Here is a 71,921-nt window from a genome sequence, read left to right on the forward strand (position 1 = left end):
TAGCCAAGAAGCAGATCCCACTAGCATCAAGCGCGGTGAGGATTTCCCTGAAGAATGGGCCAAGCGCCAGGCCAAGTTGGCCAAACAAGCAAAAGATGCAGTGAGGAAATTCAACAAAGACTCTACTGCTGCTGCTGCTGAGGCCTCTGTAAGGCCGAAGAAATCCATGGCAAAGAAGCCTGCGCACAAGCCAAGTGCCTCTTCTTCAATGCCCTCGCGGCCAATTTCCTCAGCTAAGCCCTCACGGCCAATTCCTCACGCCGCTCCTGCTCCTCCAAAGTCCTCAGCTGCTCCAACCAAATCCTCAGCACCTGTGCATCTTGCCATGTGCCAAAGGACTACAGGCATCTCTATTGCCTCAGGAGCTTCAGCTAGTTCCTCAGCTGCTCCAAATTCTTCAACAGGATCCTCTCTGCTGAAGACAAAGACCACTGCTGGACGAGGCTCTCGCCCAAGTCCTCACAAGAAGCAGGTCGCCTTCCAAGTGCCGTCTAAAGAAGACGAAGCTGATGATGAAGAACTTGCTGAAATCATCAGAGATAGGCAAGTCAGGGCCGCTAGAGCCAAGGGCACAAATGTGCCTCTGCTTTTGGATCCGAAGTTGATCCTCGACTACATTGATCTCTGGCACAAGGACCCAAACACTCCTATGCCTGACTTCAAGCTGACTCCTGGTCAAAGTCATATGCTAACTGCCTTCATCCAAGAAGAAAAATGGAAATTTGAGAAGGCCAGGCAGCTCAAGAAAGCACAGTACAGGAAGGAGAAATTCCTGAAGAACAACGTTGTCTCTATGACAACTGATGAACTTGTAAAGATCCGGTCTGAAATCAAAGTCCTCAGCGATGATTTCAATGCTTACTATGCTGATTGGAAAGGAGCCAAGGTCAGGTTTGTCAAACTGACTAAGATGTTCACCTCAAATGTTGCAGCCCCATCGCAACAAGAAATTCCTCAGGCTGAAGCATCTGCTCAGCCAACTGAAAAACATGCCAGCATCACTGATGACAATCAGGCTGCTGAAGAAAATGTGAGTTCCAGGACTGATGACAGCATTCCAGCCGCTGATGAAATTGCCAGGGCATCCACTAGTGGTGCGCCTAAAGAAAATGAAGAGGTCAGGGCAACTGCATCAGTTGTGCCTGAAGAAAATCAACCACATTTCTCTGCTCCTCATGCACCTACTCCAACTCCAATCCTTCCATCTGCATCAGATGTGAAGAAGACCAAGGCTGCAGAGCGTGCAGCAGTGAAGAAAAGGAAAGCATCAGCTCCTTCAGATTCTTCAGCACCGAAGAAGATGAGGAAAATGAAGCTCATTTGCTAATCCAATTGATGTTGTTCCAGTTTCCTCCATGCCATCAAAGGAAATCGTCCCTTTTGATGAAGAATATGTGATCCCTAGCGGATCTGATGAAGAAAATCCTTCTGCTGCTTCGTCAGAGCAGATGGATGAAGAAATTGAAGTGGATAAAATCCCTTCAACCCCTACAGTTTCCTCGCCTATGCCTCAGTTTACTGCTGAAGAGGCTGGCGTTGAAGAAATGGAAGATGAAGATGTGGACATTGGCTGTACCACACCAGTGATGAATGATGACTTCTGGGAAAGTCAGCACCCCAACTCTCCACTCTTCACTCCATTGCAACAAATTCCTCAGTCCCCGGCAACTACAGTTCAAATGGGATCTGATGAAGCTCATGAAGACATTCCAGCCGCTAGTGCTGAAGAAAATGAAAATGAAGAAATGAAGAATTGAAGAACCAGGCTGCCAACTGAAGAGGAACCAGAAATTCCTCAGCATGAAGAACCTGAGATTGCGATTCTTGAGGTTGTCATGCAACTAACTGACACTCCTCTGCCCAAGCCAAAGGATCCATTCTCAAGGAAGCAAAAATTCAAGGCTAATGATTTCTTCGGTGAGCACGTATTCTTCACTGATTACAACCCCTATGACTCTGCTCGCATTAGGAAGAGGCATTTCTGGACTGCCAGCCAGGCAAATTTCTATTCCTCAGTGCTGTTCAACAAAGACAAAGTCTTCGATCATAAGCACATTCCTCACGTGGATATGGAATCTCTGCCGTGCTTCGGGCCAGTCCTCAGTGTTCTTAGACGCTGGATTCTTAAATTTCTGCACTGATATATGTGATTGGAATGAAGAACTCATTCTTCAATTTTATGCAACTCTGCACATCACCGGAGACTCTGAAGATGTGAATTCATGGGTGCTGGACTGGATGTCTGAAAATACTCACTACAAGGCACCAACTACTGAATTGCTTCGTGCTTTGCCTCTCAGTCCTCCCCTTGAAGCTGGCTGTTGCGTCTACAATGAACCTGAGCTTACAGATCACTATATGCAAGTGCTGATGAAGCCATTGAAGCCAGGTCAGGCCCCAAGAACAAAATTCCTAGTGAAGGAATTGTTATATGTGCCTCGGACTGTCTATCGCATTCTGACGAAGACATTGAGTCCTATCAAGGGTCGCGACTCGAATGAAGAAGAAGTCGTTGGCATCATGAACAATCTGCTTTTCAATATCATTCATGGCGTTCCCGTCAACTTCCATGATTTCTTCATGAGGACTCTGGCCAATGTCGCAATGTAACCGTTTGAGTTGAAGCCTTATGCTCCGTGGATTATGAGATTCATCAAAACAAGGTCTTCACTCAACTACAAAGCTGATACTCTCAACCATTGCAGCTACTTGCCCCCGATTGAAGTCCTCAAACGGACATTTTCCTCAGCTGATGAAAAGGGCAAGGCTACTGCTGTAATTGATGAAGGCATTCGTCCATTGGATGGTCAATTTCGCAAGGATGCATCCTACTCCACCAATGATGACTCTGCCACCCATGACTCTGCCGCCAACGCACCCAAGCAAAATCCAAAAGGCACAGCTCCCAGGGTGATGATTGACCGTGAGCTTCTCCTCGGTCTTCACCAGAAGGTTGATCGCAATCACAAATGGGTCAAGCATCAGTTTGGTTCAATTCTTCACAACATGACTGCTACCCACAATGTAGTGAAGAAAAACCATTACTACCTTCATGAAACCCTCAACCGCACCTGGGATGTTCTGTCGCACATATATGGTGAAGAAGATCTGAAGAAAATGGGTCTCAAGGAAGATTTTGACTGGGCTGCACCTCCTCCGAAGAAGTACAAGAAGGTCAAGGTTCCTTCCTTGGTGACCAGCTCCTATTCTTCATCACGTGACACTGATGAACATGAAGACTTGGACGACACTGCGGCAGGCCCTACTACAACAATCGACCCCAACAACGCTAACGCTCCTTCATCACCTTGATATTCTTCAGGGGCGTTAGTCCTCATTTTCAAACCTTTTGGTCATTTGATGACAAAGGGGGAGAAATTTGAGTTAGTCTTCAAGCGGGTCTATCTTATATGGGCGTTTTTTTCTAAGTTACAACTCTCGTTCTTCTGATGACTTTGTTGGATCGAGTTGTAAACTTAAACTCTATGGTGGCCTGATACTTTTGCTGTTCTTCTGCATGCTTATTCCTCATTAATGTTATTGCACGCATGCTGAAGAACATCAGTCACCATATTTCATCATGCATTTCAAATTCTTCATATATTATGTCAAATGCGTGTATGAATTACAAGATATAGGGGGAGATCTCCATGATTCAACTCTTCAAGTGTGCATTGCTTCAAAAGCAAATTCCTCACTATGCACATCTTCAAGGGGAGTTCTTCTATATCTTGCAATCAAATTCCTCAATATCAGTATTTACACTTCATATGTTTATCCCCGTTGAAAACTTAACCTATATTGTCATCAATCACCAAAAAGGGGGAGATTGTAAGTGCATCTAGTGCCCCTTAGTGATTTTGGTGTATTGAAGACTTATAGGTTAAGGGACTAATGTGTTTATGAGTGTACACAGGTCTATAAGTCTATGAGGAGTTTGATATTTACAGAGAAAGTCGACCCCTAAAAATGAAGTTCTTCGACTGAAGACTTTGGATTTCCGAAGACTTTCTGAAGACTTTGAAAGTGAAGAAATTGGTGTGACCTTGAAGACTTGGTATTCATTTGAGGAACATGAAGCGTGAAGACTTTTGTTTTCGTAGTTTCATTTTCTCTTTCTTGAGTCATAGGAAACACCGTACTGTTAAAGGGGGTCGAGGAAATACTAAGCAAAAATTTCCATGTGATGCTCAACTCAAAATCCTACACCTACCAATCCCTTGGAGTGAAGCCATTGGAAATGTCATACAGTTCAGTCATATTCTTCAGTGACAGAGACAAAGTTCTTCTGGTCTCTAAGGAATTTGTTCAGACTGAGGAGTTAGGAATTCGCCAGTGCGGATTGCCTACACAGTGAGGAACATGATAGCCCTGAGGAATATGATACTCATATTTCCGACCGTTGCTGTGCTATGCGCCAGCTGTTCCAAAATATCTACCCACCTAACGGTCATATCATTGAAGGGCATTTATGTCTTATCATGACGGGCTGCTCCCTAGGCTATAAATAGCCGCCCCCTACAACCACTAGTTGGTTGGCTGCTCCGAGAGAAACTGACACTTGTCATTTGAGAGCATCCCATCCTCCGAGGACTTTGAGCGAAAATCATCAAGTGAGGAAAACCCAAACCCAAACACCTACAAACTCCAATTGATTGAGCATCACCGAAGAGATTGATCATGTGTGGATCCGACGCTTGTTACCTTTGAAGACTGTGCTTCTTCCAGACGGTTAGGCGTCATGGTCTAGAGCATCCAAGAGGAAATTGTGGATCGCCGAGTGACCGAGTTTGTGAAGGTTTGGAAGTCACCTGAAGACTTACCACGAGTGATTGGGCGAGGTCTGTGTGACCTTAGCTCAAGGAGAATACGGTGAGGACTGTGTGTCCTCAGGTTTAAATACCTAGCCGCTCCAACCAGACGTACAACTGAGACAGCAGTTGGACCTGGTCTACCAAATCATTGTCTTCACCAAGCTTACTGGTTCTATTTCCTCAACTCTTTCATTTCCTCATTACTGTGTTGTATGCTTGTTCATATCTGTGTTTGAAGACTTTGACTGAAGACTTTCTCAATTTCCTCAGTTCAATTTCTTCAGTCTGTTTGTTTTCATCCTGTGTTATCTTGTGTTTACGCTTTGTGTACTCTGTGCTTGTCTTCATTTCATCATGATGACCATGCTTGTGTTCTGCTGTGCATACTTTTGAGTACTTATTCCGCTGCAAGTAGTTCTTCGCTAAGAAATTTCCTCACTAGCAAATTCCTTAGTGAAGAAATCATAAAAATCGCCTATTCACCCCCCTCTAGTCGATATAACGCACTTTCAACAAGAAACAATATGGCTATCGCAAAGTAAAGTGCATAAGTAAAGGGCTCGGGTAAGAGATAACCGAGGCACGTGGAGACGACGATGTATCCCGAAGTTCACACCCTTGCGGATGCTAATCTCCGTTTGGAGCGATGTGGAGGCACAATGCTCCCCAAGAAGCCACTAGGGCCACCGTAATCTCCTCACGCCCTCGCACAATGCAAGATGTCGTGATTCCACTAAGGGACCATTGAGGGCAGTCACCGAACCCGTACAAATGGCAACCCTTGGGGGCGGTCACCGAACCCATACACTTTGGCAACCCTTGGGGGCGGTCACCGGAACCCGTCAAATTGCTCGGGGCGATCTCCATAACCTAATTGGAGATCCCGATGCTTGCCCGGAGCTTTACACCACAATGATTGAGCTCCGAACACCACCAACTTTCTAGGGCGCCCAAGCACCCAAGAGGAACAAGCTCAAGGGTACCAAGCACCCAAGAGTAATAAGCTTCTCAACTTGTAACTTCCACGTATCACCGTGGAGAACTCAAACTGATGCACCAAATGCAATGGCAAGGGCACACAGAGTGCCCAAGTCCTTCTCTCTCAAATCCCACCGAAGCAACTAATGCTAGGGAGGAAAATGAGAGGAAGAACAAGAAGGAGAACACCAAGAACTCCAAGATCGAGATCCAAGGGGTTCCCCTCACATAGAGGAGAAAGTGATTGGTGGAAATGTGGATCTAGATCTCCTCTCTCTTTTCCCTCAAAAACTAGCAAGAATCCATGGAGGGATTGAGAGTTAGCAAGCTCGAAGAAGGTCAACAATGGGGGAAGAACACGAGCTCAAAGGATAAGGTTCATTGGGGAAGAAGACCCCCTTTTATAGGTGGGGAAAAATCCAACCGCTATGGTCACAGCCCGCACCGAGTGGTACTACCGTTCCAAGGAGCGGTACTACCGCTAGGGCGGTAGTAGCCCTTTGAAACACAACAGTGAGGAGGCAAAAAAGCCAGAAGAACCATCGGAGCGGTAGTACCGCTTGACCTCACGGTACTACCGCTAGGGGTAGCGGTACTACTGCTAAGGGTAGCGGTACTACTACTTGCGAGCGGTACTAAAAAATTACATCCGTGCCTACCACCGCTGGACTTGTGACGAGTTTTTGGTCCCGAGCGGAAGTAGCCACGGAAGTAGTCGCGGTAGTACTGCTCCAAGAGGTAGTACCGCTCCCAAGAGCGGTAGTAAAAAATTGCATCCGCTCCTGTCCGCGGTAGTACCGCTGCAGCCTTTTCAGAACACCAAAACTGACACAACTTCTGCAAACGGACTCCGAATTCGACGAAACCAAGTTTGTTGGAAAGCTAGCGACAAGGGCTAACACAATATTGATAGAAATACCAATAAGAAGCAAATGAGAAAAGACCCAAAATAAAATGGTGAGAACCCTTCCTCGGATAAGACCGGTAAAACCTCCAACATCGAAAACATCATAGAAGACGCATGCAAACTCCGTTTTCGATGAACTCAAGCTTGTCATCAAGATGACCATAATCTCTAAGACTCACAAAGAGAACCAAACAAGAACCAAGAAACATGATGTAAGGATGCAATGGTTTGAGCTCTCGATGAACGATACGATCAAGCTACTCACTTGAGAGCCCCCCTTGATAGTACGGCTATCGATCCTATAACCCGGTCTCCCAACTACCACCATGAGACCGGTAAAATAGAAAACCTATAAAGGGCAAACCTTTGCCTTGCACATGGTCCACTTGAGCTAGATGATGACGATCTTGACTCCCTCAAGTTGGACCATCTTTCTTGATTGCGTTGGCTCGATGAAGACTAGATGATTACTCCCCCATAGTCCACTATGGGTGAGCCCCTCTTCGGCACATCTTCACAAGTCCATTGTCACCACAATGGACGGCAAGCTTCAAGCACTTGATCTCTTCGTGATGCTCCACTTGAACTTGCACACGGCAATCTTGATGATGATCACCACTTGATGTCATCCTCTCCATGGGTTGAGTGATATCTTCCTCTTGACGCAAGCCCATGAACACGTACCTAACCCCACATAGAACTCTCACATAGACCATGGGTTAGTACACAAAGCACAATGGACAATGCTTACCATACCATGGGATCACTTGATCCCTCTTGGTACATCTTCTACGCTTTGTGAGTTGATCAACTTGATTCACTCTTGACTTAGTCTTGATCAACCTAGAATCTTTCCAACTCTCTTCATTTGGATGATGTCTTGAAGGTAAACATGAATGATCACACAATCTTCTTCTTCAAGACATGCTTGCAATAAGCTCAACTCTCACATGACCAATCTTTGGATAATTCCTTAATAGCACCTTGGTCAACACAAACTCTCCTTGAAACCAACACATGTACTCCAAGAAAAGCCTATGGACAAAACCTTCAAATATAACTCAAGGAAACCATTAGTCCATAGAGATTGTCGTCAATTACCAAAACCAAACATGGGGGCGCCACATGTTCTTTCACTCTTGTTCTTATCTTCTTTCTGAAAGAAAAAAATTCTTACTTGAGATAGATACTTGTCTAATTTTCTTACTTTTATTATTCCTTGTTATTATATAGTGCGATGGTTCTGGTATCCGCCCCCGTCGGCCCTCGTCCTGTCTATGATTCGGATGTGGTATATATTATCTTTTTATAACTGTTTGGTTCATTTATTATTTATGACAATTATGCCGACCAACGTGACATAGATTTTATTTATGTAGGAGGTGGTTGAACCGGATATTCCAACCGACCCTATTGTCGAGAGGTTAAATTTAGTTGAAGAAGAAAACAATTACTTGAAGGAAAAAATAAAAAAATGAGGAGGAGAAGATGATATTGGAGTTGCATGTTGCGGATGTCGTCGATGATCACAAGATCAAGATGGATGCAATGCGGTTGAAGATTAGGAAGATTAGAAAATATGCCATTCATACTGAGGCTTGGTATCATTATGCCGTTTGATCAATTGTTACCTTAGTTGTGATTATGATCGCATTTGTTGTTGCATTGAAAGGTTTTACATAGTTTCAATGTATGGTTTAACTAGATGCTCTGGAGAGCTATATGTTGTCCAATTTGAACTATGTATGTACTTTGGTTTTAATGTGATGATGAACTACTATTAATTTGGTCACTTATCTATCCATGTTCATTTGTAGTGCTTTTCAATTTCAGGGTCTTATAGCTGGAAAAAATCAGTAAATGCATGAAAAATAACAAATGAAGTCAGAAAGGGTTGAAAATTGATGATGTGGCTTTGAATGGTGCATTTTGAACACAGAAAAACTATGGAGTTCAAATAAGTTCAAAAAAATGAAATCCCTTTGTAACAGACGAGTTTCCGTATGAACCCCTGATACTTCGAAAGAGATTGTCCGTTTTGTACACGAAGTGCATCCAGTTTTTGCCGTAAGCCTCTCTACTCTCTTGCACATGCTATGTGGGTGAAATGATGATACCATGCCAACTTTCAACCTTTTCAGAGTTCATTTGTAGTGCTTTTCAATTTCAGGGTCTTATAGTTGAAAAAAATCAGTAAATGCATGAAAAATAACAAATGAAGTCAGAAAGGGTTGAAAATTGATGATGTGGCTTTGAATGGTGCATTTTGAACACAGAAAAACTATGGAGTTCAAATAAGTTCAAAAAAATGAAATCCCTTTGTAACAGACGAGTTTCCGTATGAAACCCTGATACTTCGAAAGAGATTGTCCGTTTTGTACACGAAGTGCATCCAGTTTTTGCCGTAAGCCTCTCTACTTTCTTGCACATGCTATGTGGGTGAAATGATGATACCATGCCAACTTTCAACCTTTTCAGAGTTCATTTGTAGTGCTTTGCAATTTCAGGGTCTTATAGCTGAAAAAAATCAGTAAATGCATGAAAAATAACAAATGAAGTTAGAAAGGGTTGAAAATTGATGATGTGGCTTTGAATGGTGCATTTTGAACACAGAAAAACTATGGAGTTCAAATAAGTTCAAAAAAATGAAATCCCTTTGTAACAGACGAGTTTTCGTATGAAACCCTAATACTTCGAAAGAGATTGTCCGTTTTGTACATGAAGTGCATCCAGTTTCTGCCGTAACACTCTCTACTTTCTTGCACATGCTATGTGGGTGAAATGATGATACCATGCCAACTTTTAACCTTTTCAGAGTTCATTTGAAATGCTTTTCAATTTCAGGGTCTTATAGCTCAAAATAATCAGTAAATGCATGAAAATTTAATAGCAAAAAGAATTATCATAAAATAAAATAAATAAGTAATTTGAAACAAAATAATATAAAGTTTAATAAAATATATAAGTAGAAACAAAATAAAATAAAATAAAATAAAATAAACTTTAATAACATAAATAAAATTTATTAAACCAAAATTATCAAAGTATTTTCTGTTCAAAACATTATAAGCAACCTCTAGTATTATTGAAACTAAAATTATATAAAATTGATGCAACTAAAATTATCAAAGTATTTTCTTTTCAAAATCATTAAAAGCAAAAAGAATTTTCATAAAGCACTTTTTTGTTAGAAACTTTAATAGCAAAAAGAATTATCATAAAATAAAATAAATAAGTAATTAGAAACAAAATAAAATAAAATAAATAAGTATTTTGTTGTAAGTAGAAACAAAACAAAAAATAAAGCAAAAAAGAAAACAAAAAATGGGAAAAAATAAAAAAATATTGCCACCTACTGGGCCACCACGGCCTGAATACGACTAGAAACCCATCCATGGGCCAGGATTCAGGCCCGCAGAAGACCCAGTAGGCCCATTATGCATAGCAGTCTAAATTAGGCCCGTAAGCCTGCAATGGAGAGGAGGTCAAGAGGGGTGCGGCAGTGGGGCTTATAAACCACTGCGCGCCCCTCTCAACTAGCGAGGTGGGACTAAACTCCCACCACCACCCCGCTGTGCAAGGCCTTTGGTCCCGGTTGGTGGCACCAACCGGGACTAAAGGGGTGCATTGGTACCGGTTCGTGACACCAACCGGAACCAATGCCCCCCTTTAGTCCCGGTTGGTGCCACCAACCGGGACCAAAGGCCTCTGCTTCCCGCCCTTTGGGCTGCTGAAAAGAGACATTTGGTCCCGGTTGGTGGCACCAACCGGGACTAAAGGGGGCATTGGTCCCGGTTGGTGCCACGAACCGGTGCCAATGCCCTGGGTATATAAGAAAACACTTAGCAGTTTCGACCAAATCCATCACTTCTTCCCCCGACGCCCCTGCTCCTCCTCGCCGCCACCGCCCGACGCCCCTGCTCCACCTTGCCGTCGCCACCGCCACCGACGCCGTCAGGCTACTCGACATCGCCGTCGCCGCTGCCACCGACGCCGTCAGGCTGCTCAACGTCGCCGCCGCCGCCACTGACGCCCTCTGCCCCGACGACGGCATCGACCCTCGCGCCCCTGCCGGACCCGACGCGCCGCCCACCGTGCCCCGCCGCCCCCTGTGAGCACCAGCCTGCTCCCACGCCCCTCCCCTGTCCCGCGCCCCTGCACCCCTGCACTGCCCCGCCGGCGCCGGCGCCGGCCCCTGCGCCGTGCCCCTCCGCCCCTGCGCCGTGCTAGCTATTAGATTTTTAGATGTTTTTAGATGCTATTTTTAGATGTTTTTTAGATTATTTTAGTTTATGTTTAGTTTAGTTTTAAGATTAGGAAAATTTCACATGTATAGTTATATTTATTTAGATGTATATTAATTTAGATGTTGTAATTTGTTCATAAAAATTGTGCACTTTTGTATAGAAACTTTAATTTTTTCATATGTACGAAAATGTAGAATGAAAACGAAAACAAACATATAAGAAAAAATAAAGGAAAAATGAAGAAGGAAAAGAAAACCGCCCGGCCCGGCCACCACCGCATTTTCATAAAGTGTTTCCACCGAGTCCACGTCGCACCGATCGAGCACCCGCGGCGAAGCAAGTCTTTTTTAAGGTAGTTCTTCGTTAAAGTGAGGGGGGACGTCGGGAGCACCCCCCCGGCCCTCTCGCTCGACCAAAACTTTCGAGGACACCCAAACCCTGAAAAAAAATGATGTCGGCCTCCTACCCCCTCCCGCCGCGCCCCTACCCGATCGACAAACTCTCTTGAGGCCACCCAAATTTACTAAGTTAAAAGAGCGTTGTCGTCGAGGCCACCCCGAACCCTTGAAGCGTTGTTGAGGCCACCCCAAACCCTTGAAGCGTTGTCGAGGCCACCCAAACCCTAGATAAGCGTCGAGGCCACCCCAAACCCTAGATAAGCGTCGAGGCCAGGCCACTAATATGATTCCTTATTGTGCTTAGCTAGCTAGTTCTACGTTTGCCACTAATATATCCATCTGTCATGTTTGAATAATAATTGCCATGTTGTAAATATTTGCAGAAACTATGGATCCGCACCCACGAGACGAAGCAAAAGAAGCGGTGTTGGGGGAGATAATCGCACACGGAAGTGATGCCGTCTTGTCGTTTCTCAACGACACATGCACCGATGGTCTGGAAAGACAGGATGAAGAAGCAGGCTACGACGATGATCGAACAATGGAGGAGGAAGGACACCGTGATGACGGCTCCGGTGACCGAATGGAGGAGGAAGGACACCGTGATGACGGCTCCGGTGATCGAACGGAGTCCGGCCAGGTATATATATTAATTAATTAAGCATGTGCTGACTATAGCTAATTGATGCATTAGTTGTTTTTGGTGTACACATATTAACTCTCTTCTTCTTTTTTTCTTTTCTAGCCCTCCAGATCGAGCAACACTTCGGTAACGAGATGAGGTCCGAAGAGAAAGTTGCGCGCGGATGAAAGGTACACGATCATCGAAATTGATCGCGCTGGCCAACCGATTGAACCCCTCCGGACCAATCAAAAATTTAATGCTCAGTGCGGGGTTCTAGTTAGGGACATGATCCCGATCAGCATCGAGCAATGGTTGAAGCCTAAGGACAAAGACTCTCGGGTGTCTTATGTCAGCGATAGGCAGAAAGCTGATCTTTGGACCGTGCTGCAGGAAAATTTCACCTTCCCGCCAGAGGAGGATCCGGAGAATCCAGTTAAAAAGCCAATGATCAAGGCTTATGCTCTTAAGAAGATGGCTGAGCTATTCAGGAGGTGGAAGAATGAGCTGAAATCATCGTTTGTCGACCAAGACAAGACTCCAGAATTCATCGGCCGATTTGAGAAGATCAAAGATCAGTGGCCCGCATTTGTCACCAACAAGAAATCTGAGAGAGCAGCGAAGATGTCAGCGACAAACAAGAAAAATGCTGCAAAGAAGAAGCATCACCATCGCACGGGGTCAGGTGGCTACCTGAAAGCCCGACCGTTGTGGGACAAGGCTGAGAATGACCTCATTGATAAAGGGATCGAACCAGAGACGCGACGCTAGCCAGACCGTTGCAGGACTTGGTTCTTCGCGGTTGGGGGAAAATTGGACCCTGTAACAGGGAAGTGCGTTCGGACCAACGAGCAGCTGAACACACCCATCGAGAAGCTTCAGGAGTATATCGAAAAAGTGCAGCAAGGGACGTTCGTTTCGGACAGAGAGAACGACGAGCTCATAGAGGCCCTCGGGAATCCTGAGCACCCGGACGGACACGAGGCACGCCAGGCTCCCTTTCGTGGAAGGCTGGATTTCCCGATGCAGGCGGTTACAAACGTCGGGAGAGGAAGAAGAAAAAGGAGTTGACCCAACTACAGGCACTGCACGCAAGGGTACAAGCGCTAGAGGAACGAGACGTAGTTCGTAGCACGCGACCTGCCGAAGCTACACCCGAAGCTACCCCGTCATCTCAGCGGAGAAGCAGCGTGGCTTCCACGGAGCTGCTTCAAGAGCATGTCTTCACGGCTCCTGTTAGCTACCCCGTGGATGCTATCACGGAATCTCAGCATTGCCACCTTATGACGCAGTGGATGAATTTGAAAGTCAAGGCAGCTGTTGGCTCTGTCGCACCTCCTGAACCTGGCGCAACTTTTCACTGCCGGCCGATTCCAGAAGGATATGCTAGGGTGATGGTGGATGAAATCACAGAAGGATTTGAGGACCTCGCGCTTGACCACCCTACGGGTGACGGGGAGACTCGGCTGGGTTCTTGTCTGAAGACTCCATGCCTATGGCGGAAGGAACTCATCAACCTTCCGAACTGGACGCCTCCGCCTCCTCCTCCTCCTCCGGCGAGTCAGGGCACTCCGCCTCCTCCTCCGGCGAGTGATCAGGGCACTCAGCCTCCTTCTCCGGCGCGTGGCGGCACTAATAAAGTTATTATTTATTTCCTTATATCATGATAAATGTTTATTATTCATGCTAGAATTGTATTAACCGGAAACATAATACATGTGTGAATACATAGACAAACAGAGTGTCACTAGTATGCCTCTACTTGACTAGCTCGTTAATCAAAGATGGTTATGTTTCCTAGCCATAGACATAAGTTGTCATTTGATTAACGAGATCACCTCATTAGGAGAATGACGTGATTGACTTGACCCATTCCGTTAGCTTAGCACCCGATCGTTTAGTATGTTGCTATTGCTTTCTTCATGACTTATACATGTTCCTATGACTATGAGATTATGCAACTCCCGTTTACCGGAGGAACACTTTGTGTGCTACCAAACGTCACAACGTAAATGGGTGATTATAAAGGTACTCTACAGGTGTCTCCAAAGGTACTTGTTGGGTTGGCGTATTTCGAGATTAGGATTTGTCACTCCGATTGTCGGAGAGGTATCTCTAGGCCCACTCGGTAATGCACATCACTATAAGCCTTGCAAGCATTGTGACTAATGAGTTAGTTGCGGGATGACGTGTTACGGAACGAGTAAAGAGACTTGCCGGTAACGAGATTGAACTAGGTATCGAGATACCGACGATCAAATCTCGGGCAAGTAACATACCGGTGACAAAGGGAACAACGTATGTTGTTATGCGGTCTGACCGATAAAGATCTTCATAGAATATGTGGGAGCCAATATGGGCATCCAGGTCCCGCTATTGGTTATTGACCGGAGACGTGTCTCGGTCATGTCTACATAGTTCTCGATCCCGTAGGGTCCGCACGCTTAACGTTACGATGACAGTTTTATTGAGTTTTGATGTACCGAAGGAGTTCGGAGTCCCGGATGAGATCGGGGATATGACGAGGAGTCTCGAAATGGTCGAGACGTAAAGATCGATATATTGGACGACTATATTCGGACTTCGGAAAGGTTCCAAGTAATTCGGGTATTTTTCGGAGTACCGGAGAGTTACGGGAATACGTATTGGGCCTTATTGGGGTATACGGGAAAGAAGGAAAAGGGCCTCAAGGGTGGCCGCACCCCTCCCCTTGGTCTGGTCCGAATTGGACTAGGGAAGGGGGCGCCCCCTTCCTTCCTTCTCTTTTTCCCTTCCTCTTTTCCTATTCCATATGGGAGGTGGAATCCTACTAGGACTAGGGAGTCCTAGTAGGACTCCACACTTGGTGCGCCCCCTCCTAGGGCCGGCCTCCTCCTCCCTTGCTCCTTTATATACGGGGGCGGGGGGCACCCCAGAGACACAACAATTGATCCTTGAGATCTCTTAGCCGTGTGCGGTGCCCCCCTCCACCATATTACTCCTCGATAATACCGTTGCAGAGCTTAGGCGAAGCCCTGCGTCGGTGGAACATCATCATCGTCACCATGCCGTCGTGCTGACGAAACTCTCCCTCAACACTCGGCTGGATCGGAGTTCGAGGGACGTCATCGAGCTGAACGTGTGTAGAACTCGGAGGTGCCGTACGTTCGGTACTTGATCGGTCGGATCGTGAAGACGTACGACTACATCAACCGCGTTGTGATAACGCTTCCGCTGTCGGTCTACGAGGGTACGTGGACAACACTCTCCCCTCTCGTTGCTATGCATCACCATGATCTTGCGTGTGCGTAGGAATTTTTTTGAAATTACTACGTTCCCCAACAGTGGCATCCGAGCCTGGTTTTATGCGTTGATGCTATGCACGAGTAGAACACAAGTGAGTTGTGGGCGATATAAGTCATACTGCTTACCAGCATGTCATACTTTGGTTCAGCGGTATTGTGAGATGAAGCGGCCCGGACCGACATTACGCGTACGCTTACGCGAGACTGGTTTCACCGTTGCGAGCACTCGTTGCTTAAAGGTGACCGGTGGGTGTCTGTGTCTCTCACTTTGTTGAACCGAGTGTGGCTACGCCCGGTCCTTGCGAAGGTTAAAACAGCACCAACTTGACAAACTATTGTTGTGGTTTTGATGCGTAGGTAAGAACGGTTCTTGCTAAGCCCGTAGCAGCCACGTAAAATATGCAACAACAAAGTAGAGGACGTCTAACTTGTTTTTGCAGGGCATGTTGTGATGTGATATGGTCAAGACATGACGTGATATAATGTGTTGTATGAGATGATCATGTTTTGTAACCGAGTTATCGGCAACTGGCAGGAGCCATATGGTTGTCGCTTTATTGTATGAGATGCAATCGCCATGTAATAGTTTTACTTTATCACTAAGCGGTAGCGATAGTCGTAAAAGCAATAAGTTGGCGAGACGACAACGATGCTACGATGAAGATCAAGGTGTCGCGCCGGTGACGATGGTGATCATGACGGTGCTTCGGAGATGGAGATCACAAGCACGGTGCTTCGGAGATGGAGATCACAAGCACAAGATGATGATGGCCATATCATATCACTTATATTGATTGCATGTGATGTTAATCCTTTATGCATCTTATCTTGCTTTGTTTGACGGTAGCATTATAAGATGATCCTTCACTAAATTATCAAAGTATAAGTGTTCTCCCTGAGTATGCACCGTTTGCTGAGACACCACGTGATGATCGGGTGTGATAGGCTCTACGTTCAAATACAACGGGTGCAAAACAGTTGCACACGCGGAATACTCAGGTTAAACTTGACGAGCCTAGCATATAACAGATATGGCCTCGGAACACGGAGACCGAAAGGTCGAGCGTGAATCATATAGTAGATATGATCAACATAGTGATGTTCACCGTTGAAACTACTCCATCTCACGTGATGATCGGACATGGTTTAGTTGATATGGATCACGTGATCACTTAGAGGATTAGAGGGATGTCTATCTAAGTGGGAGTTCTTAAGTAATATGATTAATTGAACTTAAATTTATCATGAACTTAGTCCTGATAGTATTTTGCAAATTATGTTGTAGATCAATAGCTCGCGTTGTTGCTTCCCTGTTTATTTTTGATATGTTCCTAGAGAAAAATTATGTTGAAAGATGTTAGTAGCAAAGATGCGGATTGGATCCGTGATCTGAGGATTATCCTCATTGCTGCACAGAAAAATTATGTCCTTGATGCACCGCTAGGTGACAGACCTATTGCAAGAGCAGATGCAGACGTTATGAACGTTTGGCTAGCTCAATATGATGACTACTTGATAGTTTAGTGCTCCATGCTTAACGGCTTAGAATCGGGACTTCAAAGACATTTTGAACGTCATGGACCATATGAGATGTTCCAGGAGTTGAAGTTAATATTTCAAGAAAATACCCGAGTTGAGAGATATGAAGTCTCCAACATGTTCTATAGCTAAAAGATGGAGGAGAATCGCTCAACTAGTGAGCATGTGCTCAGATTGTCTGGGTACTACAATCGCTTGAATCAAGTGGGAGTTAATCTTCCAGATAAAATAGTGATTGACAGAATTCTCTAGTCACCATCACCAAGTTAGTAGAACTTCGTGATGAACTATAGTATGCAAGGGATGACGAAAGTAATTCCCGAGCTCTTCGTGATGCTGAAATCGACGAAGGTAGAAATCAAGAAAAACATCAAGTGTTGATGGTTGACGAGACTACTAGTTTCAAGAAAAGGGCAAAGGGAAGAAGGGGAACTTCAAGAAGAACGGCAAGCAAGTTGCTGCTCAAGTGAAGAAGCCTAAGTCTGGTCCTAAGCCTGAGACTAAGTGCTTCTACTGCAAAGGGACTGGTCACTAGAAGCGGAACTACCCCAACTATTTGGTGGATAAGAAGGATGGCAAAGTGAACAAAGGTATATTTGATATACATATTATTGATGTGTACTTTACTAGTGTTTATAGCAACTCCTCGGTAATTGATACTGGTTCAGTTGCTAAGAGTAGTAACTCGAAACGGGAGTTGCAGAATAAACAGAGACTAGTAAAAGTGAACAAAGGTATATTTGATATACAGATTATTGATGTGTACTAGTGTTTATAGCAACCCCTCGGTAATTGATACTGGTTCAGTTGCTAAAGAGTAGTAACTCAAAAACGGGAGTTGCAGAATAAACAGAGACTAGTAAAAGGCGAGGTGACGATGTGTGTTGGAAGTAGTTCCAAGATTGATATGATCATCATCGCACACTCCCTGTACTTTCGGGATTAGTGTTGAAACTAAATAAGTGTTATTTGGTGTTTGCGTTGAGCATGAATATGATTTGATCATGTTTATTGCAATACGGTTATTCTTTTAAATTAGAGAACAATTGTTGTTCTGTTTACATGAATAAAACCTTCTATGGTCATACACACCAACGAAAATGGTTTGTTGGATCTCGATCGTAGTGATACACATATTCATAATATTGAAGCCAAAAGATGCAAAGTTAATAATGATAGTGCAACTTATTTGTGGCACTGCCGTTTAGGTCATATTGGTGTAAAGCGCATGAAGAAACTCCATACTGATGGGATTTTTGGAATCACTTGATTATGAATCACTTGATGCTTGCGAACCGTGCCTCATGGGCAAGATGACTAAAACGCCGTTCTTCGGAACTATGGAGAGAGCAACCGATTTGTTGGAAATCATACATACAGATGTATGTGGCCCGATGAATATTGAGGCTCGTAGCAGGTATCATTATTTTCTGACCTTCACAGATGATTTGAGCAGATATGGGTATATCTACTTGATGAAACACAAGTCTGAAACATTTGAAAAGTTCAAAGAATTTCAGAGTGAAGTGGAGAATCATCATAACAAGAAAATAAAAGTTTCTACGATATGATCGCAGAGGTAAAATATTTGAGTTACGAGTTTGGCCTTCAGTTAAAACAAAGTGAAATAGTTTCACTACTCACGCCACCTGGAACACCACAGCATAATGGTGTGTCCGAACGTCATAACCGTACTTTATTGGATATAGTGCAATCTATGATGTCTCTTACCAATTTACCACTATCGTTTTGGGGTTATGCATTAGAGACAGCTACATTCACGTTAAATAGGACACCATCAAAATCCGTTGAGACGACGCCTTATGAACTGTGGTTTGGCAAGAAACCAAAGTTGTCATTTTTTAAAGTTTGGGGTTGCGATGCTTATGTGAAAAAGTTTCATCCTGATAAGCTCAAACGCAAATCGGAGAAATGTGTCTTCATAGGATACCCAAAGGAGACAGTTGGGCACACCTTCTATCACAGATCCGAAGGCAAGACATTCGTTGCTTAGTATGGATCCTTTCTAGAGAAGGAGTTTCTCTCGAAAGAAGTGAGTGGGAGGAAAGTAGAACTTGATGAGGTAACTGTACCTGCTCCCTTATTGGAAAGTAGTTCATCACAGAAATCTGTTCCTGTGACTCCTACACCAATTAGTGAGGAAGTTAATGATGATGATCATGTAACTTCAGATCAAGTTACTACCAAACCTCGTAGGTAAACCAGAGTAAGATCCGCACCAGAGTGGTACGGTAATCCTGTTCTGGAGGTTATGTTACTAGACCATGACGAACCTACGAACTATGAAGAAGTGATGGTGAGCCAAAATTCCGCAAAATGGCTTGAGGCCATGAAATCTGAGATGGGATCCATGTATGAGAACAAAGTGTAGACTTTGGTTGACTTGCCCGATGATCGGCAAGCCATAGAAAATAAATGGATCTTCAAGAGGAAGACGGACGCTGATAGTAGTGTTACTATCTACAAAGCTAGACTTGTCAGAAAAAGGATTTTGACAAAGTTCAAGGTGTTGACTACGATGAGATTTTCTCACTCGCAGCGATGCTTAAGTCTGTCCGAACCATGTTAGCAATTGTCGCATTTTATGAAATCTGGCAAATGGATAAACAAAACTGCATTCCTTAATGGATTTATTAAAGAAGAGTTGTATATGATGCAACCAGAAGGTTTTGTCAATCCTAAAGGTGCTAACAAAATATGCAAGCTCTAGCGATCCATCTATGGACTGGTGCAAGCATCTCGGAGTAGGAATATACACTTTGATAAGTTGATCAAAGGATATAGTTTTATACAGACTTGCGGTGAAGCCTGTATTTACAAGAAAGTGAGTGGGAGCACTACAACATTTCTGATAAGTATATGTAAGTGACATATTGTTGATCGGAAATAATGTAGAATTATTCTGAAAAGCATAAAGGAGTTTTTCAAAGAAAGACCTCGGTGAAGCTGCTTACATATTGAGCATCAAGATTTATAGAGATATATCAAGACGCTTGATAAGTTTTTCAATGAGTACATACCTTAACAAAATTTTGAAGTGGTTCAAAATGGAACAGTCAAAAAAAGAGTTTCTTGCATGTGTTACAAGGTGTGAAATTGAGTAAGACTCAAAACCCGACCACGGCAGAAGATAGAAAAAGAATGAAAGTCATTCCCTATGCCTCGGCCATAGGTTCTATAAAGTATGCCATGCTGTGTACCAGATCTATTGTATACCCTACACTGATTTTGGTAAGGGAGTACAATAGTGATCTAGGAGTAGATCACTGGACATCGGTCAAAATTATCCTTACTGGAATAAGGATATGTTTCTCGATTATGGAAGTGACAAAAGGCTCGTCGTAAAAGGTTACGTCGATGCAAGTTTTGACACTAATCTAGATGACTCTAAGTCTCGGTCTAGATACATATTGAAAGTGGGAGCAATTAGCTAGAGTAGCTCCATGCAGAGCATTGTAGACATAGAAATTTGCAAAATACTTACGGATCTGAATGTGACAGACCCGTTGACTAAAAATTATCTCACAAGCAAAACATGATCACACCTTAGTACTCTTTGGGTGTTAATCACACAGCGATGTGAACTAGATTACTGACTCTAGTAAACCCTTGGGTGATGGTCACATGACGATGTGAACTATGGGTGTTAATCACATGGTGATGTGAACTATTCATGTTAAATCACATGGGGATGTGAACTAGATTATTGACTCTAGTGCAAGTGGGAGACTGAAGGAAATATGCCCTAGAGGCAATAATAAAGTTATTATTTATTTCCTTATATCATGATAAATGTTTATTATTCATGCTAGAATTGTATTAACCGGAAACATAATACATGTGTGAATACATAGACAAACAGAGTGTCACTAGTATGCCTCTACTTGACTAGCTCGTTAATCAAAGATGGTTATGTTTCCTAGCCATAGACATAAGTTGTCATTTGATTAACGAGATCACCTCATTAGGAGAATGACGTGATTGACTTGACCCATTCCGTTAGCTTAGCACTCGATCGTTTAGTATGTTGCTATTGCTTTCTTCTTGACTTATACATGTTCCTATGACTATGAGATTATGCAACTCCCGTTTACCGGAGGAACACTTTGTGTGCTACCAAACGTCACAACGTAAATGGGTGATTATAAAGGTACTCTACAGGTGTCTCCAAAGGTACTTGTTGGGTTGGCGTATTTCGAGATTAGGATTTGTCACTCCGATTGTCGGAGAGGTATCTCTAGGCCCACTCGGTAATGCACATCACTATAAGCCTTGCAAGCATTGTGACCAATGAGTTAGTTGCGGGATGATGTGTTACGGAACGAGTAAAGAGACTTGCCGGTAACGAGATTGAACTAGGTATCGAGATACCGATGATCAAATCTCGGGCAAGTAACATACCGGTGACAAAGGGAACAATGTATGTTGTTATGCGGTCTGACCGATAAAGATCTTCGTAGAATATGTGGGAGCCAATATGGGCATCCAGGTCCCGCTATTGGTTATTGACCAGAGACGTGTCTCGGTCATGTGTACATAGTTCTCGAACCCGTAGGAGCCGCACGCTTAACGTTACGATGACAGTTTTATTGAGTTTTGATGTACCGAAGGAGTTCGGAGTCCCGGATGAGATCGGGGATATGACGAGGAGTCTCGAAATGGTCGAGACGTAAAGATCGATATATTGGACGACTATATTCGGACTTCGGAAAGGTTCCGAGTGATTCGGGTATTTTTCAGAGTAGCGGAGAGTTACGGGAATACGTATTGGGCCTTATTGGGCCATACGGGAAAGAAGGAAAAGGGCCTCAAGGGTGGCCGCACCCCTCCCCTTGGTCTGGTCCGAATTGGACTAGGGAAGGGGGCGCCCCCTTCCTTCCTTCTCTTTTTCCCTTCCTCTTTTCCTATTCCATATGGGAGGTGGAATCCTACTAGGACTAGGGAGTCCTAGTAGGACTCCACACTTGGTGCGCCCCCTCCTAGGGCCGGCCTCCTCCTCCCTTGCTCCTTTATATACGGGGGCAGGGGGGCACCCCAGAGACACAACAATTGATCCTTGAGATCTCTTAGCCGTGTGCGGTGCCCCCCTCCACCATATTACTCCTCGATAATACCGTTGCAGAGCTTAGGCGAAGCCCTGCGTCGGTGGAACATCATCATCGTCACCATGCCGTCGTGCTGACGAAACTCTCCCTCAACACTCGGCCGGATCGGAGTTCGAGGGACGTCATCGAGCTGAACGTGTGTAGAACTCGGAGGTGCCGTACGTTCGGTACTTGATCGGTCGGATCGTGAAGACGTACGACTACATCAACCGCGTTGTGATAACGCTTCCGCTGTCGGTCTACGAGGGTACGTGGACAACACTCTCCCCTCTCGTTGCTATGCATCACCATGATCTTGCGTGTGCGTAGGAATTTTTTTGAAATTACTACGTTCCCCAACATGTACATTATGATTTCTTGGAGGTGGACGAACACAGATAAGAGTACAGGAAGCCTCTCATCAAAGATGAAAAATCTCTAACAACGATGATGCGAAGATTCCGTGATTGGTACATGAAAACCTGCAGAGAGTCTGGGGGGACGAATACTTTGACGTTGTTCGTTAAAGAGGAGCATGACCTCGTTGGAATTGATCTGTTGCTTGTTCCATTTGAGGAGTTCTTCCAGTTTTTCAATCAAATGGCCCTCGATAAATTAACGGTCACTTGCTACTGTCTGTAAGTAGTACTATTTCTGCTATTAAGTCTCTATATATAGGTCAGCTCTTTCATTGCATGTATTTTTAATTATCCTCACTATATTATGCAGATTGAAGATCGCCGAATTGAAGAAAAGACAAATCGGTGATATTGGGTTCATTAACACAAATCTCATAGATGCAAATGAGGTTAAATTTCATGCCGAAGATACCGAGGCCAACTTGTTACGATCGTTGGTAATAAATGAAAACAAAGATATAATACTCTTTCCTTACAACTTCAAGTGAGTGTTACTATCTTGTGCATATTCGGTTTCCCTTATTAGTCCAGGTTATAGTAATGTAATTGATGAGTTATGCATGCGTGCGCATTTTCCACTATATTCTCCTAGAGATTAAGCTTGAGCGGGGACTAGTAACCGTCTTAGACTCGAGACGAAAAGATCCTAAGGAGTATGCGGACAAGACTGAAATGCTCGAGAAGTAAGTTAAATCAATCATTATCGCACCATATCAGCAACTTTGTTCATTTCCTGATAACAAGTAATTGTTTTCTTTGTCTGGCAGGGTTTGGAGAAAATTCATCAAAAAAGCTCCGGGACTGCCGAAGAAGCTGCAATTTAGACACCCGAAAGTAAGTACTACTAGCATGTTCCGCGCATCTCCTAGTGATTCAAGCGCTAGTTTCATCAATACCATTTATAGCATGCTTGCTTATCAGTTTGATTAATTGACCTCTATTTCTTGTAAAGTGGTTGTGGCAGGAAGCCGGAAATAATTACTGTGGATACTACGTTTGCGAGTCCATCCGCCACACGACCTGTGAGCGGGGCTACTCTGACGAACAATATGAAGTGCGTAAGCAATAATATTCACAATTTTATTTTATTACCATCATTTGTGTTGAGTTTCATTTATTCATATATATATGTATTGACCCCCTTCTTCAAATTAGATCTTTCGGATGCGGGATGTGTTGGAAATATGCCCTAGAGGCAATAATAAATAGGTTATTATTATATTTCCTTGTTCATGATAATCGTTTATTATCCATGCTAGAATTGTATTGATACGAAACTCAGATGCATGTGTGGATACATAGACAACACCATGTCCCTAGTAAGCCTCTAGGAGACTAGCTCGTTGATCAATAGATGGTTACGGTTTCCTGACCATGGACATTGGATGTCGTTGATAACGGGATCACATCATTAGGAGAATGATGTGATGGACAAGACCCAATCCTCAGCCTAGCACAAGATCGTGTAGTTCGTTTGCTCAGAGCTTTTCTAATGTCAAGTATCAGTTCCTTAGACCATGAGATTGTGCAACTCCCGGATACCGTAGGAATGCTTTGGGTGTACCAAACGTCACAACGTAACTGGGTGACTATAAAGGTGCACTACAGGTATCTCCGAAAGTGTCTGTTGGGTTGGCACGAATCGAGACTGGGATTTGTCACTCCGTATAAACGGAGAGGTATCTCTGGGCCCACTCGGTAGGACATCATCATAATGTGCACAGTGTGACCAAGGAGTTGATCACGGGATGATGTGAGTTACGGAACGAGTAAAGAGACTTGCCGGTAACGAGATTGAACAAGGTATAGGGATACCGACGATCGAATCTCGGGCAAGTAACATACCGATGGACAAAGGGAATTGCATACGGGATTGATTGAATCCCCGACATCGTGGTTCATCCGATGAGATCATCGTGGAACATGTGGGAGCCAACATGGGTATCCAGATCCCGCTGTTGGTTATTGACCGAAGAACGTCTCGGTCATGTCTGCATGGTTCCCGAACCCGTAGGGTCTACACGCTTAAGGTTCGATGACGCTAGGGTTATAGGGAAAGCATGTACGTGGTTACCGAATGTTGTTCGGAGTCCCGGATGAGATCCCGGATGTCACGAGGAGTTCCGGAATGGTCCGGAGGTTAAGATTTATATATGGGAAGTCCTGTTTTGGTCACCGGAAAAGTTTCGGGTGAAATCGGTAATGTACTGGGACCACCGGGAGGGTCCCGGGGGTCCACCAAGTGGGGCCACCAGCCCCAGAAGGCTGTGTGGGCCAAGTGTGGGAGGGGACCAGCCCCAGGTGGGCTGGTGCGCCCCCCCCACCAAGGCCCAAGGCGCATGGGAGAGTGGGAGGGGGCAAACCCTAGGTCCAGATGGGCCTTAGGGCCCATCTAGTGGGGCGCCCCCCCTCTCCTCCCCTTGGCCGCCCCCCCCCCCCCTTGATGGGATCTAGGGCTGGCCGCCTCCTCTTGGGGGTGGAAACCCTAAGGGGGGCGCAGCCCCCTCCCCCCTATATATAGTTGAGGTTTGGGCTGCCCAAGACACGAGAACGTCTCTCTTTCGGCGCAGCCCTACCCCTCTCCCTCCTCCTCCTCTCCCGCGGTGCTTGGCGAAGCCCTGCGGGATTGCCACGCTCCTCCAACACCACCACGCCGTCGTGCTGCTGCTGGATGGAGTCTTCCCCAACCTCCCCCTCTCTCCTTGCTGGATCAAGGCGTGGGAGACGTCACCGGGCTGCACGTGTGTTGAACGCGGAGGCGCCGTGGTTCGGCGCTTAGATCGGAATCAACCGCGATCTGAATCGCTACGAGTACGACTCCCTCATCCACGTTCTTGCAACGCTTTCGCATCGCGATCTACAATGGTATGTAGATGCACTCCCCTTCCCCTCGTTGCTAGATTACTCCATAGATTGATCTTGGTGATGCGTAGAAAATTTTGAATTTCTGCTACGTTCCCCAACAGTGACATCATGAGCTAGGTCTATGCGTAGATTGTATGCACGAGTAGAACACAAAGTAGTTGTGGGCGTCGATGTTGTCAATTCTTCTTGCCGCTACTAGTCTTATCTTGTTTCGGCGGCATTGTGGGATGAAGCGGCCCGGACCGACCTTACACGTACACTTACGTGAGACAGGTTCCACCGACTGACATGCACTAGTTGCATAAGGTGGCTAGTGGGTGTCTGTCTCTCCCACTTTAGTCGGAACGGATTCAATGAAAAGGGTCCTTATGAAGGGTAAATAGAAATTGGCATATCACGTTGTGGTTTTACGTAGGTAAGAAACGTTCTTGCTAGAAACCTATACAAGCCACGTAAAAACTTGCAACAACAATTAGAGGACGTCTAACTTGTTTTTGCAGCATGTGCTATGTGACGTGATATGGCCAGAAGATGTGATGAATGATATATGTGATGTATGAGATTGATCATATTCTTGTAATAGGAATCACGACTTGCATGTCGATGAGTATGACAACCGGCAGGAGCCATATGAGTTGTCTTTAGTTTTTGTATGACCTGCGTGTCATTGAATAACGCCATGTAAATTACTTTACTTTATTGCTAAGCACGTTAGCCATAGAAGTAGAAGTAATCGTTGGCGTGACAACTTCATGAAGACACAATGATGGAGATCATGATGATGGAGATCATGGTGTCATGCCGGTGACAAAGATGATCATGGTGCCCCGAAGATGGAGATCAAAGGAGCAAAATGATATTGGCCATATCATGTCACTATTTGATTGCATGTGATGTTTATCATGTTATGCATCTTATTTGCTTAGAACGACGGTAGTAAGTAAGATGATCCCTCACTAAAAATTTCAAGAGACGTGTTCCCCCTAACTGTGCACCGTTACGAAGGTTCGTTGTTTCGAAGCACCACGTGATGATCGGGTGTGATAGATTCTAACGTTCGAATACAACGGGTGTTGACGAGCCTAGCATGTACAGACATGGCCTCGGAACACAAGCAAAACACTTAGGTTGACTTGACGAGCCTAGCATGTACAGACATGGCCTCGGAACACAAGAGAGCGAAAGGTCGAACATAAGTCGTATAGCAGATACGATCAACATGGAGATGTTCACCGATGATGACTAGTCCGTCTCACGTGATGATCGGACACGGCCTAGTTTGACTCGGATCATGAATCACTTAGATGACTAGAGGGATGTCTATTTGAGTGGGAGTTCAATAATCAGATGAACTTCATTATCATGAACATAGTCAAAAGGTCTTTGCAAATTATGTCATACGCTTTAGTTCTACTATTTAAGATATGTTCCTAGAGAAAATTTAGTTGAAAGTTGGTAGTAGCAATTATGCGGACTGGGTCCGTAAACTGAGGATTGTCCTCATTGCTGCACAGAAGGCTTATGTCCTTAATGCACCGCTCGGTGTGCTGAACCTCAGCGTCGTCTGTAGATGTTACGAAACATCTGACATACACGTTTTGATGACTACGTGATAGTTCAGTGCGTATTGCTAACGGTTTAGAATTGTGGCACCAAAGACGTTTTTGAAACGTCGCAGAACATATGAGATGTTCCGAAGACTGAAATTGGGATTTCAGACTAGTGCCCACGTCAAGAGGTATGAGACCTCTGACAAGTTTCTTAAGCCTGCAAACTAAGGGAGAAAAGCTCAATCGTTGAGCATGTGCTCAGATTGTCTGAGTACCACAATCGCTTGAATCGAGTGGGAGTTAATCTCCCAGATGAGATAGTGATGGTTCTCCATAGTCACTGCCACCAAGCTAGTAGAGCTTCGTGATGAACTATAACATATCAGGGATAGTTATGATGATCCTTGAGCAACTTGCGATGTTTGACACCGCGAAAGTAGAAATCAAGAAGGAGCATCAATTGTTGATGGTTAGTAAAATCACTAGTTTCTAGAAAGGGCAAGGGCAAAAGGAATACTTCATGAAACAGCAAGTCATTTGCTGCTCTAGTGAAGAATCCCAAGGTTGAACCCAAACCCGAGACTAAGTGCTCCTGTAATGAGAGGAACGGTCACTGAAGCAGTACTACCCTAGATACTTGGTAGATGAGAAGGCAGGCAAGGTCGACTGAAGTATATTGGATATACGAATGTGTACTTTACTAGTACTCCTAGCAGCACCAAGGGTATTAGATACCGGTTCGGTTGCTAAGTGTTAGTAACTCGAAATAAAAGCTGCGGAATAAACGGAGACTAGCTAAAGGTGAGATGACGATATGTGTTGGAAGTGTTTCCAAGGTTGATGTGATCAAAGCATCGCATGCTCCCTCTACTATCGAGATTTGGTGTTTGCGTTGAGCATGATTGGATTATGTTTATCGCAGTACGGTTATTCATTTAAGGAGAATAATGGTTACTCTGTTTATTTGAATAATACCTTCAATGGTCTTGCACCTAAAATGAATCTCGATCGTAGTGATACACATGTTCATGCCAAAAGATATAAGATAGTAATGATAGTACCACATACTTGTGGCACTGCCACTTGAGTCATATTGGTATAGAACGCATGAAGAAGCTCCATGTAGATGGATTTTTGACTCAGTCGTTTTTGAAAAGATTGAGACATGCGAACCATGTCTATTGGTATATATGCATGAAGAAACTCCATACAGATGGATCGTTTGGACTCACTTGATTATGAATCACTTGAGACATGCAAATCATACCACATGGGCAAGATGACTGAAAGTCCTCGTTTTCAGTAAGATGGAACAAGAGAGCAACTTATTGGAAGTAATACATTTTGATGTATGCAGTCCAATGAGTGCTGAGGCATGCAGTGGATATCGTTATGTTCTTACTTCACAGATGATTTGAGTAGATGCTGAGTGTATTTACTTGATGAAACACAAGTCTGAATTATTGAAAGGTTCAAGTAATTTCAGAGTGAAGTTGAAGATCGTCGTGACAAGAGGATAAAATGTCTGTGATATGATCATAGAGATGAGTATCTGAGTTACGAGTTTGGCACACAATTAAGACATTGTGGAAAGTGTTTCGCAATTAATACCGCCTGGAACACCATAGTGTGATGGTGTGTCCGGACATCATAGCTGCACCCTATTGGATATGGTGCATACCATGATGTTTCTTATCGAATTACCACTATCGTTTATGGGTTAGGCATTAGAGACAACCGCATTCACTTTAAAAGGGGCACCACGCAATTCCGTTGAGACGACACCGTTTAGAGAAACCTAAGTTGTCGTTTCTTAAAAGTTTGGGGCTGCGATGCTTATGTGAAAAGTTTCAAGCTGATAAGCTCGAACCCAAAGCGGATAAATACATCTTCATAGAAAACCCAAAACAGTTGGGTATACCTCCTATTTCAGATCTGGAAGCAAAAGTAATTGCTTCTAGAAACAGGTCCTTTCTCGAGGAAAAATTTCTCTCGAAAGAATTGAGTGGGAGGATGGTGGAGACTTGATAAGGTTATTGAACCGTCACTTCAACTAGTGTGTAGCAGGGCACAGGAAGTTGTTCCTGTGGCACCTACACCAATTGAAGTGGAAGCTTATGATGGTGATCATGAAACTTCGGATCAAGTCACCACCAAACCTCGTAGGACGACGAGGATGCGTGCTACTTCAGAGTGGTACGTGATCCTGTCTGAGATATCATGTTGTTGGACAATACTGAACCTACGAGCTATGGAGAAGCGATGGTGGGCCCATATTCCGACAAATGGTTAGAAGCCATGAAATCCGAGATAAATGGATCTTTAAGAAGAAGACGGACGTGGACGGTAATTTTACCGTCTATGAAGCTCGACTTGTGGCTAAGAGTATTTCCACAAGTTCAAGGAGTTGACTACGATGAGATTTTTCTCATCCGTAGCGATGCTTAAATCCGTCGGAATCATGTTAGCATTACCTACATTTATGAAATCTGGCAGATGGATGTCAAAACAAGTTTCCTTACCAGTTTTCGTAAGGAAAGGTTGTATGTGATACAATCAGAAAGGTTTTGTCGATCCTAAGGATGCTAAAAGGTATGCTAGCTCCAGCGATCCTTCCATGGACTAGAGCAAGCATCTCGGAGTCAGAATATACGCTTTGATGGAGTGATCAAAGTTTTTGGGTTTATACAAAGTTTGTTAGAAACTTGTATTTACAATAAAGTGAGTGGGAGCGCTACAACATTTCTGATAAGTATATGTGAATGACATATTGTTGATCCGAAATGATGTAAAAATTTCTGGAAAGCATAAAGGGTTGTTTGAAAGGAGTTTTTCAAAGGAAGACCTGGATAAAGCTGCTTACATAATGGGCATCAAGATCTATAGAGATAGATCAAGACGCCTGATGATACTTTCAAAGAACGCACACCTTGACATGATTTTGAAAGAGTTCAAAATAGATCAGCAAAGAAGGAGTTCTTGGCTGTGTTACAAGGTGTGAGTATTGAGTAAGACTCAAGACCTGACCACAACAGAAGAGAGAGAAAGGACGAAGGTCGTCCCCTATGCTTCAGACGTAGGCTCTACAGTATGCTATGTTGTGTACCGCACATGAAGTGTGCCTTGCCATGAGTTGGTCAAGGGGTACAATAGTGATCCGGGAATGGATCACATGACAGCGGTCGAACTTATCCTTAGTATCCAGTGGACTAAGGATTTTCTCGATTATGGAGGTGAAAAGGAGTTCGTCGTAAAGGGTTACGTCGATGCGAACTTTGACACTAATCCGGATGACTCTGAGTAGTAAACCGGATTCGTATAGTAGAGCAATTATTTGAAATGGCTCCAAATAGCGCGTGGTAGCATCCACAAGATGACATAGATATTCGTGAAGCACACACGGATCTGAAAGGTTCAGACCCGTTGACTAATAACCTCTCTCACAAGCATAACATGATCAAACCAGAAATCATTGAGTGTTAATCACATAATGATGTGAACTAGATTGTTGACTCTAGTAAACTCTTTGGATGTTGGTCACATGGTGATGTGACCTGTCAGTGTTAATCACATGGTGATGTGAACTAGATTATTGACTCTAGTGCAAGTGGGAGACTGTTGGAAATATGCCCTAGAGGCAATAATAAATAGGTTATTATTATATTTCCTTGTTCATGATAATCGTTTATTATCCATGCTAGAATTGTATTGATAGGAAACTCAGATGCATGTGTGGATACATAGACAACACCATGTCCCTAGTAAGCCTCTAGGAGACTAGCTCGTTGATCAATAGATGGTTACGGTTTCCTGACCATGGACATTGGATGTCGTTGATAACGGGATCACATCATTAGGAGAATGATGTGATGGACAAGACCCAATCCTAAGCCTAGCACAAGATCGTGTAGTTCGTTTGCTCAGAGCTTTTCTAATGTCAAGTATCAGTTCCTTAGACCATGAGATTGTGCAACTCCCGGATACCGTAGGAATGCTTTGGGTGTACCAAACGTCACAACGTAACTGGGTGACTATAAAGGTGCACTACAGGTATCTCCGAAAGTGTCTGTTGGGTTGGCACGAATCGAGACTGGGATTTGTCACTCCATATAAACGGAGAGGTATCTCTGGGCCCACTCGGTAGGACATCATCATAATGTGCACAGTGTGACCAAGGAGTTGATCACGGGATGATGTGAGTTACGGAACGAGTAAAGAGACTTGCCGGTAACGAGATTGAACAAGGTATAGGGATACCGACGATCGAATCTCGGGCAAGTAACATACCGATGGACAAAGGGAATTGCATACGGGATTGATTGAATCCCCGACATCGTGGTTCATCCGATGAGATCATCGTGGAACATGTGGGAGCCAACATGGGTATCCAGATCCCGCTGTTGGTTATTGACCGGAGAACGTCTCGGTCATGTCTGCATGGTTCCCGAACCCGTAGGGTCTACACGCTTAAGGTTCGATGACGCTAGGGTTATAGGGAAAGCATGTACGTGGTTACCGAATGTTGTTCGGAGTCCCGGATGAGATCCCGGACGTCACGAGGAGTTCCGGAATGGTCCGGAGGTTAAGATTTATATATGGGAAGTCCTGTTTTGGTCACCGGAAAAGTTTCGGGTGAAATCGGTAATGTACCGGGACCACCGGGAGGGTCCCGGGGGTCCACCAAGTGGGGCCACCAGCCCCAGAAGGCTGCGTGGGCCAAGTGTGGGAGGGGACCAGCCCCAGGTCGGCTGGTGCGCCCCCCCACCAAGGCCCAAGGCGCATGGGAGAGTGGGAGGGGGCAAACCCTAGGTCCAGATGGGCCTTAGGGCCCATCTAGTGGAGCGCCCCCCCTCTCCTCCCCTTGGCCGCCCCCCCTTGATGGGATCTAGGGCTGGCCGCCTCCTCTTGGGGGTGGAAACCCTAAGGGGGGCGCAGCCCCCTCCCCCCTATATATAGTTGAGGTTTGGGCTGCCCAAGACATGAGAACGTCTCTCTTTCGGCGCAGCCCTACCCCTCTCCCTCCTCCTCCTCTCCCGCGGTGCTTGGCGAAGCCCTGCGGGATTGCCACGCTCCTCCACCACCACCACGCCGTCGTGCTGCTGCTGGATGGAGTCTTCCCCAACCTCTCCCTCTCTCTTTGCTGGATCAAGGCGTGGGAGACGTCACCGGGCTGCACGTGTGTTGAACGCGGAGGCGACGTGGTTCGGCGCTTAGATCGGAATCAACCGCGATCTGAATCGCTACGAGTACGACTCCCTCATCCGCGTTCTTGCAACGCTTCCGCATCGCGATCTACAATGGTATGTAGATGCACTCCCCTTCCCCTTGTTGCTAGATTACTCCATAGATTGATCTTGGTGATGCGTAGAAAATTTTGAATTTCTGCTACGTTCCCCAACAGGATGAACTCCTACCACCAGATCGTATGCGAGCAATTCAAGAGGAATTGGCGGCATTCTTCCTTGACCACGTGATCGCTAAAGACGGAGAATACCATGTGGACGCTGAGTTCATATATAATTAGGAGATTATATTGTAAGAGATAATTATATTATATATATGTAGCCAGTAGCGCCGGATAGATATACGAGAACTTGTTGTTCGACCAATCTCTCGGAGAAGGAGAGGTGGTCGATATCACTTCTCTCTGTATGCATATGTTCATGACGATCTTCTGTTTCCTTCGTTTGCTTACTAGCTAGCGTGTCGAGTCCTCTCTATATGTATAATACGTAGCGTACGTTGACCTAGCACGGAGATAAGAGAGGACACTTCTCTCTATTAATTAGCTAGATAACACAATATATGAAACACCTAAATTAACCCCCCAAAACCCCTAAACCACCCCCTTTCAAAAAAAAACATCAACTCCTGTCAGCTGCTGACGCGTGGATGCCCATTGGTCCCGGTTTGTGCCACCAACCGGGACCAAAGGGCCTCCTGCCTGGGCTCGCCGCACGGGCCACGTGGAGGCCCATCTGTCCCGGTTCATGTAAGAACCGGGACTAAAGGCCCAGGGCATTAGTAACGACACGGGACAAAAGGCCCTTATGAACCGGGACAAATGGCCCTTTTTCTACTAGTGTGGCGGAAAAGTTTTAACATGAAAAGGCTCCGTATCGTCAAAACCAATAACTTTGATGTTTGAGTCATCACCATCCAATCTCATCTCGGGGGCCAAAGCTGCTCTCGAAATAATGAGATTTGATATTCGGAGTACTGTTGGGCCGATTACGCATCCAAGACTACCTCGAATGGAAAAATGTTCTACAGGGAATGTCTTCATCTTGTCAAGCCGATTGATTTTGACATTCAAACATCTTAATCAAATTCGTATGCAAAAGTTACAATATCCTGCGCGATGTGGCAGTGGATGGCCGGATTATTCGGGTTGGAAACCAGTTGAACCCGAAGGACCTGGGATGGAACCCTCAGAAATCGGGCAATCACCCGACTAGAAGTCCGGACATCGGGCAATGCTTCACGTTTTTCTCTTGTAGAAGTTAGAAAACAGGCCAAAATGCCACCAAGATGGCCTTGTATCAAAAAATGTTCAACATGAATGTTGTTTGTCTAGTCGAAAAATATGAATTCTCTTTCGGGCACATCTCCATCCAAGGTCGTATGTGGCCTATGGTTCCCAAAAATCAATCTGATGTGTCAGAAGCATCTAAATCCGAGTTCGATTAATTTTGGAAGGATTCGATGGGATTTGGAGTCCTTTTCCTGTACTAGAAGTCCAGCCGCCTCATCAATAGATGAGAGGTGGCGGCCGATAGAATAACACACAAATCGATCAATCCATCTACCACTTTTTACCTTTACCTTTTCTTCCCCTTGTTCTTCTTCTTTCTCGTTCTTCATTATTCTTCTTGTTGCAGGGTAGCGATCCATGAGGACCTAGGGCAATCAGGTCTACCTCGGGAGAGTGTGGGGTTTCTCCCAAGTGTGTGGGGTTTCGGGTCTAAAAAGCGTCTGCTGAATTGCTTGTGTACCGCGCTTTCTGTCGGGGCTCCTTCGACGTGAGTTGCGGTGTAGCACCCCCGACGTCAAGAGTACACTGTAACGTGTGTTGCGTGCAAACAATTACTATATTTCTGAATGGACGCATAGTTCCCTTCGCCCCCTGCCACTCAAAACTTTAAGAGATGTAATATGTCTCCCAGCTGTCCGTTGACTTGACCGTTGACCTTCCAGAAAAGATCATGAGTTTGAAAAAGTTAATGAATTTGAAAAATCATGAATTTCAAAAAGTTTGTGTGTTCCCATTGAATTGAAAAAAGTTCACGATTTTGAGGAAAAGGTCCACAAATTTGAAAAAAGATCACGTATTGAGGGAAAATGTTCATGAATTCAAAAAATCCATTATTTTAAGGAAATTTTTAGGAAATTAAAAAAATCCTGAATTTGGACAAAAATGAATTTGAAAAATTTCACGCATTTTTTAAAATTATATGAAAAACCAGTCCGAAAAACCAAAAAAGGAAAAAGAAAACTGGCCTGAAGCTCCCCAAAGTGGCCAGGAAGCTTCTGGGAGCTTCCAAAACCCGAGGAGCTTTCCTCTTGTGCCTGCTAATGCTTTAGATGGGTCGGCCCGTTTAGAATCTATTGATGGCGAGGGGTAGGTATGTAAACGGATGGGATAATGCTTTTACCGTTTCTTTTACCATATTTTTTTGTCGGATTCAGAGGGAAGTGGATAATGACCGGATGCGGATTTTACTGGCTTATGGACTCAAAGCAAAAACGGAGAGGACTCGAAGCGAACGGATAAAAATATCGGATCACACGTGCAATGAGACGTGATTTTATTTCAACTAAAAAACAATATGAACACAATTTTTTAGCCCATTGCATACTATTACGGCAGAGCATTTTAAGTCATAACTCACACCAATATGACAACATTTTATCTGTGGTGATTCTAATTAGTGGGCTAATTGGGTATTTGGCCTTGTCGATTGGGATAAATTTATCAGATAATCCTATTCGATAACCTCAGATAATCCGCAAAAAAAAACCCCGGATAATCCTCATCCGCCGGATATTATTGATATCATAGCCACTACCATATTCCCTGGATATCCAGTTGACAAAAATTCATATCCGCATCCATATCTGACGAATTCATGGAAGTGCATACCATATCCTTCAAAACGGATGCGGATTCGGAACGAAAATAATCTGTACCATTTACACCCTAGGGGGGTTACACTCTGTACATTCTTGTTTTTGCCGTGTACGTTTTTTTTTAACAAGCGCTAAATAGGAAATCGCTCGCAAGGAAACGACCTGCTTCCGGCTGAAAGGCCAGCTTTGTTCCCTCACAGCCGGGCGACATCAGGCCTAATGGGCTGCCAGCCCAACGGTAGCCGCCGAACGGTTTTCTGACTGTCGGTTCCCAGAAAGGCCCTTACACTAACCAGTTTTCTTGCGCGCCCCGTTTGCTCGTGCTTTCCGTCCCCTCTTTCTCCCCCTTCCTCCGCCCCACCCCGGACCCTCGCCGCCTCCAGCTTCTTCCAATCCCCCCCTTTCCGTCTAGGGTTTTGCTTCCTCCCCCAGAAAAATCGAGGCCGAGCCCCTAATCCCCGAGCGCGCCCCGCCTCGCCGACCGGTCGCCGGAGATGTCCCGCACGCTGGTGCAGCCGGTGGGGCAGAAGCGGCTGACCAACGTGGCCGTGGTGCGGCTGCGCAAGGGCGGCCAGCGGTTCGAGATCGCCTGCTTCCCCAACAAGGTGGTCAACTGGCGCGACCGCGTCGAGAAGGACCTCGACGAGGTGCTCCAGTCCCACAACGTCTACTCCAACGTCTCCAAGGGCGTCCTCGCCAAGTCCAAGGACCTCATCAGGATCTTCGGCACCGACGACCTCGTCGAAATCTGCCTCGAGGTCCTCTTCCCCCCTTCTCCTACTCCTGCCGTGGATTGGATTGGATGGATGCTGCTAATTTCGTGCTGATTCCCGACTCGATTGCTTATTATTGCTGTGCTCTGTCAGATTTTGGAGAAAGGGGAGCTACAGGTGTCTGGCAAGGAGAGGGAGGCGCAGCTGTCCGCGCAGTTCAGGGACATCGCCACCATCGTCATGGAGAAGACTATCGATTCTGAGACCCGGCGCCCCTACACCATGAACATGATCGAGCGCCTCATGCACGACATACACTTTGCGGTCGATCCAAACGTTACCTCCAAGGAACAGGTAGCTGCCTACCATCTGCTCTGGATATGCTGCCCTTAGTATGTTTTTTCCTTTTTTCAATCCAATGGAGGATTACGATTTGTTTAGCATCCGTCACTTGCATTCATCACCTGCAGTGCATTTTCTGTAAAGAAATGTTGCTTTAGGCCAAATTATTGTACACGTTACAAATAGCCGACCTTCTGATTCCTGTATTACCGGAGTATTGCCAAGTTGCCATGCTAGCTTAGAATAGTTTGCCTGAAGTGATGATATCTTACTGCAAGCAATCTAATTATCTGCATTGGTCCCAATTGGAAGAAATTGAGTATTGATGTCATTACAAGTCCTTGCCAGGACAGCAACTAAAGTCGCAAGTGCGTGCATATGAATAATCATTCTGGAGATAGTCACTCATATTCCATACTATAGAGGCTATTCTGTTTGTTATGCACCTGTGATTGTGTATCAGTTTTGTTGAATCTGTCTTTGTTTTTCTTTTCAACCAATGTTCATTGTTTGGGCTACCCTGTATTGTGTCTATGTTGCGTTTGGACAAAAACGCTTGAGTGTGGCACAGTTAGTTCAAATTCTTTCAGAAGCGAATGCTTTGGAATATTCCATTTAGCAGCCACTGCTTCAGATCCTGCTCCTCTGCAATTTCTGGCCCCATATTCAGGGTGTGCCATAGTTAACCTTTTTTTCGGTAGAGTCACTCGGTGCCAATACCTTGCACTGACACAATGTGATAAAAATACTGAAGGAATTAGGAATTCTCTGTGACAGTACTGATGGTGCCTGTGTTTATGCTTTTACCTTAGTTATTATTACTTGCACTCTGGACAATGTGACAGAGGTAGTAATATACTAATATTGTTATAGTTACATCTGTGTAGACTTGTTATCTACTCCCGTTTCCTCTTTTTATTCGTATTTTCATTGATATTTCAGGCACTGAGAGTCATTAAGAAGCTAATTGAGAACCCTAAATGCTCGATAAAGCGTGCACCATTGACAGTGAGGTTCATTGCACCTAAGTCCAATCTTTCTGGCCTTATGGAGAAGCTTGATGGGTGGAATGCAATTGTTCTTTCAAAGGATGAATCTGCTGATCAGTCTTCCATTGTAAGTCTTTTAGATTATCTTTTCCTAGCCATTACTGTGTTGCCTGATTATGATTTTCTATCATGTGAGTACCCCTAGAACTTGTGTTTCCTAAGTTATTATAGGATGATATGTACTCAGTCTGGTCTCCCCCAGAAATGCTATACAGCTGGTGAATGGTTTATGCTACTTACTTAGTGAGAGTTCGACTGTATTACTGAGAAGCTTGCCCGCTGTCCCCTTTTGTACCGTTCAGTCACAATGATGTCAACATTCAAGTCTACTAAGACACTGATGCAATTATTGTCCAAATTCATGATATCTTCATGTAATGTTTCACCCTATTAGTTGGTGTACTATACTTAACTCGGAATGACACATTTGCAGGTATGTGAGATTGAACCATCTGTTCTGCACTCGTGTGAAGAGAAACTGAAGGACGTGCAAGGGAGGGTGGAAGTACTCTCGGTGTCGGCACACAAAGAAGGTGGCTCTTCTACAGACCAATATGACAATGTCGCGGACAATGTGGAGAAGGCACAGCCTGTCCCTGCGAAGGAGTCTGGTGCTGTTGCTCAGCTAAGTGAGACCATGCAGAAACAGAGCCTTTCAAGTGAAGTGGACAGCCAGGGTCAGGCACCAGGCAAGCCGCAGAAAAGATGCAGAGAATGTGACGTATTCATGGAGGACAAGCTGTACAGAGACCACTGCAAGTCCGGGTGGCACAAGCACAACTACACACGCCACAAGAATGGGCTTCCTCCGCTCAGCCAAGAGGAGTGCTTGATGGAAATGGAGATGGCAGAGTCCCAGAGGGGCCTGAAGGACTACGATTTCTGAGGTGGGTTTTGTCTAGCACTCCCTCTCACCGCTCCTTCGAGGCCGATAAACGGCACGCGCAAGGCATGAATTTTGCAGTCTTGTTGTTTCCGAGGACATAGTCATCGTTTGGTAAATGCTAGTATGAAGTGGGGAACGAGTTTTGCGATACGCTAGCAAGTTTATAAAATGTAATCGGGTTACATTGTGTGAATGTGAACTGTGAAGGTAGCAGAACCTGGCTCATGTGTAGTTGGCTGAGTGAACTCGTGGCAGTACTGATGTTTGCGGCATGAACTGTAACGTGATGATATATGGTACGGTCTTGAGTATGCGCCTGTTATGGATGTGAACCAACTTAATGCAACATATGTATATCGATTTTGCAACTTGATGTTTCTCTGGTACTGATATTATAAATTCTGGGGTTGTTGTACGTTTGCTGTTGGCCTGCTGTAGGTGAAAACAAAAGGCAGATACATCCGGTATCAGTCAGGCGTGCAAGCTGATGACATATCGCGCTAGGAAAGAGGATCACATCCACTAATCAGAAGCAAAGTAGAGAGAGAGTAGGACGTGAAAGAGAGCAGCGATGTCATGTACGCTGACGATGAGAAACACTGCGGGCTTTCCTTTCCTTGAGCAAGCGGAGAAAGGGCAGACAACCTTGTGTCTTGCGGTGGCATCAGTTGGCCTGGTCGTTTGCCCCGGTGGCAAGCTAAGCACAGATACCAAAACTAAGCGGCAAGAAAGGCAGAAGAGCATCAGTTCACCCTCGAGCCCATGGCACAGCACACTAGTGCTACGATGCAAGTGACCGGGACGCTTCCTCGAGAAAGCAAAAAGAGTTGGCTCAACAGCGAGCAGGATCATCGTCGCCACGCCACTACACCTCACTCACATCTACATACATGGATCATCGATCTGTCCTTTTTCCTCTTTCTGCCGCCGGCTTTTCCACTGCTTTCTTTCTTTCTTATCGATGGCCGCTCCTCCGATCCACGCTTCCTCTTCTCTCCAGTGGCCCAGCCTCAGCTATAATATAGCAAGCGCCTCCTCTTCGGCCTCCTCGAGCGGTGCAGTAGACAATACTGGTGTCAGGCTACCGGTGTCAGTCAGTCCGAGTGTCCGACTGTCCAGAGTACAGGGCAGAGGAAGCAACCGACAGTGGAGATCATGGCTCGCAACTGCAGAATCAGCAGCTTGCCGCCGCCGTCGCTGCTCTTCTTCCTGCTCATCATGCTCTCTACCACCACTCACTGCGGTAAGCTCACTCCATCCAGTGAACCAAGATACTATAACAGTCGTCATTTAAAAAAAATCCTTTCTCGTTTCTTCTGTTCTGCGTTTGAGTGGAGTGGAGTGGAGTGAAAACAGTGTGGAGTCTCACAGTGACCAGCTCTCGCTAATCTGTCTGTTAACCTGCATTGTGCTAACTAATTGGAGTCCTTTGTGTTGGTGGAGCAGAGGCGAGAGCTCTAAAGCAGGGCAAGAAGAACTCGCTGATGAACGTGCTCTTCAAGCTCAACTTCGCCAGAGCGGTGGAGCCGACGCAAGCGCAACTACCCCCTCCCTCGTCGCTCGACGCCAGCGCTGGCAGCGACGCCGCGAGCGCGAGCCTCGCCGCCGTCGATGCCCCGTTCTGCGTCAACCCTCCCGACGCTCCTCCCTCGTCGTCCACGCCTCCATTCACCTCCACGGCGCCCTCCTCCACCACCCCGTCCGTCCCCGACCAGCTGCCGCCCATCACCCCCGTCCCGCCGTCATTCGAGCCCAGCCCGCCGGCCGGCGGCGGTGGCGCCACCCCGGGCTCAAGTCCGGGTCTGGGCACGCCCACGCCGATCAACCCGCCGCAGTTCGCCCCGAGCCCGCCTGGGACGGCGCCGCCCAGCCCGATCGTCGTTGTGCCGAACCCGCCCGACGAATTCGGCCCAGGCTCGGGCGGCGGAGGACCAGGAGGAGGACAGGGAGGAGGCGTAGGAGGAGGAGGCGGTGGTGGAGGAGAAGGAGGAGGCGGAGGCGCAGGAGGAGGTGGTGGTGGAGGAGGAGAAGGAGGCGGTGGCGGAGGCGGAGGCGTAGGAGGAGGCGGTGGAGGAGAAGGAGGAGGCGGCGGGGGCGGCGGTTTCATGCCGCCGATCATCTACCCTCCGCCGCTGGCCCCTCCGATGGCGCCGGGGTCCGGGCAGGCGCTGTGGTGCGTGGCGAAGCCGACGGTGCCGGACCCGATCCTCCAGGAGGCCATGGACTACGCGTGCGGCTCCGGCGCCGAGTGCCGGTCCATCCAGCCGTCCGGCGCCTGCTCCCAGCCGGACACCGTGCTCGCCCACGCCTCCTACGCCTTCAACAGCTACTGGCAGATGACCCGGGCCAACGGCGGCACCTGCGACTTCGGCGGCACCGCCACCATCGTCACCAGCGACCCAAGTAAGGCCTCAAACCTCGAGTAAGCTTCGCGTGTCAATGCATTAAGCAGCTCCATCCACCCTCCCACCCATGAACCATCATCCATGCACGCATGAATACTCATGATCGATCTTGATTTTCTGTCTGTCATGATCTCTGCAGGCTATGACAGTTGCGCGTTCAACCTTGTATGAGGGGTCTGATTGAGGGTACGCAGAGGCTGCAGATCGATGAGCCAATTTTCAGCTATCATGAGGAGGATCTTTTCTGTTCCATTTGTTTCGAGGCCACACAGCACCGAAGGCTTAGTAAGGAGTAGCTGAGATTAGTGTGATTTTGATTCTGGCAAGACTGCTGATACCGTGTAAAGGCGATTCCTTGACATGTGCATTATACTAGTACGTAGCTTCTTGGGCAAGAAGATGCTTAATCGTGCCCCTCTTGTAACTTTAAACCTTCTTGACCAAATTAGTTTAGTTTATTTAAGCCAGCCATATATGCCTAACTTGGTGTTCACGCTAACCCAGTTAGTAGCACTAGGAAAGTTGGATTCTGTCCGATCACGTACGAGCTCGACTCTTTGTTCCACACTTGATCCAACTAAGCATCTCCAGATAAACATAGTACCCCCTCCGTAAAGAAAATATAAGAGCGTTTAGATCACTAAAGTAGTCGTCTAAACACGGGACTCTTATATTTCTTTACAGATGTAGTACGTGATAACTAGGACTGAGAAGGATATAGACACAAGAACCCAGTGAAAGAGCTCTATATTGACGGGACAAAATGCAGGAAATGCACTTTAGCTAGCTACCGGAGCACTGACAAAGCACAAACAGCCAAGAACACGATGCAGCAGAGCTTATCAACTCTAAGTGATAGCAGAATAAACAGACCTGCTATCTTTTACAGAACATGCGGCCAACACAATACTTGCATCAAGATGTATAAATGCACCATCTGCAAGTGCAATGCCGAGACAGCTACAAGGTTTTACAGCAGATACGAAGCTTAATTCACATAAACTACGTCAAAAATCAAATAAGTAGTGGTATTTGTTTCTGCTACGCCACATACACGGAGTGTATATCTACCGCCGGCTGTATCCGTCCCATCAGCCTTTTCTTTTTCTTTTTTCAAGCGAGCACCTGCCTGGAAATCCTTAATTTTTCTGATTGCATGGCCAGCGATGGGTTTCTGATCTGGGGTTTTAGTGGCTCGCTGATAACTGCATTCACCGCGCTCACCATTTCGTTCGGCGAGCTAAACCCATCGGTCTGGGAGTAGAACAAGTGAACTGTCTTGCACATCTTCCAGAACAGCTCCTTGCACGGCCTAGGAACAGCAGTGTCTTCCCTGAGAACCAGCTTTAGCAAGTCTTTTCTACATGACGCTATGGACTTCCGTATCGTTTCTTTAGCCGTTTCAATGGACAAAGAACCACCATTGTGGAGAACAAGTAGTGAAACATAATCCAGGTTTCCCTCCATGCTCTCCCTCTGTTACAAATAGATAAAAAAACTGTCAGAGCAACCAAATTACAGCTTACAGGTCTAAACTACATGACAACAGTGATGAGTAATTACTACTCTATATTATGATTATATAACAACAGGATACACAACTACTAGTTCAATTCTAGCTTCTGGGAGCAAACATCAGCATGTCTTCTACCATCGTTTTGAACTCTTAAGAAATATCGTACAAGCATTTAGGTGTGTGTTTTACAATAATAAATTATTGACATGATCATGAAGGACTGTAAATCTTGATTTTTGTTAGAATTTGTAGTCGTCGAGGATTGCGATGGTGTCTCTATCTCACCACATATCTGTTTACTGTTTGTTCGGACAACCATCACGATACTTGTTTATATTAAGATGAAAGGAATTTGCCTGTTGTGGTATGTGAAGCATATAACTGAAGAACATATGTTTATGACATATGCGAATGTGATGTGCGTCGATAGGAAGTTTAGCATAAAAGGGGGCCCAAATACCTCAAGGCCTTGGATATCATTGAGAAGACGACCGCAAGTGCTCATTAGCCTAAATAACTCATTGTATTCTTGATCATTGACTACGCAGTCCGAGATCTTTTCCCCGATAAAATACAATGATGTGAGCACAGTGGGCCCCAGTGTGAATGAAACAACTGCATTTGACATGTATTGCTCAATTGTTGGCACATATTGCCTCATCCGCCATTCTGCCTCAGACATCATAGACCTCAACAGCTGAAGCCACTGCAGATAGATTCAACATGTCAACACTGAACACAGAAAATTTGAGAATCAGGCGAACACAATGAAACTCACTAATTCTATCAGGTGCTTTTGCACATCACGGTTTTGTACTGCAGAAGCCACTGCTGCAAGTTGATTCACTGTAGTATAGATAGCACAAAATAATATCTTCACTTGCTCAGAGTAGAACTCATCTTTGGAGTGCTCATCCCACCTAAGACAAACATTAGCAAATAAGGGATCATAACTTGTTAGCAATGTGCCAGACACCAACTCTACTTACAAAATGAAGGACCAAGGTGGTTACTTCTCAACTAATGCTATGAGGTTTTCATGTTCTTCTTGTGATCCTCCAACATCGAAGAAATCATCAACAACAGTTGTGAGCACTCCATTTTTTGACCATGACATGCGAGCATCAGACAGTTCAGGAGGAAATATGGTAGCAGCAGCAGCGAGATAACAATATGACAGCTTCTGACGTGCAAACTGTAGCTGGTCCAACCGGTTCTCTTTCGCCCAACTGTTGCCACAAAATTTGTAAGTTTTCTAAGAAAGAAAGTTAATAAGGCAAGAGTTCATAAATGTTAGATCACCTTTCAAGATGCAGGAGTTCATACTGGTAAATAGATTGAGAAAAATCGAAATCTTGAATAGCCAAAGCCAGAAAATCTTGGTTGACGCAACATGGCCTGTTTCAGCAAAATGTCTAGCATTGGTGTAACATCTTTATTTATATAATATATGATTCACGGACCATTATTTTCGGGAATTGATACTCTTACAACTGTTCTATCTTTAGCATCTGAGAACCACACACATTAAAGTGTTCAATGTTCCTCTTGTGGTCTAGACGTTCCATTGTGGCATAAAAGGGAAATTTGAGAGCATACTCCACCTGAAATTACAAAAAACAAAAAGGAAACTTAACAACCAACAAAAGCTAGGACCAGTTCACTTTCTGAGATTTAAATTCCATTTAAGCACCTCTTGAAAGTGTGGCGTTGTTTGCACCCAGTCGGAGAACAACTTTTCTGTCAATAAACTGGCTGACCAGTCGCCTATGTTATCTAGAATACATTCATTTTCTGAGACACTGACCTCCGAAGCCTTGTATAGTTCCAATATAGATTTTGTATCATTTAAATATCCCTGAAGTGAGTTGTGGAAAGTGGTTTCATCAACATGATACAGATCATCTGCGTTATATTGAAATTAGGTAGTTAATTAGATATACAAAAAAGAAAAGTATAAAATTAGTACGACGGGAAATTCCTGCCCAAGGAAATACCTGAGGAAACATCATATCCATTCATCCGCAAAAGACGAAATGCCATTGCACATGCTGCTACATCTAACATGATTTCCTCATCTTTCTGTAACCAGAAACTGCAATGTGGATACAATCAAGTTCACAAGCTACGAATGATAAATATTAAAACTTTATTCGTGATCGTTACCTGTATGCCACATCCAGGATGCTCTTTATCTCACTAGAAAAATACTGAGATATCCCGATTTTTTCAAGAGAATCTACCATTGAAAGCTGATGGTATATATGTGTTGGATAAACTGTTGGTACTGCACAAGTCTATTTCGTTAGGTAATTAGCCACAATCTAAGCCGTTACAAATTCCTAACAAAGAAAGGCACATAGACACACCTGAACTACCAAATTTGCTTACAAGTAATTTTACATACTGCAGGGCTTTGTCATCAAAATTGTGGATTAATGCAGCAGCAGTTGTCGAAGGAGAGTTGAACAACGATCCATTCTTCCTTTGGAACTTCATAACTTGATTCCAGTCCAGCAGGTTTCCTAGACCTTCAGCGAAATAAGCCATATATGCTTTCCTCCCATCAGATTTATCCCCAATAAGTCTGCATTAAATTCATGTATAATATAAGGATTTTAAAAATATCACTCACAACTAGTACATGTCATAGTCAACTTCGGACTGCCAATTTCAGCTAGGATAAGACATACGAATGACACGTGTCCCCCTTTCCCTTCAAGTAATGGTTCTTAGAAATCTTTCAGAAAATAAAAGTACTTACAAAAAATTTCAACTTCTACAAGCAGAAAGATAAGGAAATAAAGCAGACGGAAAATTTCCATCATGTATGATGTAACCACTCCCAACAACCTTACTTTTAGAAATTAGCTATCCCTGAAGTGTAAACAGGATCAGAAAGGAAACACACCATAATTTTCATGCCAGATTTGTCAAACCTTTTCAGTTCCACCTCCCGGAGGTGAAGAATCCTATCAACATCAATTTGTCCAACCGGAAATTCCAATCCCATCTCAATCCCAAGGCTAAGCATACCCGAAAATGTGATATTGAAGCCTATAGGAGTAGCACTCTGTTCATCTGTAGCAGCCGATAAATTTCTTCCAATGAAATGTAGTCCTGACAGTTACCATTTTCATCACATCAAGGCCATTGGTCTGGTAAAAATTAAAAATACAAGACAATAAAGTGTTAGTTCATCTTTGCTTAATACCTCTCCTGATAAGCTCCCCGCCAACATTCCACCTCTTAAGTGCCAACACACAAGCCAATGTGGATGAGAGGACATCTTTGTTGATGGAGGAGTCCATTTGGATGAGACCCCAAGATCCATTGCTCTGCTGGTTTTGTAGGATCCACTCAACACACTGCGGGAAGCATGGAACTTGAGGAGAGCCCGGCAAGGGCACCATAGCCACCCACGCGGTGTCGTAGGAAGATGGCAACAACTCAGGTTCCAGGAGCTGCTTCCTTATTCTAGCCTTCCGTTCCTGATTTAATTGAGACAAGAATCATGTGACAAGACCCTCAAACATCTATCTGAAACAAGGATCGGTAGTGATGGACATACTACATACCATGTTTTGCAGGTTTGTATTTTCTCCAGCAGATCCCCTCTCTGGATTTTCTGTTTCTACATAGGAGATGTGTACTTCACCTATCAATTGACACATCTCAATTTTTTTATAAAGGAATGCTTGAGGAAATTGGGACATCACTAGTGTTCTTTTTTTAACCAGGGACATTACCCATGTAAATACCACAGACAGTGATACTCTCACTCTCAGACATAAAAATATGACATTAAACCAACACTAAGAAATTGTATGAAGTGTATTTTCATAGATGTTCAGAGTTGTACTAATTACCGTGGAATTAAGTTGATGAGCCATACAATGAAGCTATGGGAGAGAGTCATTGAGCACCGCTTAAGAAGAATGACAAGCGTGACCAAAAATCAGTTTGGTTTCATGCCTGGGAGGTCGACCATGGAAGCCATTTTCTTGGTACGACAACTTATGGAGAGATATAGGGAGCAAAAGAGGGACTTGCATATGGTGTTTATTGACTTGGAGAAGGCCTATGATAAGATACCGCAGAATGTCATGTGGTGGGCCTTGGAGAAACACAAAGTCCCAGCAAAGTACATTACCCTCATCAAGGACATGTACGATAATGTTGTGACAAGTGTTCGAACAAGTGATGTCGACACCGATGACTTCCCGATTAAGATAGGACTACATCAGGGGTCAGCTTTGAGCCCTTATCTTTTTGCATTGGTGATGGATGAGGTCACTACAAGGAGATATCCCATGGTGTATGCTCTTTGCAGATGATTCGGTGCTAGTTGACGATAGTCGGACGGGGGTAAATAGGAAGTTAGAGTTATGGAGACAAACCTTGGAATCGAAAGGGTTTAGGCTTAGTAGAACTAAAACCGAGTACATGATGTGCGGTTTCAGTACTACTAGGTGTGAGGAGGAGGAGGTTAGCCTTGATGGTCGGGTGGTACCTCGGAAGGACACCTTTCGATATTTGGGGTCAATGTTGCAGGAGGATGGGGGTATTGATAAAGATGTGAACCATCGAATCAAAGCCGGATGGATGAAGTGGCGCCAAGCTTCTGGCATTCTCTGTGACAAGAGAGTGCCACAAAAGCTAAAAGGCAAGTTCTACAGGACGGCGGTTCGACCCGCAATGTTGTATGGCGCGGAGTGTTGGCCGACTAAAAGGCGACATGTTCAACAGTTAGGTGTGGCGGAGATGCGTATGTTGAGATGGATGTGTGGCCACACGAGGAAGGATCGAGTCCGGAATGATGATATACGAGATAGAGTTGGGGTAGCACCAATTGAGGAGAAGCTTGTCCAACATCGTCTGAGATGGTTTGGGCATATTCAGCGCAGGCCTCCAGAAGCTCCAGTGCATAGCGGACGGCTAAAGCGTGCGGAGAATGTCAAGAGAGGGCGGGTAGACCGAATTTGACATGGGAGGAGTCCGTTAAGAGAGACCTGAAGGATTGGAGTATCACCAAAGAGCTAGCTATGGACAGGGGTGCGTGCTTCCATGTGCCAGAGCCATGAGTTGGTTGCGAGATCTTATGGGTTTCACCTCTAGCCTACCCCAACTTGTTTGGGACTAAAGGCTGTTGTTGTTGTTGTTGTTGTTGTTTGTATTTTCATAGATGTGCAGCTAACTGAGGTTAATTAGTTGGATGTTAAGTTGTATGATTAGACTTGCCTCTCTCTTCATGGAGAACAGGATGAAGGAAAGCTACAGCTACTCGATCTTCCCCTAAAATATGCTCAAGCTATCCTAATGCCACCACTGCAGCTACTTCCTTGAAGCATATGCTGGCCGTGGCCGCCTGCCGCGGGTCTGACCCCATGGTGTCATGCCGCCGCCTCCAGAGTCTAGACCACCGGTCGCATGCTACCACAAGAGCTAACCATGGTCGTCGCATTGAGGGGGGAGGGCGAGGGATCGGTACCAGTTGTTGCGGTGGGGAGTGGACGGCGAGGACATTTGGCAGTGGACGTTTCAGAGGCGGCGATGATGGCTCCGAGGTCTACGGAGGAGAGAGTGAATGGAGATCATAGATACCCCCCCCCCCCCCCCCCCGCAGCCCCCGCGTCGCCCGCTCGGCTAGGGTTTCCGCCTAGCGCCGCCACCCCTCACCTCCTTCCCCCCTCGTCGCCACCCGAGGTAGCTGCCGGCAAGCCTGCGCGGTCGCCGGTGACGGTGGCGGTGAGTCCCTGCTAGCTCCGTCCCTGGCCGAGGACTCCGGATCTGGGGCGACGGCCCTTCTTGGCGCGTCGGCGGCGCCCTCCCGGCTGGCGGCATCCATGGGAGATCCTGGCCGGCGCTCTCGACCACGCGGGTGATGTGACGACGGCGGGCGATGGTGTTGGAAATATGCCCTAGAGGCAATAATAAATGGTTATTATTATATTTCTTTGTTCATGATAATAGTCTATTATTCATGCTATAATTGTATTGTCCGGAAATCGTAATACATGTGTGAATACATAGACCACAACGTGTCCCTAGTAAGCCTCTAGTTGACTAGCTCGTTGATCAACAGATAGTCATGGTTTCCTGACTATGGAGATTGGATGTCATTGATAACGGGAAAACATCATTAGGAGAATGATGTGATGGACAAGACCCAATCCTAAGCTTAGCATAAAAGATCGTGTAGTTTCGTTTGCTAGAGCTTTTCCAATGTCAAGTATCTTTTCCTTAGACCATGAGATCGGGCAACTCCCGGATACCGTAGGAGTGCTTTGGGTGTGCCAAACGTCACAACGTAACTGGGTGACTATAAAGGTGCACTACGGGTATCTCCGAAAGTGTCTGTTGGGTTGGCACGGATCGAGACTGGGATTTGTCACTCCGTGTGACGGAGAGGTATCTCTAGGTCCACTCGGTAATGCATCATCATAATGAGCTCAATGTGACTAAGGCGTTAGTCACGGGATCATGCATTGCGGTACGAGTAAAGAGACTTGCCGGTAACGAGATTGAACAAGGTATTGGGATACCGACGATCGAATCTCGGGCAAGTAACATACCGATTGACAAAGGGAATTGCATACGGATTGATTGAATCCTCGACACCGTGGTTCATCCGATGAGATCATCGTGGAACATGTGGGAGCCAACATGGGTATCCAGATCCCGCTGTTGGTTATTGACCGGAGAGGCGTCTTGGTCATGTCTGCATGTCTCCCGAACCCGTAGGGTCTACACACTTAAGGTTCAGTGACGCTAGGGTTGTAGAGATATATGTATGCGGAAACCCGAAAGTTGTTCGGAGTCCCGGATGAGATCCCGGACGTCACGAGAGGTTCCGGAATGGTCCGGAGGTGAAGAATTATATATAGGAAGTCCAGTTTCGGCCACCGGGAAAGTTTCGGGGGTTACCGGTATTGTACCGGGACCACCGGAAGGGTCCCGGGGGTCCACCGGGTGGGGCCACCTATCCCGGAGGGCCCCGTGGGCTGAAAGTGGAAGGGAACTAGCCCTTAGTGGGCTGGGGCGCCCCCCTTGGGCCTCCCCCCATGCGCCTAAGGTTGGGAACCCTAGGGGGGGAGTTCCCCCTTGCCTTGGGGGGCAAGGCAACCCCTTCCCTCCCTTGTGGCCGCCGCCCCCCCATGAGATCTCATCTCTAGGGCCGGCGCCCCCCAGGGGGCCTATATAAAGGGGGGGGGAGGGAGGGCAGCAACCTACAGCCTTGGGCGCCTCCCTCCTCCCCTGCAACACCTCTCTCTCTCTCTCTCTCTCTCTCTCTCTCTCTCTCTCTCTCTCTCGCAGAAGCTTAGCGAAGCCCTGCCGAGACCCGCTACATCCACCACCACGCCGTCGTGCTGCTGGATCTCCATCAACCTCTCCTTCCCCCTTGCTGGATCAAGAAGGAGGAGACGTCGCTGCACCGTACGTGTGTTGAACGCGGAGGTGCCGTCCGTTCGGCACTCGGTCATCGGTGATTTGGATCACGGCGAGTACGACTCCGTCATCCACGTTCATTGGAACGCTTCCGCTCGCGATCTACAAGGGTATGTAGATGCACTCCCTTCCCCTCGTTGCTAGTACACTCCATAGATGCATCTTGGTGAGCGTAGGAAAATTTTAAAATTATGCTACGATACCCAACAGTGGCATCATGAGCCAGGCCTATGCGTAGTTACTATGCACGAGTAGAACACAAAGCAGTTGTGGGCGTTGAGTTTGCCAATTCTTCTTGCCGCTACTAGTCGTTTCTTGTTTCGGCGGCATTGTAGGATGAAGCGGCCCGGACCGACCTTACACGTATGCTTACGTGAGACAGGTTCCACCGACTGACATGCACTAGTTGCATAAGGTGGCTAGCGGGTGTCTGTCTCTCCTACTTTAGTCGGAACGGATTCGATGAAAAGGGTCCTTATGAAGGGTAAATAGAAATTGGCAAATCACGTTGTGGTCATACGTAGGTAAGAAAACGTTCTTGCTAGAAACCTACAAACCACGTAAATACTTGCAACAACAATTAGAGGACGTCTAACTTGTTTTTGCAACAAGTGCTATGTGATGTGATATGGCCAGAAGATGTGATGAATGATATATGTGATGTATGAGATTGATCATATTCTTGTAATAGGAATCACGACTTGCATGTCGATGAGTATGACAACCGGCAGGAGCCATAGGAGTTGTCTTTATTATTTTGCATGACCTGCGTGTCGTTGAATAACGCCATGTAAATTACTTTACTTTGTTGCTAAACGCGTTAGCCATAGAAGTAGAAGTAATCGTTGGCGTGACGACTTCATGAAGACACAATGATGGAGATCATGGTGATGGAGATCATGGTGTCATGCCGGTGACGAAGATGATCATGGTGCCCCGAAGATGGAGATCAAAGGAGCATGATGACATTGGCCATATCATGTCACTATTTGATTGCATGTGATGTTTATCATGTTTTTGCATCTTATTTGCTTAGAACGACGGTAGTAAGTAAGATGATCCCTTATAATAATTTCAAGAAAGTGTTCACCCTAACTGTGCACCGTTGCGAAGGTTCGTTGTTTCGAAGCACCACGTGATGATCGGGTGTGATAGATCCTAACGTTCGAATACAACGGGTGTTGACGAGCCTAGCATGTACAGACATGGCCTCGGAACACATGCAATACACTTAGGTTGACTTGACGAGCCTAGCATGTATAGACATGGCCTCGGAACACGGAGGACCGAAAGGTCGAGCATGAGTCGTATAGAAGATACGATCAACATGGAGATGTTCACCGATCTTGACTAGTCCGTCTCACGTGATGATCGGACATGGCCTAGTTAAAGTCGGATCATGTTTCACTTAGATGACTAGAGGGATGTCTATCTGAGTGGGAGTTCATTAAAAATTTGATTAGATGAACTTAATTATCAGGAACTTAGTCTAAAATCTTTACACTATGTATTCTAGATCAAATGGCCCATGTTGTCCTCAATTTCAACGCGTTCCTAGAGAAAACCAAGCTGAAAGATGATGGCAGCAACTATACGGACTGGGTCCGGAACCTGAGGATCATCCTCATAGCAGCCAAGAAAGATTATGTCTTAGAAGCACCGCTAGGTGAAGCACCAATCCCTGAGAACCAAGACGTTATGAACGCTTGGCAGCAGCGTGCTGATGATTACTCCCTCGTTCAGTGCGGCATGCTTTACAGCTTAGAACCGGGTCTCCAAAAGCGTTTTGAGAAACATGGAGCATATGAGATGTTCGAGGAGCTGAAACTGGTTTTTCAAGCTCATGCCCGGGTCGAGAGATATGAAGTCTCCGACAAGTTCTTCAGCTGTAAAATGGAGGAGAACAGTTCTGTTAGTGAGCACATACTCAGAATGTCTGGGTTGCACGACCGCTTGTCTCGGTTGGGAGTTAATCTCCCGGATGACGCGGTCGTTGACAGAATCCTCCAGTCGCTTCCACCAAGCTACAAGAGCTTTGTGATGAACTTCAATATGCAAGGGATGGAAAAGACCATTCCTGAGGTATATTCAATGCTGAAATCAGCTGAGGTAGAGATCAGAAAAGAACATCAAGTGTTGATGGTGAATAAAACCACTAAGTTCAAGAAGGGCAAGCGTAAGAAGAACTTCAAGAAGGACGGCAAGGGAGTTGCCGCGCCCGGTGAGCCAGTTACCGGGAAGAAGTCAAAGAATGGACCCAAGCCCAAGACTGAGTGCTTTTATTGCAAGGGAAGTGGTCACTGGAAGCGGAACTGCCCTAAATATTTAGCGGACAAGAAGAAGGCCGGCAACACCCAAGGTATATGTGATATACAAGTAATTGATGTGTACCTTACCAGTACTCGTAGTAGCTCCTGGGTATTTGATACCGGTGCGGTTGCTCATATTTGTAACTCAAAGCAGGAACTACGGAATAAACGGAGACGGGCAAAGGACGAGGTGACGATGCGCGTCGGGAATGGTTCCAAGGTCGATGTGATCGCCGTTGGCACGCTACCTCTGCATCTACCCACGGGATTAGTTTTAAACCTCAATAAATGTTATTTAGTGCCAGCTTTGAGCATGAACATTGTATCTGGATCTCGTTTAATTCGAGATGGCTACTCATTTAAATCTGAGAATAATGGTTGTTCTATTTATTTGAGAGATATGTTTTATGGTCATGCCCCGCTGGTCAATGGTTTATTTTTGATGAATCTCGAACGTGATGTTACCATGTTCATAGTGTGAATACCAAAAGATGTAAAGTTGATAATGATAGTCCCACATACTTGTGGCACTGCCGCCTTGGTCACATTGGTGTCAAGCGCATGAAGAAGCTCCATGCAGATGGACTTTTGGATTCTCTTGATTACGAATCATTTGACACGTGCGAACCATGCCTCATGGGTAAGATGGCCAAGACTCCGTTCTCCGGAACAATGGAGCGAGCAACCGACTTATTGGAAATCATACATACCGATGTGTGTGGTCCAATGAGTGTTGAGGCTCGCGGAGGATATCGTTATGTTCTCACTCTCACTGATGATTTAAGTAGATATGGGTATGTCTACCTAATGAAACACAAGTCTGAAACCTTTGAAAAGTTCAAGGAATTTCAGAGTGAGGTTGAGAATCAACGTGACAGGAGAATAAAATTCCTACGATCAGATCGTGGTGGAGAATATTTAAGTCACGAGTTTGGTGCACACTTAAGGAAATGTGGAATAGTTTCACAACTCACGCCGCCTAGAACACCTCTGAGAAATGGTGTGTCCGAACGTCGTAATCGCACTCTATTGGATATGGTGCGATCTATGATGTCTCTTACCGATTTACCACTCTCATTTTGGGGTTATGCTTTAGAGACTGCCGCATTCACTTTAAATAGGGCTCCGTCGAAATCCGTTGAGATGACACCGTATGAATTATGGTTTGGAAAGAAACCTAAGCTGTCGTTTCTAAAAGCTTGGGGATGCGATGCTTATGTCAAGAAACTTCAACCTGAAAAGCTCGAACCCAAGTCGGAAAAATGCGTCTTCATAGGATACCCTAAGGAAACTATTGGGTATACCTTCTACCTCAGATCCGAGGGCAAGATCTTCGTTGCCAAGAACGGGTCCTTTCTAGAGAAGGAGTTTCTCTCGAAAGAATTGAGTGGGAGGAAAGTGGAACTTGATGAGGTGAAAGTCACCCCTTCCGAACCGGAAAGTAGCGCAGCGCGGGAAAATGTTCCTGTGGTGCCTACACCGACTGGGGAGGAAGTTAATGATGATGATCATGAAGCTTCGGATCAAGTTACTGAACTTCGTAGGTCCACAAGGACACGTTCCGCACCAGAGTGGTACGGCAACCCTGTCCTGGAAATCATGTTGTTAGACAACGGTGAACCTTCGAACTATGAAGAAGCGATGGCGGGCCCGGATTCCGACAAATGGCTAGAAGCCATGAAATCCGAGATAGAATCCATGTATGAAAACAAAGTATGGACTTTGACTGACTTGCCCGTTGAGCGGCGAGCCATAGAAAACAAATGGATCTTTCAGAAGAAGACGGACGCGGATGGTAATGTGACCATCTACAAAGCTCGACTTGTCGCTAAGGGTTATCGACAAGTTCAAGGGGTTGACTACGATGAGACTTTCTCACCCGTAGCGAAGCTGAAGTCTGTCCGAATCATGTTAGCAATTGCCGCATACTATGATTATGAGATATGGCAGATGGACGTCAAAACGGCATTCCTTAATGGCTTCCTTAAGGAAGAGTTGTATATGATGCAGCCGGAAGGTTTTGTCGATCCTAAGAATGCTAACAAAGTATGCAAGCTCCAGCGCTCAATCTATGGGCTGGTGCAAGCATCTCGGAGTTGGAACATTCGCTTTGATGAGATGATCAAAGCGTTTGGGTTTACACAGACTTATGGAGAAGCCCGTGTTTACAAGAAAGTGAGTGGGAGCTCTGTAGCATTTCTCATATTATATGTGGATGACATACTATTGATGGGAAATGATATAGAATTCTTGGAAAGTATAAAGGCCTATTTGAATAAGTGTTTTTCAATGAAGGACCTTGGAGAAGCTGCTTATATATTAGGCATCAAGATCTATAGAGATAGATCAAGACGCCTCATTGGTCTTTCACAGAGTACATACCTTGACAAGATATTGAAGAAGTTCAGTATGGATCAGTCCAAGAAGGGGTTCTTGCCTGTATTGCAAGGTGTGCAATTGAGCACGGCTCAATGCCCGACCACGACAGAAGATATAGAAAAGATGAGTGTCATCCCCTATGCCTCGGCCATAGGGTCTATTATGTATGCCATGCTGTGTACCAGACCTGATGTAAACCTTGCCGTAAGTTTGGTAGGAAGGTACCAAAGTAATCCCGGCATGGAACACTGGACAGCAGTCAAGAATATCCTGAAGTACCTGAAGAGGACTAAGGATATGTTTCTCGTTTATGGAGGTGACGAAGAGCTCGTCGTAAAGGGTTACGTCGACGCTAGCTTCGACACAGATCTGGATGACTCAAAGTCACAAACCGGATACGTGTATATTTTGAATGGAGGAGCAGTAAGCTGGTGCAGTTGCAAGCAAAGCGTCGTGGCGGGATCTACATGTGAAGCGGAGTACATGGCAGCCTCGGAGGCAGCACAGGAAGCAGTCTGGATGAAGGAGTTCATTACCGACCTAGGGGTGATTCCCAATGCGTCGGGCCCGATGACTCTCTTCTGTGACAACACTGGAGCTATTGCCCTTGCGAAGGAGCCCAGGTTTCACAGGAAGACCAGGCATATCAAGCGTCGCTTCAACTCCATTCGTGAAAGTGTTCAAAATGGAGACATAGATATTTGTAAAGTACATACGGACCTGAATGTAGCAGATCCGTTGACTAAACCTCTCCCTAGGGCAAAACATGATCAACACCAGGACGCAATGGGTGTTCGATTCATCACAATGTAACTAGATTATTGACTCTAGTGCAAGTGGGAGACTGTTGGAAATATGCCCTAGAGGCAATAATAAATGGTTATTATTATATTTCTTTGTTCATGATAATAGTCTATTATTCATGCTATAATTGTATTGTCCGGAAATCGTAATACATGTGTGAATACATAGACCACAACGTGTCCCTAGTAAGCCTCTAGTTGACTATCTCGTTGATCAACAGATAGTCATGGTTTCCTGACTATGGACATTGGATGTCATTGATAACGGGATCACATCATTAGGAGAATGATGTGATGGACAAGACCCAATCCTAAGCTTAGCATAAAAGATCGTGTAGTTTCGTTTGCTAGAGATTTTCCAATGTCAAGTATCTTTTCCTTAGACCATGAGATCGTGCAACTCCCGGATACCGTAGGAGTGCTTTGGGTGTGCCAAACGTCACAACGTAACTGGGTGACTATAAAGGTGCACTACGGGTATCTCCGAAAGTGTCTGTTGGGTTGGCACGGATCGAGACTGGGATTTGTCACTCCGTGTGACGGAGAGGTATCTCTGGGCCCACTCGGTAATGCATCATCATAATGAGCTCAATGTGACTAAGGCGTTAGTCACGGGATCATGCATTGCGGTACGAGTAAAGAGACTTGCCGGTAACGAGATTGAACAAGGTATTGGGATACCGACGATCGAATCTTGGGCAAGTAACATACCGATTGACAAAGGGAATTGCATACGGATTGATTGAATCCTCGACACCGTGGTTCATCCGATGAGATCATCGTGGAACATGTGGGAGCCAACATGGGTATCCAGATCCCGCTGTTGGTTATTGACCGGAGAGGCGTCTCGGTCATGTCTGCATGTCTCCCGAACCCGTAGGGTCTACACACTTAAGGTTCGGTGACGCTAGGGTTGTAGAGATATATGTATGCGGAAACCCAAAAGTTGTTCGGAGTCCCGGATGAGATCCCGGACGTCACGAGAGGTTCCGGAATGGTCCGGAGGTGAAGAATTATATATAGGAAGTCCAGTTTCGGCCACCGAGAAAGTTTCGGGGGTTACCGGTATTGTACCGGGACCACCGGGTGGGGCCACCTATCCCGGAGGGCCCCGTGGGCTGAAAGTGGAAGGGAACCCGCCCTTAGTGGGCTGGGGCGCCCCCCTTGGGCCTCCCCCCATGCGCCTAAGGTTGGGAACCCTAGGGGGGGGGGAGTTCCCCCTTGCCTTGGGGGGCAAGGCAACCCCTTCCCCCCCTTGTGGCCGCCGCCCCCCCATGAGATCTCATCTCTAGGGCCGGCGCCCCCCCAGGGGGCCTATATAAAGGGGGGGAGGGAGGGCAGCAACCTACAGCCTTGGGCGCCTCCCTCCTCCCCTGCAACACCTCTCTCTCTCTCTCTCTCTCTCTCTCTCTCTCGCAGAAGCTTAGCGAAGCCCTGCCGAGACCCGCTACATCCACCACCACGCCGTCGTGCTGCTGGATCTCCATCAACCTCTCCTTCCCCCTTGCTGGATCAAGAAGGAGGAGACGTCGCTGCACCGTACGTGTGTTGAACGCGGAGGTGCCGTCCGTTCGGCACTCGGTCATCGGTGATTTGGATCACGGCGAGTACGACTCCGTCATCCACGTTCATTGGAACGCTTCCGCTCGCGATCTACAAGGGTATGTAGATGCACTCCCTTCCCCTCGTTGCTAGTACACTCCATAGATGCATCTTGGTGAGCGTAGGAAAATTTTAAAATTATGCTACGATTCCCAACAGATGGCTGCGGCATGGAGATCCCCCTCCTTTTCAGATCTGAGGTTCGACTCCCCTCCCCTTCAGCTCCCTCAACCTCGCCGTTTTCAGCAGCTTCGGTCGCCGGAATGGTCTGGATGGGTGCCCGGTGGTGCGGTTTTGGGACCGTGGGAAACCATCGGTCGGCTGGTCCGGCCCGGCGGCAGCGACGCCCTTCCTCCTTGGAGGTGCAGCCGAGGTCCCACCCCTATCCAACCCCGTTCCCCTCCCGGGTGAAAGCCCAAAATCCTTCTTGGATTGGGCGGTGACGGCGCGCTGCGCGTCGTGTCCTCCTTGGAGGTGCCGCCTGGGGAGCGTGCGTTCGGGTGAGGGCGGCAAAGGTGGAGTTTTGGGCGGCTCTGTTTATCAGGTGGCAGGGGTTTGGTCGGGTTCGCAGGGAAGTCTGTCCCCGCTCCCCTCAAGGGTGGTGCTCCTCGACGGTGGCGTGTTTGGCTCAGCTCCGGCGGTACGGCGTCTGCGATCCGGCGGTAGGGGATAGGGTTCCTCTTCCCGGCAGTAGCAACACGTCCCTGGCCGTGGACGCCCGGTGTTTTCTCTTCAGCGGCCGACAACTCTTGCTCCTCGCCGTTCTCCGGCCTCTCCTGATGTCCTTGCTGCTCGTTCTTCAGTGGCTGCTCCCGGTGGCTTTCCCGCTGTTTTTCAGGTGTCCTAGGTTGCGTCGGTGTGTCAGATAAGGTGTGCTCATGTCCTAGAAGGTTGTGCTCTGTGCCTGTTCCAGGACTCGAGGTCGGCATCTCTCCTGCTCTAGGGTGAGCGTCTCTCATGTCCGTCGGCGGCGCCTTTCGATCCAAGGCGAGAGGGTAGGGTCCCTCTACGGTGAGAGCGAAGGAAGATGCTTGGATTCCTCCAACCTTGGACTCAGTCATGTCCACAACTCCACTCTATTTCTGCAGGTCCTCGTCGTGCTCATGCTGTTGGAAATATGCCCTAGAGGCAATAATAAATGGAATATTTCTTTGTTCATGGTAATTGTCTATTGTTCATGCTATAATTGTATTGTCCGGAAATCGTAGTACATGTGTGAATACATAGACCACAACGTGTCCCTAGTAAGCCTCTAGTTGACTAGCTCGTTGATCAACAGATAGTCATGGTTTCCTGACTATGGACATTGGATGTCATTGATAACGGGATCACATCATTAGGAGAATGATGTGATGGACAAGACCCAATCCTAAGCATACCATAAAAGATCGTGTAGTTTCGTTTGCTAGAGCTTTTCCAATGTCAAGTATCTTTTCCATAGACCATGAGATCGTGCAACTCCCGGATACCGTAGGAGTGCTTTGGGTGTGCCAAACGTCACAACGTAACTGGGTGACTATAAAGGTGCATTACGGGTATCTCCGAAAGTGTCTGTTGGGTTGGCATGGATCGAGACTGGGATTTGTCACTCCGTGTGACGGAGAGGTATCTCTGGGCCCACTCGGTAATGCATCATCATAATGAGCTCAATGTGACTAAGGCGTTAGTCACGGGATCATGCATTGCGGTACGAGTAAAGAGACTTGCCGGTAACGAGATTGAACAAGGTATTGGGATACCGACGATCGAATCTCGGGCAAGTAACATACCGATTGACAAAGGGAATTGCATACGGATTGATTGAATCCTCGACACCGTGGTTCATCCGATGAGATCATCGTGGAACATGTGGGAGCCAACATGGGTATCCAGATCCCGCTGTTGGTTATTGACCGGAGAGGCGTCTCGGTCATGTCTGCATGTCTCCCGAACCCGTAGGGTCTACACACTTAAGGTCCGGTGACGCTAGGGTTGTAGAGATACATGTATGCGGAAACCCAAAAGTTGTTCGGAGTCCCGGATGAGATCCCGGACGTCACGAGAGGTTCCGGAATGGTCCGGAGGTGAAGAATTATATATAGGAAGTCCAGTTTCGGCCACCGGGAAAGTTTCGGGGGTTACCGGTATTGTACCGGGACCACCGGAAGGGTCCCGGGGGTCCACCGGGTGGGGCCACCTATCCCGGAGGGCCCCGTGGGCTGAAAGTGGAAGGGAACCAGCCCTAGTGGGCTGGGGCGCCCCCCTTGGGCCTCCCCCCATGCGCCTAGGGTTGGGAACCCTAGGGGGGGGAGTTCCCCCTTGCCTTGGGGGGCAAGGCACCCCTTCCCCCCCACTTGGCCGTCGCCCCCCCCTTTGGATCTGATCTCCAGGGCTGGCGCCCCCCAGGGGGCCTATATAAAGGTGGGGGAGGGAGGGCAGCAGAGAACAGCCTTTGGCGCCTCCCTCCTCCCCTGCAACACCTCTCTCTCTCTCGCAGAAGCTCGGCGAAGCCCTGCCGGAGACCCGCTACATCCACCACCACGCCGTCGTGCTGTTGGATCTCCATCAACCTCTCCTCCCCCCTTGCTGGATCAAGAAGGAGGAGACGTCGCTGCACCGTACGTGTGTTGAACGCGGAGGTGCCGTCCGTTCGGCACTCGGTCATCGGTGATTTGGATCACGGCGAGTACGACTCCGTCATCCACGTTCATTGGAACGCTTCCGCTCGCGATCTACAAGGGTATGTAGATGCACTCCCTTCCCCTCGTTGCTAGTACACTCCATAGATGCATCTTGGTGAGCGTAGGAAAATTTTAAATTATGCTACGATTCCGAACAGTGGCATCATGAGCCAGGTCTATGCGTAGTTACTATGCACGAGTAGAACACAAAGCAGTTGTGGGCGTTGAGTTTGCCAATTCTTCTTGCCGCTACTAGTCGTTTCTTGTTTCGGCGGCATTGTAGGATGAAGCGGCCCGGACCGACCTTACACGTACGCTTACGTGAGACAGGTTCCACCGACTGACATGCACTAGTTGCATAAGGTGGCTAGCGGGTGTCTGTCTCTCCTACTTTAGTCGGAACGGATTCGATGAAAAGGGTCCTTATGAAGGGTAAATAGAAATTGGCAAATCACGTTGTGGTCATACGTAGGTAAGAAAACGTTCTTGCTAGAAACCTACAAACCACGTAAAAACTTGCAACAACAATTAGAGGACGTCTAACTTGTTTTTGCAGCAAGTGCTATGTGATGTGATATGGCCAGAAGATGTGATGAATGATATATGTGATGTATGAGATTGATCATATTCTTGTAATAGGAATCACGACTTGCATGTCGATGAGTATGACAACCGGCAGGAGCCATAGGAGTTGTCTTTATTATTTTGCATGACCTGCGTGTCATTGAATAACGCCATGTAAATTACTTTACTTTGTTGCTAAACGCGTTAGCCATAGAAGTAGAAGTAATCGTTGGCGTGACGACTTCATGAAGACACAATGATGGAGATCATGATGATGGAGATCATGGTGTCATGCCGGTGACGAAGATGATCATGGTGCCCCGAAGATGGAGATCAAAGGAGCATAATGATATTGGCCATATCCTGTCACTATTTGATTGCATGTGATGTTTATCATGTTTTTGCATCTTATTTGCTTAGAACGACGGTAGTAAGTAAGATGATCCCTTATAATAATTTCAAGAAGGTGTTCACCCTAACTGTGCACCGTTGCGAAGGTTCGTTGTTTCGAAGCACCACGTGATGATCGGGTGTGATAGATTCTAACGTTCGAATACAACGGGTGTTGACGAGCCTATCATGTACATACATGGCCTCGGAACACACGCAATACACTTAGGTTGACTTGACGAGCCTAGCATGTACAGACATGGCCTCGGAACACAGAGGACTGAAAGGTCGACCATGAGTCGTATAGAAGATACGATCAACATGGAGATGTTTACCGATCTTGACTAGTCCGTCTCACGTGATGATCGGACACGGCCTAGTTAAACTCGGATCATGTTTCACTTAGATGACGAGAGGGATGTCTATCTGAGTGGGAGTTCATTAAATAATTTGATTAGATGAACTTAATTATCATGAACTTAGTCTAAAATCTTTACACTATGTCTTGTAGATCTAATGGCCAACGTTGTCCTCAATTTCAACGCGTTCCTAGAGAAAACCAAGCTGAAAGATGATGGCAGCAACTATACGGACTGGGTTTGGAACCTGAGGCTCATCCTCATAGTAGCCAAGAAAGATTATGTCTTAGAAGCACCGCTAGGTGATGCACCAATCCCACAGAACCAAGACGTTATGAACGCTTGGCAATCACGTGCTGATGATTACTCCCTCGTTCAGTGCGGCATGCTTTACAGCTTAGAACCGGGTCTCCAAAAGCGTTTTGAGAAACATGGAGCATATGAGATGTTCGAGGAGCTGAAACTGGTTTTTCAAGCTCATGCCCGGGTCGAGAGATATGATGTCTCCGACAAGTTCTTCAGCTGTAAAATGGAGGAGAACAGTTCTATTAGTGAGCACATACTCAGAATGTCTGGGTTGCACAACCGCTTGTCTCGGCTGGGAGTTAATCTCCTGGATGACGCGGTCATTGACAGAATCCTCCAGTCGCTTCCACCAAGCTACAAGAGCTTTGTGATGAACTACAATATGCAGGGGATGGAAAAGACCATTCCCGAGGTATATTCAATGCTAAAATCAGCGGAAGGGGAGATCAGAAAAGAACATCAAGTGTTGATGGTGAATAAAACCACCAAGTTCAAGAAGGGCAAGGGTAAGAAGAACTTCAAGAAGGACGGCAAGGGAGTTGCCGCGCCCGGTAAACCAGTTACTGGGAAGAAGTCAAAGAATGGACCCAAGCCCGGAACTGAGTGCTTTTATTGCAAGGGAAGTGGTCACTGGAAGCGGAACTGCCCCAAATATTTAGCGGACAAGAAGAAGGCCGGCAACACCCAAGGTATATGTGATATACAAGTAATTGATGTGTACCTTACCAGTACTCGTAGTAGCTCCTGGGTATTTGATACCGGTGCGGTTGCTCATATTTGTAACTCAAAACAGGAACTACGGAATAAACGGAGACTGGCAATGGACGAGGTGACGATGCGCGTCGGGAATGGTTCCAAGGTCGATGTGATCGCCGTCGGCACGCTACCTCTGCATCTACCCACGAGATTAGTTTTAAACCTCAATAATTGTTATTTAGTGCCAGCTTTGAGCATGAACATTGTATCTGGATCTCGTTTAATTCGAGATGGCTACTCATTTAAATCCGAGAATAATGGTTGTTCTATTTATTTGAGAGATATGTTTTATGGTCATGCCCCGCTGGTCAATGGTTAATTTTTGATGAATCTCGAACGTGATGTTACACATGTTCATAGTGTGAATACCAAAAGATGTAAAGTTGATAACGATAGTCCCACATACTTGTGGCACTGCCGCCTTGGTCACATTGGTGTTAAGCGCATGAAGAAGCTCCATGCAGATGGACTTTTGGAGTCTCTTGATTACGAATCATTTGACACGTGCGAACCATGCCTCATGGGTAAGATGACCAAGACTCCGTTCTCCGGAACAATGGAGCGAGCAACGAACTTATTGGAAATCATACATACCGATGTGTGTGGTCCAATGAGTGTTGAGGCTCGCGGAGGATATCGTTATGTTCTCACTCTCACTGATGATTTAAGTAGATATGGATATGTCTACCTGATGAAACACAAGTCTGAAACCTTTGAAAAGTTCAAGGAATTTCAGAGTGAAGTTGAGAATCAACATGACAGGAGAATAAAATTCCTACGATCAGATCGTGGTGGAGAATATTTAAGTCACGAGTTTGGTGCACACTTAAGGAAATGTGGAATAGTTTCACAACTCACGCCGCCTGGAACACCTCAGAGAAATGGTGTGTCCGAACGTCGTAATCGCACTCTATTGGATATGGTGCGATCTATGATGTCTCTTACCGATTTACCGCTCTCATTTTGGGGTTATGCTTTAGAGACTGCCGCATTCACTTTAAATAGGGCTCCGTCGAAATCCGTTGAGACGACACCGTATGAATTATGGTTTGGGAAGAAACCTAAGCTGTCGTTTCTAAAAGTTTGGGGATGCGATGCTTATGTCAAGAAACTTCAACCTGAAAAGCTCGAACCCAAATCGGAAAAATGCGTCTTCATAGGATACCCTAAGGAAACTATTGGGTACACCTTCTACCTCAGATCCGAAGGCAAGATCTTCGTTGCAAAGAACGGGTCCTTTCTAGAGAAGGAGTTTCTCTCGAAAGAATTGAGTGGGAGGAAAGTGGAACTTGATGAGGTGATAGTCACCCCTTCTGAATCGGAAAGTAGCGCAGCGCGGGAAAATGTTCCTGTGGTGCCTACACCGACTGGGGAGGAAGTTAATGATGATGATCATGAAGCTTCAGATCAAGTTACTGAACTTCGTAGGTCCACAAGGACACGTTCCGCACCAGAGTGGTACGGCAACCCTGTCGTGGAAATCATGTTGTTAGACAACGGTGAACCTTCGAACTATGAAGAAGCGATGGCGGGCCCAGATTCCGACAAATGGCTAGAAGCCATGAAATCCGAGATAGAATCCATGTATGAAAACAAAGTATGGACTTTGACTGACTTGCCCGATGAGCGGCGAGCCATAGAAAACAAATGGATCTTTAAGAAGAAGACGGACGCGGATGGTAATGTGACCATCCACAAAGCTCGACTTGTCGCTAAGGGTTATCGACAAGTTCAAGGGGTTGACTACGATGAGACTTTCTCACCCGTAGCGAAGCTGAAGTCCGTCCGAATCATGTTAGCAATTGCCGCATACTATGATTATGAGATATGGCAGATGGACGTCAAAACGGCATTCCTTAACGGCTTCCTTAAGGAAGAGTTGTATATGATGCAGCCGGGAGGTTTTGTCGATCCTAAGAATGCTAACAAAGTATGCAAGCTCCAACGCTCAATCTATGGGCTGGTGCAAGCATCTCGGAGTTGGAACATTCGCTTTGATGAGATGATCAAAGCGTTTGGGTTTACACAGACTTATGGAGAAGCCTGTGTTTACAAGAAAGTGAGTGGGAGCTCTGTAGCATTTCTCATATTATATGTGGATGGCATATTATTGATGGGAAATGATATAGAATTATTGGAAAGTATAAAGGCCTATTTGAATAAGTGTTTTTCAATGAAGGACCTTGGAGAAGCTGCTTATATATTAGGCATCAAGATCTATAGAAATAGATCAAGACGCCTCATTGGTCTTTCACAGAGTACATACCTTGACAAGATATTGAAGAAGTTCAGTATGGATCAGTCCAAGAAGGGGTTCTTGCCTGTATTGCAAGGTGTGCAATTGAGCACGGCTCAATGCCCGACCACGGCAGAAGATATAGAAGAGATGAGTGTCATCCCCTATGCCTCGGCCATAGGGTCTATTATGTATGCCATGCTGTGTACCAGACCTGATGTAAACCTTGCCGTAAGTTTGGTAGGAAGGTACCAAAGTAATCCCGGCAAGGAACACTGGACAGCGGTCAATAATATCCTGAAGTACCTGAAGAGGACTAAGGATATGTTTCTCGTTTATGGAGGTGACGAAGAGCTCGTCGTAAAGGGTTACGTCGACGCTAGCTTCGACACAGATCTGGATGACTCAAAGTCACAGACCGGATACGTGTATATTTTGAATGGAGGAGCAGTAAGCTGGTGCAGTTGCAAGCAAAGCGTCGTGGCGGGATCTACATGTGAAGCAGAGTACATGGCAGCCTCGGAGGCAGCACAGGAAGCAGTCTGGATGAAGGAGTTCATTACCGACCTAGGGGTGATTCCCAATGCATCGGGCCCAATGACTCTCTTCTGTGACAACACTGGAGCTATTGCCCTTGCGAAGGAGCCCAGGTTTCACAGGAAGACCAGGCATATCAAGCGTCGCTTCAACTCCATTCGTGAAAGTGTTCAAAATGGAGACATAGAAATTTGTAAAGTACACACGGACCTGAATGTAGCAGATCCGTTGACTAAACCTCTCCCTAGGGAAAAACATGATCAACACCAGGACGCAATGGGTGTTCGATTCATCACAATGTAACTAGATTATTGACTCTAGTGCAAGTGGGAGACTGTTGGAAATACGCCCTAGAGGCAATAATAAATGGTTATTATTATATTTCTTTGTTCATGGTAATTGTCTATTGTTCATGCTATAATTGTATTGTCCGGAAATCGTAATACATGTGTGAATACATAGACCACAACGTGTCCCTAGTAAGCCTCTAGTTGACTAGCTCGTTGATCAACAAATAGTCATGGTTTCCTGACTATGGACATTGGATGTCATTGATAACGGGATCACATCATTAGGAGAATGATGTGATGGACAAGACCCAATCCTAAGCATACCATAAAAGATCGTGTAGTTTCGTTTGCTAGAGCTTTTCCAATGTCAAGTATCTTTTCCATAGACCATGAGATCGTGCAACTCCCGGATACCGTAGGAGTGCTTTGGGTGTGCCAAACGTCACAACGTAACTGGGTGACTATAAAGGTGCATTACGGGTATCTCCGAAAGTGTCTGTTGGGTTGGCATGGATCGAGACTGGGATTTGTCACTCCGTGTGACGGAGAGGTATCTCTGGGCCCACTCGGTAATGCATCATCATAATGAGCTCAATGTGACTAAGGCGTTAGTCACGGGATCATGCATTGCGGTACGAGTAAAGAGACTTGCCGGTAACGAGATTGAACAAGGTATTGGGATACCGACGATCGAATCTCGGGCAAGTAACATACCGATTGACAAAGGGAATTGCATACGGATTGATTGAATCCTCGACACCGTGGTTCATCCGATGAGATCATCGTGGAACATGTGGGAGCCAACATGGGTATCCAGATCCCGCTGTTGGTTATTGACCGGAGAGGCGTCTCGGTCATGTCTGCATGTCTCCCGAACCCGTAGGGTCTACACACTTAAGGTCCGGTGACGCTAGGGTTGTAGAGATACATGTATGCGGAAACCCGAAAGTTGTTCGGAGTCCCGGATGAGATCCCGGACGTCACGAGAGGTTCCGGAATGGTCCGGAGGTGAAGAATTATATATAGGAAGTCCAGTTTCGGCCACCGGGAAAGTTTCGGGGGTTACCGGTATTGTACCGGGACCACCGGAAGGGTCCCGGGGGTCCACCGGGTGGGGCCACCTATCCCGGAGGGCCCCGTGGGCTGAAAGTGGAAGGGAACCAGCCCTAGTGGGCTGGGGCGCCCCCCTTGGGCCTCCCCCCATGCGCCTAGGGTTGGGAACCCTAGGGGGGGGGAGTTCCCCCTTGCCTTGGGGGGCAAGGCACCCCTTCCCCCCCACTTGGCCGTCGCCCCCCCTTTGGATCTGATCTCCAGGGCTGGCGCCCCCCCAGGGGGCCTATATAAAGGGGGGGGAGGGAGGGCAGCAGAGAACAGCCTTTGGCGCCTCCCTCCTCCCCTGCAACACCTCTCTCTCTCTCTCGCAGAAGCTCGGCGAAGCCCTGCCGGAGACCCGCTACATCCACCACCACGCCGTCGTGCTGTTGGATCTCCATCAACCTCTCCTCCCCCCTTGCTGGATCAAGAAGGAGGAGACGTCGCTGCACCGTACGTGTGTTGAATGCGGAGGTGCCGTCCGTTCGGCACTCGGTCATCGGTGATTTGGATCACGGCGAGTACGACTCCGTCATCCACGTTCATTGGAACGCTTCCGCTCGCGATCTACAAGGGTATGTAGATGCACTCCCTTCCCCTTGTTGCTAGTACACTCCATAGATGCATCTTGGTGAGCGTAGGAAAATTTTAAATTATGCTACGATTCCCAACACATGCTGCTCGCAATCCTTGGTTCTTGTTTGTTGCGGTCGGCGGCGTGTTCTAGCTTGGGCTTTTATGTTTTGAGCTAGTATACTACGTTGAGTTGTAAGCTTCCTAGGGTGCTCCCGTGTATCGTTCGGCCGATGTGCTTGATGTTGTGTTGTAATTCCTGGCTGGTTGATGGCTTTGTTAATTCAAAGTCGGGCTCTTCGCGAGCCTTCGTTCTAAAAAAAATATGGAGAGCATATTGGCTGCCCCGAAACTATTCCCCCTTTTTTGTGGGGCGGTGCTAGGCGCCGGCACACCGGCACAAATTTCGGCTGGACGCCTAACAGCCATCCAATCTGGTAGACTCGAGTCTACCAGATCCGTCTAGTTGTTCTTTCATCTCAAGGTCTGACACAAAAAAAGAAGACAACAAGACCTTTGATCCTTCGCCATGGATGCATGACGTCGAAGCACCACGCTCTCGCCGCTGCCGCTCGCCAGTTGCAACACCGGCGCCCACTAGTCCGCCCCTCCCCTGTAGCAAAAAACGGCTTCCGGACGCAGCAAAAAACTGGCGGCCGTCGGTTACAACAATGGCGGGGGTGCTGGTTCCTGCATCTGTCGCAACACCATTGGTGCATAGAAAAATGTCATGTGCATCAACGGCTCACCACCACTAGTAGAAAACATGGCTTTGGTTCGGCCAGAAAAGAGCATTAATCCCGGTTGCATTACGAACCGGGACTAATGTGAGCATTAGTCCCGGTTCGAGCAGCTAGGGCACCGTACATGCATTAGTCCCGGTTCAAATGAGACCTTTAGTCCCGATTGGTGCCATGAACCGGGACTAAAGGGTGCGATGCCCATTAGTACCGGTTCGTGGCACCAACCGGTACTAAAGGTTAGACCTTTAGTCCCGGTTCGAGCCACAAACCGGTACTAATGGGGTTTGAGGCATTAGTATCGGTTCATGGCACGAACAGGTACTAAAGGTCCCATTTTCAAACTCTACCCCCCGGATCGCCTTTTCAGTTTTGTAAAAAGCAAAAGAAAATGATAAAAACTTCAAAAATTAAAATCCTTCTAGATGTAGTTATGTTACTACATGTACTAGTTAGGAAAATTTAAAAACTTAAATTTGGACCTGTTTTGCAAAAAGTGTAGGGAAAATGTAAAACGGCTATAACTTTTGCATACGATGTCAGAAAAAAACGTATAATATATCAAAATGTTCAGCACGAAAATCCGCATCCGATTTTGACCGTCTATGGCTTATTTGCAAATTTTTAGAATCCTCAAATTCTAAAAGGAAAAAAAGTTATGCTCAAATTTCAGTGTTTTTTTGAATTTTTGTTAAATCTGGTCAAACTATGGTCAAACTACTTATTCAAGAAGTATTAGTGTTACTAAATAATTATTCAAGAATATTAGTGTTACTAAATAATTATTTCAGTTTTTTTGAATTTTGGTCAAATCTGGTCAAACTGTGGTCAAACTAATTATTCAAGAAATATTACTGTTACTAAATAATTATTTCAGTTTTTTTGAATTTTGATCAAATCTGGTCAAACTGTGGTCAAACTATGGTCAAACTACTTATTCAAGAAATATTAGTGTTACTAAATAATTATAACTCAAACAGTGAAATGTGTGACTTCATGCTCAAGCTAAATTTCTGAGGGTTAATAGGATTGACATCTTACTATTGTCAAGAAAACAACAAGTGCAGACTTGGAAACGAGGAAGAATAAAACCCGGAAGTTAAGCCTGCTCAGGCTGGAGTAGTGAGAGGATGGGTGACCGTCTGGGAAGTTAGATGATTTGGAATGATGAGGGTGATTAGAGATTAGAGGTTAAATTGAGCAGTGATGAGGGGTGATTAGAGATTAGAGGTTAAAATAATTCAGAAATTTGAAAATAAAAAAAATAAAAAAATAAAAAAAATAAAAAAAATCATAAAATTTCCTTTAGTACAGGTTGGTGTTACCAACCGGGACTAAAGGTGGACCTCCAGGCAGCGGCCACGTGGAGGGCCTTTTTCTACTAGTGCACTGCAGTTTTTTTCTTGCCGGTCTCTAGTTGAAGATTTTCAAATATATGGTTAAAGTTTTTGTGTCAACGATTGCAGCTTTTTGCGTTTCGCTCTCACTGGTTGAATCTTTCTATATCATCGGTCGAAGCTTTTTTCTAGCCGATTGAAACTTTTTTCATCACCGGTTGCAGCTCCCGCGGTTGCATGTTGGCCGGCCCTCGATTTCTGTCATCTCCTGTTGAAGCTTTCGACAACGTCGGTTGTAGCATTATCGATCGTTGGTTGCAGCTTTTAGTGCTGCGCAGCGGCCGACTCAACTTTCATCGTCTCTGGTCGTAGATTTTCTCGTCGCCGGTCGTAGCTTTTCTCACCGCCGGTTGCAATATCATCGTCTCTAGTCATAACTTTTCTCGTCTCCAACGCCAGTAGCATCGGCCACGGCGGAGCTTGGACGGGAGCCGGGGCGGTGGAGAAGGGAAGAGAAGGCGAGAGACGAATTGGAGAGAGAAGGGAGGAGATAAAGATGGACCCGCAGGAGCACGTGTCGCCTGGGGGTTGGTTGTTTTTAACATGCGACGAGGCGACCAGCCCCAGCGTTCCGCCGGCTCACTGTTCCCAAGAGTTTTCCTTTTCTTTTGCGACAGATGCACTCAGCGTGAAAAACACACGATACCTTTTTTCATAAATTAATATGTTTTCACGCTGTCAACTACTCCTTCCGCTCCTAAATATTTGTTTTTTTAGAAATTTCAAATGGACTATCACATATGGATGTATATAGACATATTTTAGAGTGTAGATTCACTCATTTTACTCTGTATGTAGTTATTTGTTGAAATATCTAGAAAGACAAATATTTAGGAACACAAGGAGTATGGTATATTAATTGTTTTCATAAATTCTAACATGGTACAAGCTGTCAACTATGTAACTTTTTTTTGGCCAAAAAAGAATCCAAATCCATCTATCATAAAGATTCATAAGAGCTACTCTAGCAAATGACTCAAAAGTCATATTTGAGGTAGAAATTTTCATGAAGCCTATTAACATGTTTTCATGCTGTCAACTATGGTATAGAAATTTTCATGAGGGAAACCGGCACCGTCGTGGCTCGTGATAGACCAGGTTAGAATATTCTAGCCTAGTACGCTATATTCTAGTTGAAATATGTACGAAATGTAAATATTTTTGTTCGATTTTCATGAAGATCATCCGATTTGCATGTAGTTCTTCCGGTATGTTCAACTTTTTTTTTGAAATGTATGCGGGCATGGTTGGATGGACAGCTCCCGCACCAATGTCCACGGACAGGTCCTCTCCGGACCATGGACGGATGCAGTGTGCGATTTGGGATCAGCGTTGGAGATGCCCTAATCCTTTGTGCAGGAAGGTCCATTTTCCAAATAACACACGTGGAACTCTACCGGGAAACGCTATGTATCACGAGTCTGATCCCACGCTCGCGTCAGACCACTCGGCATCCGTTGGATTTTGCAAAAAGATCCAACGCCTTGCAGATGGGCTATATAATCCTACAAACCCCCATGTTCTCGCACCCACGCCCTAGCTAGGGTAACCACCACAGCCGCCACCCCTAAAGTTTCACGTACGCGATGCTGATGAGGAGCGGAGACGAGAAGAATTTCATTGGCGAGTACGTCGACAAGGAGCGCCGGCTAATTTCGGATGGAGCCGTTCGCCTTGATCTGCCGAGGCGGTAATTCTCGACGACGATGTGAGGGGGATGTGCCCACAATCGTGAGGGGGATGTTTGATGGTTGATCCAATCCCATGGCGAGCGGCCATGTGAGATCGATCAACTCATTGTTTCAATCTGCTACACAGTGTCCCTCTCTTCATAGCGCATCCAACTACAACCACCTATTTGGAGTTGTACCCATTCATGCCGCCGTTCCAATCTGGCTGCGCCGCCTACTGCTGTCGGAGCCACCCATCTGATTGCTTCTTGCCATCAACACACCACCGTCCACCGATTCCTCGATGTATCTCGCTGTGCACCTATGATTGGGGATGTCATGTTTCTTTGTCGGAGATGCAACGCCTCAGTGTTCTGTGTATTAATTTCCTAGTCCCTATGTATGTGTTTCCTTTGGATTTAATAACACATGTGTGCTTCGATATCAGCTGTGGCATGTTTCCAAATTATGTATAATATGTTTCCATGCATCTACGTGATTGCTTCGTATACAACCACGGGCAATGCATCTGTACTAATTTTTTCATGCTTCAACAGTTATAAAACTATGATTCCAATAGCAAACCAACATGTAAAATGCATCAATATTACATGTGACATGTTTCAACCATCATAAAATTATGCTTCGAAATGCAACCATAAGCGCTTGATCGCGGAAATTATGAAGCATGAGTTGTAGTGCCGGAAGCATGTTTATTTTATGATGGAAACAAATACAGGATGAAAGAAGCACGTGATTATAGTCATATATGGAAGCAACATGATAAAAGGAAATTTGTGAATACACTGCAGCAAAAAAAATCCATTCTTTAGATAGAAGCAAATTTCAGTTGTGTCGGAAGCAGCATCGGCAAATACCAGAAAATAATATGATTCATGACGTACGTTGGGAAATCATTGTGCCAAAATAATGAATTTATTTCCGTAATAAAATGTCTAATAGTTATTTTTTTTAAACGGAGGCAAAGATTGCCTCATCTATTAATTAAGCAGAAGAGAATTACCCAATTAATTACGGAAAACCAGGTAAAAACCGGAACAAAAAGGGCCAAGCCCACGCCCATAGACTGAAACACACAGGGCAAAGCCCACCCTAATCGACGACAAGTCGACCTGCAGCCAGACAACGCAACTCCGACTCGACGGAGAACTCAGAAGAACAAAACCAGACACGGCTGGCGCCACGGAAGATCGCTGGATGGGCCACCTACAGCCAGTCATCGTACACCACAGGGCCCCGCCGCCGCAGCTTCGACTCCACAGCAATAAGCAAACCGAGGCAAAACCGTGGACACGCCGGAGAAGAGCCGACTACCGCAACCATTGTCATGTCGCCGAGATCGCTCCCACCATCATCGTTGCCACAAAAGTCTGGTCGCCACAGTGATTCTCTCGCCCCCCCCCCCCCCCCCCCGACATCCACCGCTCCGTCGCGCCCAACGCAATCAACCGGCACAGCCTTCCAGGGCCGCCGCCCCGACACACCACCGCTCCCCTCGAGCAGCAACGCCGCACAACCCAGCTGCCCGCAGCCCACGCTGCTCGGGGCAACCGCTCGCAGACCACGAACGTCGCACCACATCCGAGGCCGCCGCCCCGACGTAAAGTCAGACCGCCTCCTCTGAGGCGCATCGGACGAGCCGACATCCCTACCGCCCAAGCGGAACAAGAATGCCACCCAACCAATGCCAAGCCACAGCCCCACCTCATAGAGCTGCCACTCGCATTGTTCCCGAGATCGCCATCTCGACGCACAATCAGAAACCACCCGGGGCCGCCGCCCCGACGTCCACTGTCCCCGACGACGAAGAGATCCGTGCAAATTGCAAAATGCTGACTCTCCAAGGCGATGCCTCAAAGAAGGATACGACGTAGCCGCCATCAACGCCCGCTTCGACCACCGAAGCTAGGGATTTCTCCCGGAGAGTCGTGAAATGGAGCTCCACAGCAACGCCTTCAAGAAGGGGAGCGACACCATGGCGCCACCGTTGCCGGCACCGACCCAAAGTCGGGGCTAGAC

General features: G+C 46.2%; 3 protein-coding genes across 3 annotated transcripts; 2 read left to right on the plus strand and 1 right to left on the minus strand.

The window, feature by feature from the left end:
- The first annotated feature begins 35,143 nt into the window (after positions 1-35,143).
- On the plus strand, positions 35,144-38,216 carry LOC109780597 (uncharacterized). The gene is made up of 4 exons (XM_020339178.4): positions 35,144-35,616; positions 35,725-35,925; positions 36,856-37,029; positions 37,396-38,216. Exons 1-4 carry the CDS (start codon positions 35,353-35,355, stop codon positions 37,846-37,848), a joined length of 1,092 nt encoding a protein of 363 aa, XP_020194767.1. The 5' UTR covers positions 35,144-35,352; the 3' UTR covers positions 37,849-38,216.
- Positions 38,217-38,810: 594 nt separating this feature from the next.
- On the plus strand, positions 38,811-40,648 carry LOC109780588 (uncharacterized). Its single transcript, XM_040399625.3, has 3 exons — positions 38,811-39,091; positions 39,295-40,251; positions 40,393-40,648. Exons 1-3 carry the CDS (start codon positions 39,004-39,006, stop codon positions 40,422-40,424), a joined length of 1,077 nt encoding a protein of 358 aa, XP_040255559.1. The 5' UTR covers positions 38,811-39,003; the 3' UTR covers positions 40,425-40,648.
- A 229-nt stretch (positions 40,649-40,877) lies between these two features.
- Positions 40,878-57,240, minus strand: LOC109780574 (ent-kaur-16-ene synthase, chloroplastic-like). The gene is made up of 13 exons (XM_020339154.3): positions 56,956-57,240; positions 44,984-45,260; positions 44,709-44,889; positions 44,139-44,356; positions 43,936-44,056; positions 43,767-43,864; positions 43,463-43,674; positions 43,261-43,373; positions 43,072-43,167; positions 42,783-42,998; positions 42,548-42,689; positions 42,230-42,475; positions 40,878-41,729 (listed from the first exon to the last, which is right to left on the minus strand). The coding sequence occupies exons 1-13, from the start codon at positions 57,238-57,240 to the stop codon at positions 41,367-41,369; spliced, it is 2,568 nt and encodes an 855-aa protein (XP_020194743.3). The 3' UTR covers positions 40,878-41,366.
- Positions 57,241-71,921: the final 14,681 nt, after the last annotated feature.

Source organism: Aegilops tauschii, chromosome 2 (assembly GCF_002575655.3).
Source record: "Aegilops tauschii subsp. strangulata cultivar AL8/78 chromosome 2, Aet v6.0, whole genome shotgun sequence".
In the NCBI taxonomy this organism is placed as follows: Eukaryota; Viridiplantae; Streptophyta; class Magnoliopsida; order Poales; family Poaceae; genus Aegilops; species Aegilops tauschii.

Bases quoted from the DNA above. Each gene is read 5' to 3' on its own strand.
- LOC109780597 (XM_020339178.4), top strand. From the start codon at position 35,353: ATGTCCCGCACGCTGGTGCAGCCGGTGGGGCAGAAGCGGCTGACCAAC. The intron at 35,926-36,855 runs GTAGCTGCCTAC...TTGATATTTCAG, and splicing joins ACGTTACCTCCAAGGAACAG to GCACTGAGAGTCATTAAGAA. The intron at 37,030-37,395 runs GTAAGTCTTTTA...ACACATTTGCAG, and splicing joins CTGCTGATCAGTCTTCCATT to GTATGTGAGATTGAACCATC.
- LOC109780588 (XM_040399625.3), top strand. From the start codon at position 39,004: ATGGCTCGCAACTGCAGAATCAGCAGCTTGCCGCCGCCGTCGCTGCTC. The intron at 39,092-39,294 runs GTAAGCTCACTC...TTGGTGGAGCAG, and splicing joins CTCTACCACCACTCACTGCG to AGGCGAGAGCTCTAAAGCAG. The intron at 40,252-40,392 runs GTAAGGCCTCAA...TGATCTCTGCAG, and splicing joins CATCGTCACCAGCGACCCAA to GCTATGACAGTTGCGCGTTC.
- LOC109780574 (XM_020339154.3), bottom strand. From the start codon at position 57,240: ATGCCGACCTCGAGTCCTGGAACAGGCACAGAGCACAACCTTCTAGGA. The intron at 45,261-56,955 runs GTACCGCCGGAG...CAATTAAATCAG, and splicing joins ACCGCCGGATCGCAGACGCC to GAACGGAAGGCTAGAATAAG. The intron at 43,675-43,766 runs GTATTTCCTTGG...AATATAACGCAG, and splicing joins TGGATATGATGTTTCCTCAG to ATGATCTGTATCATGTTGAT.